Source organism: Cebus imitator, unplaced genomic scaffold, assembly GCF_001604975.1.
Source record: "Cebus imitator isolate Cc_AM_T3 unplaced genomic scaffold, Cebus_imitator-1.0 Scaffold367, whole genome shotgun sequence".
NCBI classification, from domain to species: Eukaryota; Metazoa; Chordata; class Mammalia; order Primates; family Cebidae; genus Cebus; species Cebus imitator.
In genome coordinates, this window is record NW_016107682.1 from 2,465,727 (window position 1) to 2,537,815 (window position 72,089).

General features: G+C 42.7%; 1 long non-coding RNA gene across 2 annotated transcripts; it reads left to right on the plus strand.

Annotated features, from left to right (window-relative positions):
• The first annotated feature begins 20,469 nt into the window (after window positions 1-20,469).
• On the plus strand, window positions 20,470-57,010 carry LOC108288204. Of its 2 annotated transcripts, XR_005196647.1 has the most exons (6): window positions 20,470-20,765; window positions 24,588-24,754; window positions 25,242-25,356; window positions 27,319-27,406; window positions 28,355-28,545; window positions 46,880-57,010. It is a non-coding gene; the product is annotated as an uncharacterized LOC108288204 (long non-coding RNA). The 2 variants fall into 2 exon arrangements; XR_001818641.2 differs by lacking the exon at window positions 27,319-27,406 and having other exon boundaries at window positions 20,476-20,765.
• The last annotated feature ends 15,079 nt before the right edge of the window (window positions 57,011-72,089 follow it).

Here is a 72,089-nt window from a genome sequence, read left to right on the forward strand (position 1 = left end):
ACTGCTGTGTGTTACTGTAAACACTAGGCCATGACTTGCTTTGGGTGCATCTTCTGTGACACCGGGTCAATGTCTCACACCCGTGAAGGTCTCTTGAATCCCTTAGGGCCTAATACACCTGAGTACACGGGCTGTGATATGGGAGCTAGACTTAGGCCTCCATCACCACTAGCTGTAGTCCTCTCCCCGACAGCAAGACGGCACGCAAGGGTCCTGTTTGGGCTGTCAAGTTTCATGCGAACAGAAAGAGGCAGAGGACAGCTAACAAATCTAAGGTAACCAATGAAAAACCCAAGCTCTCCAATAAAAACATCGGAATGGACGCAATCACCTTTTATCAATGGTACATGGAACCACCCCCATTGGTGGCTGCTTCCATCCACGGCCCCTCAGAAACTTCCATCCCGCTTCCCTCAGAAACTCCGTATTTGTGTGTAAATAAGGAAGTGTCTTGGGATTCTAGGTACTGATGGTTGCCCAAGAACTTACAAACACCCACGTGCAGGCTGCACTTGACAAGAAACAAAGCTTGCTGGCAGCACACGACAAGGCCTCGTATTAATTTCTTGAATCAATCCTGGCAGTGATTATCTGGTCCAGGAAACAACAGGTCTTTGCTCAGAGCACCAGATTTGAATGTTTTACAACAACACTATTGCCCGTAAGAATGACTAATAACCGTCAGCTGTAATTTCCCAGAGTTTGTGGGTACGACTTCCTCAGCTTTCCTCGCGTTTGAATTGGCCAGATTTCGTCTGGGGGCTTGCTAGGACTTTCAAGCATCACGTAACCAAAACCCCCAGCCAGCTCTCGGTTCAGCCTGGAGAACTGTGTGGTACTCTCGAACTTACTACTTCCTGCCCCCACACCTGAGAGTCGCCCCGCGCACTGTTTTCCTCGCATCATCCACCATCAATCAAACAAACAGAGAAACACAGAAACCTCAGTTCTCAACTGCAATCAATAAGACCTCCTTTCCTGGGGTAGCATTGCCTTCATTTTAAAGGTCATGGAATGAGTCAGGGGCAGAAGAGAGAAACAGAGGCCGTGGGTTCTGTGACTCCACGTCTCAGAGAGAGATCTGCAGATCCAGAAAATGACCTTATTAAGCTGCACCAGTTGCCGGGAGGAGGGCAGTGCAAATTAATAAAAAAAAATCACAATGATCAGAATACAGTTTTGCTATTTTACACACGGTCTCAAGAGCTAGACAAATAAATTTGCCTAGTGTATGTTCTAAGTCACGAAGAGATAAGAGGAAATTGAAACCATGCTGGCCAAGCACCTCCCTGAGGAGAGCAAGGCTGGGCTTCCGTTACAATCATATTCTTATTTATGTTTTCTCATGCACATTATTTAAGTATATATGTATTTACTCATACAGACCAGATTTGTTAAGTACTGCTATGTGGAATTCACAGTATGAAGTGCCGTGGGGCAGGCAGACCTGGGTATCCTCGAAGAACTTGGTCAATAGCGATTTCTCAACTGCTAGTAATCAAGTTGCTCTTCTAGCAGGAAAAAATAATGGCTGGAAAACTTATTTACACCTTCAGTACACAAGGCTATTTGAAACAAACCAGATACAGGAAACATTTATATATGGAGTATTTCTAAAACAGATAAAATCAGGGCTCAGTCTTCTTTATTGAAACAAAAAAGCAAAAGACTTTGCAATTTGAGCAAAGATTATTTCCACAGAGGGTCATCTCTAGTAAGAGGTGCCTGTTTCTCAGACTGAGTGTCCCTCTTTTGGGCCATTCCTTACCGAATGGTGATTCATTTTACTGAAGGACTCACACTAGACAGCATGGAACCAACTCTTTAGAAACATATCAATTGTTTAAACAAACTATGCCTGTATTCATTTGCTTAGCAAATCATTTTGTCACAGATTTAGCCCAGCCAGGGTCTAAATGATCAGAATGAGTGGAACTATACCAATACCTTTTCTACTAAAAACCTAACAAATAAATAACATCAGTTCACATTATCATTATGGATTCTTGCCCTTTTCTCCCTTAACTCTATTCTCTTCCCTTTCAGTTTGTTATTTATTTTCTTATGTTCCAAATTTCAAGAAGCCTTCCATGTGTTATCAACATATGGTACATCATTCACATAAGTACATGAAATTTTCTATACGTCATTAACAAAGCTGAGCTTGTGTTCCAGTAAGTGAAACTGAAGAGGAACTAAAATCACAAAGATAACCCTGCAAACTAAGGTGCAGCTAAAACAGTAGTTCCCTATCCCCATCACTCACTACACTCTTTCTCAGAACTTTCATCTTTACATATATACAAATAAACAGAGTGTTTCTGTTCTGCCTTATTTGTATAGAGGACCTCCCTGCAGCTCTCTGACCTTCCTCTGGCTCTGAGTAGCCCCTGAGGGACCTGGATCACTCACATGCAACAGGCTGATGACACAGCAGAAAGCTGTCTTTCACAAGAATCAGAGTCCCACCTAGGGACATCATGGCCACATGCTCCTCCCTGGTTCAGCTGACTTCCCTGGACTTGCTTTCTTGCTGCCCTGACTTGTGCCCCATGCCAGATCTCACAAACAAGGCTAGGCCCTGCTTATTCCTGGCCAGTCTTATCCTGTTGTCATCCAAGAAGAATGCTGGAAAGGAGGACCACAACTTTGGCCATTGCAGACCTTGTCACTCCAACATCAGATGGGAAGGCCTTCCTTCCCCTTTCTTGTCCTTGCCTCTCCATGTCTCACAGATACCAAATCTACTTCCCAGAGAAGTGGTCAGGGTGCAGTGCACCGGGCAGCCCAAGTAATCCCACAGGTGAGCATGTTGCCGCTGATGCATGCTACCCCTTGAGTTTAACTTCTTACCAGATCTCTGCAAAGACAGAAGAAAACGAGCTTTCAGGAAACCCCAGCTCTCTAGATTATCTGTCCTTAAGCTGCTGGGATTTTCAAGGGCATGCAGATAGTTGAACTTCACTTATTTTCAATAATATAATAATACATAAGGAATTTAATGTATTATTTAAATAATACATAGGGACTCCTTACCCAAGAAAGATAATGTCAAGACTAGATTTTATAAAACGGCTAATCATTACACATAAATAAATGGCTTAACAGATAAAGTTTTATCTTAGCAACAGCAGCCACCCTTAGTTTAGATGTGCATATGGGTTGAAGAAGATTTGCTGAAAGAGAACAATAAAGACTATTTGTTATCTCAAAACTGGTTGAGATTGACAAATGTGATCCTATCAAAGCCAATTCCCCAATCACATAAAATGGCCATTTTCTTTGAAAATTTGTGGGAAATTACATTTTTTTTAAACTTTCCCCCTCAGGGCACATCAGGAGCAGGGGAAAAGCAAAGAAGAAGGTAAGTTAAATTAGTTGAGTACTTTCTCAGTGAAATGATTTCAAAGATCAAATTCCCCTAAATAAAATAAACAATAGATTCTCTGCAAGTGATCCTTCTTGGAGATTTTCACACCAAAACAAATATGAAAGAAACTCATGCGAGTTTATCAGGGTCCAAGTTCTTACTGTACCCAGGAGTATACACAAATCCATCCATCCATCCTGCCATCCACACATCCATTTATTCATCTATTCAAAACAAATCAAGAAATATTTATTGAGTGCTTACTATGCAAGATCTTGTTCTTGGGGCTTGGAGGCTACAAGAAGGACCAAGGCAAGCTCTCAGTCCACAGGAGGGTGAGAGAAAGGAAGAAGTTTGGAGCATGTGCAGTTGTGCAGAGCTTTCTCCAGCACTTCAGATACCAGATGACTCTAGGCTGCACAGCCAACTCTGTAGCCCTTGACCTTGTCTTAGAGAAACTAAGTGCTTAAGGTAAAGGCATTAATTCCTTTAATGCTTAGCAAATGTACCAAATCTGATAGTGTGCGATCTGTATACTTACTTCACCTCTGGCTTCATGTTATGATTCCTACCTTTGTTTTCCTTCCACCCTGACTGATTCACTGCATTTTTATCTCAAATATTCTATGTAGTATTATAAGCTACCACAAATCCTTAGGGAAGTAAGGGGTCTACATTCTTAAAGGATAAATACAATTACCCTACTAGATCACTAACAACAATAACAAAGATGGTAATTCTTCTTATCACAGGTAACTTTCATTGAGGGCTCATATGTGTTGAGCAACTTACACGTATTTTCTCATTTGTTCTTCACAATAATCTCTTGAGATTGTTACAATGATGATCCCTATCATGGCAAAGGAAAATGAAACACAGAGAGTTTATGTAATATGCTAGTCTGTGGTGGAACCAAGATTTTAACCCATACACTTTGAGTGTGGAGCGGTTCCTTGTGTTTTATCCCAGTATTCAGGCTTTCCAGGTCTCCTGATGGGACAGAAACCCATTGCTTACTGGTGGGACTCAGTAGGCTTTCCTATTGTTTCACTTTGGAACTCTGATGCTGTGTCCTACCCCGTCTTAGGGACCTTCTTGAATATTGCCTCCATTTTCTCTGATCCTGTGGTTGGTTTAATAGGAGCTCCCCTATCTGAGCACTCTGTCTCTGGAGGGTGAGGTCCTTAAGAAAAGAGTGTGTCCTACTCACTTTCTAATTTTGAGTACCTGGAGGTAGACATGAACCACAGCAGGTGTTTAAGAAAGTTGGGTTGACTGAATGAATGAGGGTCCCACCACTTTCCAGTGAATACTGTGCCTGGGATCCTCTGGCCACCCTCCCAGACAGGCACTACCATGTCCTGACTCCCTTCTCCCCACTCTTCACACTGGGCCCTTCATGATTGCTCTGTAGCTTCACCTGCCTGTGTTTGACAAGTTCTACCTGTCTAGGTGACGCTTCTAAAATTAAACAACTATCAATCTGTGAATGGTAAAGCATATGCATTCAGATTTTATCAAAGCAGAAAGCAAGCACATTTTACAAGGAAAAAGGTCTTTCTGATTAGCGATTATAAAATTGACTTGATTTCAATCTAATTTACCATATTCAGAAGTGCCACATTCAGAATTGGAATGGGCAATTTTAATTATCTTATGAGTTCAGGTATTTCAATGTCTTCTTTTCCCCCAGTTCAGCTTAACACAATGCCAGCACCCCTCTCTTTCCTACTCTCATGTGGTCTTTCTCCGTATTTTCTGTGTTCTTATTACCTGGACTATTTACTTGATGATTAATCACATGTAACTTAGTGATATGAGTCATTGTGTTCAATTGTTATTTAATTCCTGCTTTGTTAGTTCACGGTACCCATGTTTCTATCTCCCATGGAAATTTTTCTTTTAATTTTTAATTTTTGTGGGTATATAGGTGTTTATGGGGTAGGTGAGATGCTTTGATACAGGCATGTAATAATCACATCATGGAAAATGGGGTGTCCACGCCCCCAGCGTTTATCCTTTGTGTTACAAACAATCCAATTACACTCTTAGTTCTTTTAAAATATACAATTCAATTATTTTGACTCTAGTCACCCTGTTGTGCTGTCAAATACTAGGTCTTATTCTTCCTAACTCTTCTTTTTTGTGCCCACTCCCATGGAAATTTCTTGACAAGCAATCATTCTGACTTGTGCCTCTTGGGATCTAGTCATTTAAGAACTGGTTCCACGGTGCTTCCGGAAAGGCCATGAAATTTCATCACAGACTATGTCCCTCAAATAAACCTAATTAAATGTCCTCCACTGAGTCATTCATACACGTGAAGTAGAGGGAGGCCATATAGAGCAGTCTCCAGGCAAAATTCTGGTCAGAAATATGGAAATTCTGGCCACAAGTGAAAGGCAAGAAAGGCAAGGGGTGAATGGTGGTGGTGGTGGTTTGAGGGGCACACAACATACTTTGAATGGCCACATAGCCTAGGCACTAGGATAAATGATTTACACCCTTGATTTCACTTAACCATCTACATAACCCTCAGATGTTGACATAATGCTGCCTCCCCTTCTACCCATAATTAAGGCCATATAGCTATTAGGTGATGAGGTTGGGGTGTGACTCCAGGTTTACCTGACTCCAAAATGATACTGTTTCCTCTACATTGCATTCAGAGTCGCCTTCACTTTTCACTGCGTGCACTGTCCAGAACCCCCCCCCTTTAAGCTCAGAAGGAAGGAAATGAAGGTTAGTGAGAGGTCATGCTGGCAAATCTAATGGGGTCAGGACCAATGGGGAAGGGTGTCAGGGCCAATGCGGAAGGAAAGTGGAAATGTCTACTTTTCTTGTTGTCTTGGGATTGCAGAAATGAAGGCGGCAATGGTTCTAAGGTCGTTAACGGCCAGTGTTGAGCACCTACTGTGTGTAAGGCAGTTTGCCACTGCACAGGGTACCAGCAGAATCGGGACAAGGTCATACTACCCAGGCTCCAGCTTATGTGAAAGCCAGCTGGGCCGGGAGTACTCATTTCCCTTTCCTCGTGCTGCAAAGCCAGCAGCCAGTCATCTCTTGAAAGACCAAACCAAGGTAGTCCCTCAGCTTTATTCTGACTGGGCCCCACCTACAGCCCCATCTGCACGTGTCTCCCGTGGGGCTGCAGACGCGCCACTGTGTCTAGGGGCCGGCGGGTGTACCGGGAGACGAAACCAGACTTCAGGCAAGCAGGGGGTTAATAGCTCATAAAATAAAACCCTCTAACACAAAAATGTTATTTTAATTGTATTACATTGAGGAGCCCTGAGGGTCGTGGGGTAGATAATCAAAAAGGACAAGGAGGAAATTAAAAAAGGGAAGAAGGCAATCAAAAAGGCCATTTAGGAGAGGCCCTTAATCCTCAATAGAAAGAACACTAATTATACTACAGAATCTCCTTATAATTAACCCTGATATAAAGTGTTTTTTGAGCAGTAATAACTTTCAAATTCATAATCGTTTTGATCGCAAATGCCTGTGAATGCCTCACAAACAGCAGCTCTCACAGGTTGGCTGGTTTTGGTCCCCAGCAAGCCTGGGGATTACACCGCTGTTCATAACCAAAAAGACAAATATTTCTGCCCTCAGCTAACTCCACTGCTTCGCTGAACTCAGCCCATTGCTTTTTTTTTTTTTTTTTGGCAAGAACAGCTCGAAAGTCAACCATCCTTGTGCTTCCTTCGCTTCTTTGTAATTGCTTCCCTATGCTCGTTTTTAATCTTTAAGATGACTTGGAACATCTCACGGTTGCAAAACGCACTGAATTCCCAACATACCTTCTTTAGTGAAAAGACCCCTGCTTAGATTTACCTACACTCCTAGGGCATACATTGCTGTAATAGTTCTTTATGTTTCCAGACAAAAGCAAGGATTCAGACGGACTCTGCTCAAATCCCGTCCAAAATAAGAGCCTCACATTCCTCTCCCCGACAGCGGATCCCTTACAAACCAAAGCTCCAAATTGTCAACTAGAAAACTTTAGGTACAGAACAGAACAAGGAAAGAATGCAGACAGTTATAGACTTCAGGGGTCCCAGGGTATCCGGAGGCAAAGCAACTGGGACCAGAGTGAGAAGAGAGAAGGGCCTGGAACGGGTTGTTTGGGACTTTAATAAAAAACGGTGTGAAAGTGAAAAGAATCTGTCCCTGTCCTCACATGAACCGGCCATCGCTCTTATCCCACCTAGTAAGAGAAGGAGCAGGATCTCAGATCCCATGAGATCCCCGGGGAGATAGTTTCAATGGGGCGCCTGCCTGCCAAGTGAAACTGTAGGAGAGGTTCACCGGCACTCCTGACATTGATAGTGCTCTGAAGGTATTCGTCTCCTCTGAATGCACTCCTGGGCCTGGCTTCACCATCTCCTGGCAAATACACAGCAGATGTATCTGAAAGGTCTGCTGCTCACAATGGGCTACATCCCTACTTTAACTTGGAGACTGGGACACCAAAGTCTGTGAAACATTGAGCTTAGTATTCTTCCTCTGTATCAAAACAATGAATGCCAAAGGAATTTTTCCATTTCTCCTTGCACGTTATTGGAACTAAAAACCTTACTGCTATTTCCCATCCAGGTGACTACTCCTCATGTAGAATTTAACAAGATAAGAAGATGCCTCCTTTTTTGCTTTTATTTTTTTTATTTTTTTTATTTTATTATTATTTTTTTTTAGATTCAGGTCTCATTGTGTTGCCCAGGATAAAATACTTTTTTGCTTTGTAAACAGAATCCATAATCAAGAGACAAATATTCTCTTACTGTTCAACAATATTAAGTATCTGCAGTATACCCACCACCCCCGCCCATACTCACCCTTGGACCTAGGCAATATAGGATAGGAGTTATATTGACCTTGCTTGTGTAGGGAACTAGTTTGCTCCTCTTCACTTACCTATTCCGTTTAATAGCAAGTTACAGCTCATTAACACAGAAGAACGTAGGACGTTAGTTCATTTCCACTTTAAAACATCCCTACTAAATAAATCATCATTCATTTCATCCAAAATATCTATAGAGACACACAATTCACTTATAAAGTTGAACAAGTGGATTAAAAATGAAGAACAGGTTATAAGTCTCCCATTTGAAAAAAATTTTACAAGTAAAATGCATTTACCAGTAAAATACACTGAAAGGATCTGCAGTAACATCCCTGCTCCATTCATTAATGCAACAAGTATATGCCAAGTGCTAGTCATTTCTCAACACCTGAAGGTGAGGCAGGCACAGATCCTGCCCTAAAAAAACTTAGTAGTAGAGGAGGTAACACACATTTACATATTATTCAACTGCAAGTCAGAGTGCGAAAAGTACTATAAGAAAGGTGTAGATTTTTTAAAACTTCATACAACGATAAAATTAGAATACAGATGTAGGATATTATTAATTTTATCTGGTAGAGGTCTCCCCTCGAGTTGTCCCATTTGAACACAGAGCTAACACTGTTATATTCATAGGCAAGATATTTACAACTCTCTTTGTTGGGCTTTTCTTCTAGGTGTAAGTGCCATTAGCAGGACAGGAGCTGGAAGCCAGTAGGAGGAGCTGAAGCTGAGGCTGATCTTTACCTCCCAGTTTTTGGTGTAGCTTGCTTTGAGAAGGCGGGCCCCAACACTGGGCTCCCACTCACATCCCCCACCCCACCCCATATTCTGAGTACCTCCCACCTTGGCTCTGCTCCACCAAAACTCCATTGCCAAAGAAGCTCATGGATGCCACTAAAGAGGACAACACATTAACTGGAAAGGCGCAATCTCTTGATCACTTTCCTTATTCCAACCTCCAATAATGCATATTTTAACAGAGTGTTCCGGAGATGAGTCTTAAGCCAAAAGAAAGTCCATCTTAGGAGAGCTGGAGACAACAGAGTCAAGAGTCCTGGATTCCAGTCCCAGATGAGTCACTCAATACAATACCCTTGGACAAATCCGTTTATGTACCTGAGCCTCCATTTTCTCCACTGTTAGAATTCACCAATAGCAGATTCCCAATGTTCTGAGGATATAATACGCAACATAAAGCTCTAATGAATTACGTAAATACATTTAAATGCAATCATGACAGGAAATTTTAGTGAGGTGCAGGGAATCTTTTGACAGGAACCTTGTGTGTATTACCTTGGGTAGGGTAGGTTTGTCCTGAGGCAAGACCTGTGCCAACAAATAGCATTGAACCCATCCCAACTAGATTGTAATCATTTACACAGTTGTTAGTTGATTTGTTCTTCTGTGTATTAAATCTAAAACATAAAGTCTAATAATCTTGCTCATACTTTATACAGTCAGGGTTACAGATGATATTTTCTATGGAACATCTTACCTCTCTGCTTTAAGGCTAGTTGTAAACAATAGATTTAGTTTTTTAAAAAATTGCTACATTCCTTCTTTTCTGGTTCCATTTCTGGAAATAGCAACAGTAGCAGCACTGAATCAAAGTGGTCCTTGTCATGACTTGTCCCTTGTCCCTTTTTACATTTATCTCCTGTTACGCTAGCACAAATAAAACCGTGAACAAGAGTAAACAGCTAATGTTGGGGGAAGCAATTTTTAAAAGCAGACTTTGTTATCACTTTTAAATAGCCCACAGTTCCAAATGAGGCCACAAGCATCTTGTCTTCCATCAGTTGACCACAGGAGTAGATCTGCCCTAAATGATGCTGGAAGGTCTTTCTCTATACAGGAAGATGGCTTTCCTCCCACCTGGTTTCAGGTGTGCACACATGACCCTTGGACGTGACTGCTAGCAGGTGGAAACTTTGGGGCTACCAAGGACTGTAGGAAGCACTATTCTTCTCATTCTGAATAACTGAATTTGGCTAAATGGTCTTAACTTTTTATGGCCTGATTTCTTTTGTTGTTGTCATCATCTTCTAATTAATTTAAATCAACCATGATTTCTTTAAAATATAGAAAGAATACATGCTGGCTGTAAATATCTTTAAAAATACAGTAGTACGTAAAATACAAATCAAAGGAGCTTTTCACTTCCCCCACATTCCTGAATCCCTCTCTTCTCTTTGGAGGTCCAACTTTTAAATGTAACTTTTTCTAGCCTACTTCCCATGCTTTAAATATATGCTTAAATACAGATGCATGTATGTGTGTGCTCACTTATATTTCTCTTTGTATGTTTTTCTGTGATCCTTTTATTTTACTTAATACTATATCATGGATTCATTTCCAAGACAATGTATCTATATTTGGTTACTTTCTAACACTGTTTTGTATTACAAGGAATAAATAGAAAGGTATATTACAATATAATTTCTCTTTGTATGTTTTCCTGTGATTATTTTATTTTACTTAATACTATATCAGGGATTCATTTCCAAGACAATGTATCTATATTTGGTTACTTTCTAACATTGTTTTGTATTACAAGGAATAAATAGAAAGGTATATTACAATATAAAAAGTTTATGTCTCAACAAAATCTCAGTGAGCTACTCACATAGGAGAAGAATATTTCTTTTGACAGAAAGGACAGTATTTTCATTGCTTCTTTTAAAAAATACTTTTATTTTTAAGTCCGGGGTACATCAGGTTTGTTACACAAGTAAATGTGTGTTGGGAGTGTTGCCGTATGGAATATATCATCACTCAGGTACTAAGTCTAATACCCATTAGTCACTTTTCCTAATCTTCTCCTTCCTCCCACTCTCATTGCTTCTCAATAACAATCTGTCATATACAAAAGCTAACCCAGTAAGCAGGAAAGCAACCCAGCACCTTTAACTCAAGAAGCCTGTGAACCCTGGTGAGCCATATGGAGTGATGGTGAATAAGGTCATTTGAGTGACGGTGTGTCTAGAAGAGGATGATGTCCCAAACCCCCAAACAGTACACTTGAATTTCACCAATAAAAATTCATTTCTTTGGTCTAAACAAGGCCAATACTAAGCATTCTCTTTAAACATGCATATGTGTTTGCGATAAGCGACAGTTTAGTTTGTATGATGCTTTCCTTTCCAGAAAGCATGATTCAATCTGAGAACACAAAGATTTTTTGGTGAAAGAATATTCTAACACTGGGGAGGGTGAGACACAAAATAGAGAAGATGTACTGGAAGAAGAAAACATCAAAACAGCAAGGGTTCCAAATTAGCTGAAGAATCAGTTCCCTGCCTAGAGATGGCTCCAACTGCTAAGAGGGAAAGTTAACTTCACGTGAATAACATTCGATTGTTTTAGAAAGGTAAGTGGTTTCTTTGGCGAACTAGAACAGAGGAGGCAAGTAGAGCAAGCACACTAACACCCCCACTCCTTGTTTACAGCAGACATCACTAATCTATTGTGGAATTCTTTCCCACCAAACCAGGATTCGGCACTCCACGCAGCCGCTACCAATTGACTGCACTTAGTGCCCAAAATGAAATACAATTTGTCATTCAGTCATGGGAGTCATCATCTCCTTTAGCAGCAACCTTGAGTTGGAATTTCACAAGCAGACATGAATTGCAAAAGCTTAAAGTTGCTGTCAGGGTTCTTTTACAGCCAAGTATCTGCAGAGGAGGACACGTCCCTGGGAAAATAGGAGGTCTCTCTTAGCTAATGGATTAGGATCCTGCCATACCAGACTAGACGCTCTGAGCATGCAAAAGGAGAGCATTGAGCATCCAAGCTCTTAGAGGCTGAGTTGAACGGTCATCTAAATCATCTGTGACATGGAATAGGCTGCACCTTCAGCAGATGCTGGGTATACAGAGCTTTCGAGAATTTAAAAAAGATGTTGCCTTAAAATGTCTTGTTTGGATAGGGCCATCTCTGCATATGCACCCCCAAATTAGATTATTTTTAAAAAGTTCTATTATCTAAAAATACTATGTAACATTTTAAAATATAGTAACCATCAAGGAAAACAGAGACTGAATCTAACAGGAAGAGGATGTGAGTGTCAAATTGTTGGATTATGTAAGATGGAAAGGTAGGTGCGGGTGAGCCAGCACCTTCCAGATTCCTGAGAGGCAGCAAAGACGGGGTGCCTGTGCAGAGGTCAGGCCGAAGCTTTCCTCTCTGTGGGAAATCTTCGGCAAACAGCCAGCTCCCTGTGCTCAGGACACACCACATCCACCACCACATTTCAGGAGGCTTACTTGAAGTTTCAGTGTAGAAGTTGTCCTCAAAAAAATTAAGCAAATTAAATTAGAAAGCCTTAACCTGATTTGGCCAGCTTAATTCAACTGTGTCAGAGGGAGGTTGAGCAAGCCCTTCCAGGTTGTCTGAGATGTAATAATCATTCTCATTCTCAGCTGGGCGGGGTAGCTCACGACTGTAATCCCAGCACTTTGGGAGACTGAGGTGGGTGGATCACAAGGTCTAGAGATCAAGACCATCCTGGCCAACATGGTGAAACCCCATCTCTACTAAAAATACAAAAAAAAAAACTTAGCTGGGTGTCTTGGCACATGCCTGTAGTCCCAGATACTTGGGAGGCTGAGGCAGGAGAACTGCTTGAACCCAGGAGATAGAGGTTGCAGTGAGCCGAGATTGTGCCAGTGCACTCCAGCCTGGCGACAGAACAAGACACTTGTCTCAAAAAAAAAAAAAAAAAAAAAAAAAAAAAAAAAAAAGAAAATCATTCTCATTCTCTCTCTCTTAGTTACTCCTACACACCCACCCATAGACACACACACGTACACACACCATCCTCTACTTAACTGACACACGAACACTTATACAACCCTACATGTTCTGACACGTGAAGACTTAAACATGCAATCACACATACACCCACATACACTCACATACCTACAGCTACACACACACATTCACACATGCACCTATAAAGACTATTCTATTATCAGCCTTTGGAGATGCAAAGTCAAATATTGCCCCATCCCCCATTATATTATTTTCTTTCAAAACAAAAACTACTTTCTTTTGACAGCAATCTCCATCTGCAAAAGGGACACTCTCATAAACATCAGGCCTTGGGGACTGCATGGGAAAGAAGCACACACTTGCTCTGCAGCTGGCCCCTTTATTGCCAAGATGGCATTAGCCTGCTCCTCTGGAAGGATTCTGGCTCAGAACTTTTATAAGCAGGAGACTCAATTATGCTTCTATGAGTTCCCTAAATTGGGAAATGGAGCTAAATAAGGAAATGCGTTAGTCGATGTCCTTCTCAACCTCCTCCCCAACTCATACTTCAATCTTTTTTCCCCTCTGCTTTCTTGGGGTGATTTCTTTGAATTAGTAAAAACTACCGGCTATAGAGGCCAGAAACAAGGCACAATATTGAGATGGGAATGAGGATAGCGGAAGAAGAAGAAACAAATGGCAATCTTAGACAGGGTATGACCAGGACCTACGGGTGAATCCCCAGGGCAAGCAGTTTTTGTGTGGGCTGAGCCAACTCATGTCATGCCGCACTCCACTGAAAGTGAGCAGGGCTACTGTGAGATTCCAAGGAAAGAACACACTTTGACACGAGATCTTTAGATTTTAATTAAAATGCAAATATTAATGTTGCCAATATTTGGAAACTAGCGAAGGTGTTCCCCATGAATGAGTACTGAGGAAGAAAGAAGACAATAATCTGAAAGTTAAACTGTATGATCTCCCATAAAAGGGGCAGGCAGAGATACGCAAAGTCACCTTATGGAGCTTCTGGAAGGCAAATATTTGACTGGAACTGGCCTGAATTTACGAATCCATCAGAAGGAGGTATGACAATCAAGCTGGGCCACGGACGCAGAGAGAAAGGAGAGTTATGGAAAGAAACATGGGCAATGGCCTATTAGGATTTTTCAGGCCTAAAGATCCAATCTGTTGTTCCCAGTGGCTGGGAAGCTGAGTTGCCTAACTTCCGTGTATCCAACTTTCTGTACACAGGTGAGTGGTTGGAACAGGGGCAGAGAGAAAGAGAAAGAGAGAGAGAAACTGAGATGGGAATGAAGAAGGGAAGAAGAAATGAAAGAGGGCAACAGAGTAGGAGGAGACAGACAGATAGTGAGATGGATATGAGAGAGGTAACTCTTAATCCTTCATCAGCCTCTTCAGCTTCTCAGAAGATGAACATCTCTCTGTGCTCAGCAAAAGTTTTAGTGTTTAATTACAGCTGCTGTTAATTCAACAGGACCCCTAAATCAGTGTTCTCCAAGTGAGGTCTTTGAGCCGACAGCATCGGCATCACCTGGAAACTTATTAAAATGCAAACTTAAGTCTCACCCCAGCCCCACTGAGTCAGAAACTCTGGAGGTGGGGTCCAGCAATTTGTATTTTAACAAGTTCTCTCAGCAATTCTGATGCACAATGAAGATTGGACACCACTCCCCTAAACACAAGCCAACTACCACATCTGGAGCTGTGCTGAAAAAACAGCTGGAGAAATCTCTCTTTTAAAATAAACACGATAACATTCTGACTTTAACACAGGAACTGATTATTTTATACATTTGTTTTGGGAGTTTGAGTGATTTGAGTCTCCCTCTCATCTCTGAACATTGCAAAGACAAGGTTTTGAGTCTGTGGAGCTGAAAGCTTATCTCAGCCAATAGGAGACAGTCACCAAGGTAATGGTCCACCAGTAAGTTTCTTGGGACCCCTGACCTCCCCATGTGCTGAGTGGGTACCTCTCCGTTTTCACACACTTACAGAAAAGTAGGTTTTCCTGATTTGACAGAGATCCACACCTCGATAACATGCTGTAGAAAGATCTAACCTACTCTTCCAAAAGACTATTCAGCACAGTGTATAATGTGATGGCAATCATGTAGAGACTTTGAGGTGGCAGATGGGGCCAGAAATCGCTGTGATACTTTTGGCAGTGGCTAACTAAACTGTGCTCCTGCATTTCCAATACATCATTCTGGTATTTGTTTCTAGCCTGCTTTTATTGTTCATTTTATCTGCTATTCACATTCAGACTTAACTTGCAGACAACTGTGGGCAGCACAGTTGGGTATAAAAGAGAGTTATTTAATGGTGTTATTTAAGGTGTGTACCTTAGCCATGCAGTTTACAAAAGCAGATCTCTGTGAGGTACAAAGCATCAGAGAGTAAAACAACATTCACTGACATCTCTTCAGAGGAGAGAAAGCTGAGTCACTGAGCCTGCAATTCAAGAGAAGGCAAATATATCACAGAACAAAGAAAAAACCTCCACCCTGGGTCACAGGACATCTATCTCAGAGATGTTCACCAACACAGAAAGATTTGTTGCTTATGATAAAAGACATCTGTGACAAGACATACTGAACAAAGCATTATTTGACCCCTAACTAAACATAGCTGCTTTATAAAAGGTTGTTTTTTTATATAATATTGCTAAACACTATTTCTGTAGCTCTTTTAAGAAAAGAGAGAACAGCAAGTGTTATTAAATCTGCGGTAGACATCATTCTAATCTGTGTCTGGGAAAGGATATGACACTTCCATCGTAACTGCCTAATTTGCTACTTAGGGACAGAAACTAATGCTACTTAATTGAAATAAAACCAGATGCACTGCTGAGAGCCTACCACCTTTAGAACTATGCTGAGCATCATAGGGAAAAAAGAAAGAAAGAAAAAGACCAGGTTGCACTTTGGCCTCCAGAAGAGACAAGGTAAACAGAAGGTGAGTTCAAAATGTTTGTGTTTAGAGAACTCCATGTGAATTGAAATGTGGCAAGGAGGAGCTTTCACAGAAGAGATGAACTTTGCTCAGTGGGTAAAATTTCACAAGGCAGTTTGGCAGGAAACACAAGCAAAGCAGCACAATGGATTCAAGGCTCAGTGGTTTTGAAGATAAAATTCAATCCCTCACTTCCATTTGGGGTGCAATATTGGGAAGCAGCAAAAGTGTCATCAGCAGGAAGGTCAACTCGCCATCGGAGATAGACTTATTGACTTGACCAGCCAAGCCCAGTGTAATCCTCCATCCCCAATTCCATGTCCTTCACAACACACATTTCGGCTGTCACCTCTCCTAATTATCTTGCTTACCTGTCAATTCTAAGGAGTCATCTAGGGATAAAGCGATGCCCTCAGAAACCAGGACTGAGTCTGGGGGAGGGGCTGAAGTTATGGGGCTGGAGGATTCTCACTAGGGATGTCAGCTCACTGCTGGCCAAGAGTGGGGCCCAGATTCAGTCTTCTCCTTTTGTTCCCCTGGTCCCAAAGTATCCTGGAACAGTGCTTTCTGGTTGGGCTATGTGCTTTCATGGTGGCAATCTTAGTTGGTTCAGGAACCAGACGGCAGAGGTGTTAGCAGCTTGGCAGGAAGATCAAGGAAAACATCTGAAATTCTGTCTCCCTCTTCCTGCTAGCAATAATCAAGAAGACCCTTCAGTTTCAGTACTATTTTAAAAAGGACTCCTGTACCCAAAGGAAAACCTTTGTATAGGCCAGCATTCAGTTTAAGACTTTTGGCCTTGGTTTCTCAGTTCATGAACTCTGATTTGATGTTCTGTGACCTGAACAAACTCTGATCTGATATTCTCTTTTTTCTTCCCGAAAAAAAAGTGCATTAGAGGTATGGTGATTTCCAGAGCATCTCTGAGGAAGTGTGAATCTGTTTGTGTGGCCCTGTCTACCATGTATTACAAGGATTTATGGGTCTGCCTTACTCTCCCCTACTAGACCATCTGGATGAATCACCTCAACATTCTCTACCTTGCTCAGTCTAAAAACTTATCCTGGGGAAACATTCAATAAATAGATATAGGCATCAATGGCCATACCTCCCTGAATGTGCCCGATCTTGTCTGATCTTGGAAGCTAAGCAGTGTCAGGCCTGGTTAGTACTTGGATGGGAGAACAAAAAGATACACCTTGGCTAAAGGAACACAGCAGTGAGAGAATTCCAGTTCTTGCCACCTTCCCACTGCCTAGAAGACAGAAGACTGAGGTCTTGCTAAACCTTTATTTACCACCACTCTTTACCACTGTGTCCTTTCCTAGACCCTGCCTGTGCAGCTCTTCCTAAATGCCTCAGCATCCAAGTGTATTTTCAGACCTTAACCCTGTCAGTACCTTTCTCCTGGACCATCCTGCTACAAGCATTTAACAGTGACACATCACTAGAGGGGATGCCGGGGGTGGGTGGGGAAGGTATCACATTGCATGGAACAGGAAGGGTAAAATCAGGTGGATCATGTTGTGTGGTCCCATGATCCAACTGCCCACAGCCCTTCTGGAAAAGTGACGGTGTCTACTCCTACCTATTTCCAGGAAAGTAAGTTCTATAACTTCAGGCAACCCATTCCTATGTCTAAAATTCATTACGTCCCCTAGTAATTGAAGTCTCTTTCACCTACTGGCAAAAAGTCCAATGGAAGGTTAACATCTAGACTAATGGTTCTCAGGGTGTGGCCTCTGGACCAGCAGTATGGGCAGTACCTGGGAACTAGGTTAGAAATGCCAATTCTTGGGTCCCATCCCAGACCGACTGAATCAGAAACTCTGGGCATGGGCCCAGCAATCTGCTTTTAACAACTCCTCCAAGTGATTCTGATGCTCACTCCTTTGAGAACCCCTGGTCTATACAATGGGGGCTATGAGCATCATGTGACTATATCAGTAGTCAATTTTGAATCAGCTGCTTGTTTGGCTTAGGTTCCTTCTGTTTGTTGCTGCTTGTCAGGAAGAGATATCCCCTGCATTCCACAGATCATGTGAACTGTCAACTGGAGAGGATGGGACACAACATTCACAGGCCACTGGGCTCCTGGAAGCTGAGGCTATTTGACTTCGAAGAACTACACACAAGATCCTAATTAATATATTTGTCAAAAGCTGCTCCTTCTTGTGACAATTCTAGCAGAGACTTCGGTGACAGCCATGCACTTTTATGGATTTTAATTGAGTAATTAATAGGATAACAGTTACAAGTGCAAGTTAAGTGCATATTCTTTCTACTGGATTGGGTCATAAATAAGTAATATAGCTTTTGAAAGTGAATGGGAAGAGACGCTTGAAAAGAGAGACCTATTGGGAGCTGAGTGAGGGAGCCCAGACTTAATTTGAAGCTCTACCTTCTCATTTTAGCAAACCAAGCATTTCCACAAGGGATAAGCCGAGACCATGGCGGTTTCTGTTTCACTTTGTGCTGCAGCTGCAGCCAAACATCGACAATGTGCCAAATGGAGACATTTTTGAAACTGTTCTCCTCTCTCAGACATTAAAAGCAAAAATGACTCTTCAATATACCAGAGGTAAGGAGGAAGGAGGAACATCAGCAAAGACTGAGGACTACTTTACAACACAGTTACATAGACCATTCGACACTTTTCTCTTTTCCCAGGTCCCCAAGGCTAACGCCTGCCTCAACCACAAACTCCTGGGCTGCCCTAGGATGTAGAGGGCCACTCCCCTGTTCCAAATCCACTCGGGGTCTTGGGGCCACATCACATCTTTTGTGGGTCCTGAGCACTTTTGCTTTCACAAGCTCCTTTCTTCATAAGAAAAAAATAAAAATAAAAACTACATTTTATGATTTTGTTAGTATTAAGACAAATTGGTTATGTGTTCATTATTCTTATATTTATTTTGTCCTGATTTGAAAAGAAATAAAAAGGAAAGCAGTTTCGTCGATCCCTACAAGTGCTGTGGGCCTGTGGTTGTTTCCTACGGCTGCTGGAACAAAGTCCCACTCACTGGTGGCTTAAGACAGCAGAAGTGTATTGTCTCACAGACTGGAGGCTGGAAGTCCACGATCAAGTTGCTGGCAGGGCCACACTTCCTTTGAAGGTGCTGGGGGAAAATCCATGCCAGTCCTCTGTCCTAGCTTCTCAAAGTCCTCTGTCTTGTGGCAGCATAACTCTGATCTTCACAAAGCATTCCCCCTGTGTGTGTCTGTCTTCAAATGACCCCCTTCTATAACCACACCAGTCATGTCAGATTGGAGGCCCACTCTGTGCCATGATGACCTCATTTTAACTTAACTAATTGCTCTGAACAGCCTTATTGTCAAATAAGGTCATATTCCAAGGTACTAGGGATTAGGATTTCAAAATATATAAGTTTTGAGGAAGAGGGACACAGTCCAACCCATAACACAGGGCTGTGGCCTTGTGTCTAATGAGAAAGTCACCTCTTACAAGGGCCTTCTCTGGGATTCTGAAGACCACATAGAAACCCAGGGTCTTCAGTAGCAGCAAAAATGAGATAAACACCCAGGGGTTGGGGAAGATACATTTTTGGTTTGAGGTTGGCTGCAGTGGCTCACACCTGTAATCCCAGCACTTTGGAAGGCCCAGGCGGGTAAATGACTTGAGCTCGGGCTTGAGACCAGCCTGGGCACCATAGCGAAACCGCATCTCTACAAGAAAAATGCAAAAATTAGCCAGGTGTGGTGCTGGCATACACCTGTAGTCCCAGCTACTCGAGAGGCTGAGCGGGTATGATCACTTGAGCCCGAGGAGGCAGAGACTGCAATGAACCCTGATCACACCACCGTACTTGAGCTGGGTGACACAGCAAGACCTCATCTCAAAAAAAAAAATTTTTTTAAAGGAAATACTTCACCACACTTCAGGAAGACTTTGTGTGGACTAACTCAGTCTGGGGGAAGGTGAACTGCTCTCAATGCCCCACTTCAAATGAGTGCCTTGCCTTGGGGACCTCTCAGTCTCTGATTTAGGAGCAAACCTTCCTCTGCCTTGAGCTCTTCATCATGCTTATTTACCACTTGTCCTGGGAGCTGAGCCCCACCAGGTAATGAGAAAGGAAACGATTTCTTTTTTTTAAAGAAATCTGATTTTCATGGAGCCATGTACTTTCATGCTCTTTTCCCCAAATGAACTAGCTTTTTCCCTTTCCTGAAAGAAACATTCAGCTCGCCCCTGGGTCTTCACTGACAATCCAAAACAGAGGGGTAGAAAGAGAGGTTCCATCCAAAGAAAGCGACTTGTCCGTCTCCCCTGGACACCACCCTCTCTTCTCACCTGACTCTTCTATTAGAAAGGAGAGAGACAGCAGGGGAGACTGGAATGGATACTTGAGATTATCACTCCCTTTTTTTTCGCTTCAGTTTTTTAAAGTTACTATCAGTCCATGGCAACAAAGGCCTCTGAATTCTTTCTCAGTCTGTGGCTCAATGGTTTCATTCTCAAGGGAGCCTATAAACCCCAACAACATGTGGGCTACCCAGCTTGTTACCCCCCCACCTTCAGAAGAAAAATCACCTCACACAAAAACAGCCAAATAAAGCCACACAGTCCGAGAAGGCCTATCAAGCGAGAACTGAAGCAGTGCGTGAACTTTGCCTGGCCACTGAAATTGCAAAATCTCCAGCTCATTCGCAGACACACAATGGGGTCTGGCAAAACCATTCACAGTCCTGGATGTGAACTGGGGCCTACGACAGGGAAGGCACCAAGGACAATGCCAGTGAGGCTGTGTCGAAAGCTGGGCTGTCTCTGAAATGGTTCTCTCCGAGCAGGCTGAGGTCAATAACAGGAATTGCTTGGAGAGTGTGCGTGCCAAAAATGAAGAGCCTGCCGTTTACATGGAGGAGCTGTTGAAACCACCCCAGGAAGACTTTATCTTTCGGCGCAAATTATAATAGAAAAATGGCAGTGGCACTCTGAACCATAAGTCTCTTAGGTTTTTTGGGTTCACTTTTAAAGAAACGTGACATCGCTAGGTACATAGGCGGGACCGAATGATGTATTTCTTGTAGCTGTCTGCTCTTCGTAGCGCCTCTGTCTCACGGCTTTGCAGGTTTTATGACCATATCGAAGGAGCTAGCAGAATCCTGTTGGTTGGACTGCTACCAACAGGGCTTGGGTTGGTTAACCTACCAGACCAACCTGAAAGGTCGAGCAAGCCCCAGTGACAAGGCAGCTGTGGTGCTTTTTGAGGCCATGCAATCCATTCACCTGTGTTTCCGTGGTGTTGATGCAAAATATAAGCCCTAGGCATCCTTCTTGGGCAGTGGCCATGGTGTGGTTTAGAGTGAATGGACACTCCATGCTCCAGGTCGGTGACAAACCATTTGAGTTACTCCCAAATCCTCTCCAAATGCTTCAAGTGACTAATCTTACAACACTGACCATTAACAAATAATGTGGGACAGGAAGAGAAAGTTCAGTGAACCAATGACTCAGTTCAGTTCCCAGCCAGAAGCTTCATGGTGCACAGAGGCCAGTGTCCTACAGAACAGTGGCTCTTGCTTCATACGACCTTGAGGCTTTCTTCACCTTGGAGGAGCTGCGTGCGGTCTCCGGCTCCTCCCTCCCTCAGAGGAGAAAGACCGCTTACTCGCTGTTCATATGATCTCTGATAATATGAGACTCAACAGGTCATGGGTTTCAGAGGTTTTTTTTTGATGCTGTGAAAAACATGTACCCCAAAACCTAAAATGCAATAAAATTAATAAAAAAAAGGGGGCAAAATGCATTGAAGGGATGCTGTCAAAGATAGTTATTATCAGCAAAAGAAAGATTTACCTTGTAGATGCCTCACTCTGTGGTTTCTCAAAGACTGAAGGAAACCTACCTCCAGCCAGGCCATTTTCTGAGAATTCCAACATATTAAAAAGTGAAGAAATGCCATAACAGAAACATAAAGATTTTTTAAAAATATTTATGTTCAGCAAATTAACATCTTCAAATAATAGGTTGAATGATATTAACTTGTTGCTTATAGAGGTCAAATTCATAAACAAAGATATAATACAATGTAACGTGCTAGTCACAAAATAATTATGCAATTCATAAAAAATATTTATTCCTGGTTTACTGTAAGAAGAGTGGTCCAGTGATGGAACTCAAGTTTAAAATAAATGAGTTTTTTCAGTTGTGTCAATGTATCTTTATGATGTATGAATAAATGAATTCTAAGATTAAAAAAAAAAAAAAAAAAGAAAACCAAGATCAGGGGAAAGTCAGATGGGTCTATGCCTCCTTGGGTAAGAGCTTCTAGGGAATGGAATAAAGCAAAGGATAGGGTCAGGCCAACCAAAAATTCTCATCAACACTGCTCAGAGGGTTGTCGTCCAGGGCAGAGACTGCTTCTGGTTCCTCCCTGTCCGGCCCTGGAAGTGTAGAGGCTTATACCTGGGGTGTTAGTAAATGCCCATAATTCCCAAAAGCAGGTCTGGTTCCCTAGCCTGACTGCAGAGGCGTGGGAGCCATACCTCATTGGCCTAATGGACCCGGGAGTTGGTCAAAGAGATGCAGCCCTCTCCCTGGAATTTCGGAGCCTCAGGGACCTTCTCACTGTCTTCATCTTCTCATTATTCAAGTGGGAGGCCTCAGCAACCTTGTCTTCTTTCCACACGTCCTGCATGGCCACAGCTGACCCCCTCACCCGCCTCAGAACACCTGTGCAAATCTCCTTGGGAACCAACACGCCACTCCCTGCCAAGCCTCCTCAGCACAGCCCTGTGAGTTCCTTCCCTCTCAGCTGGACAGAAGTTTCTCTCATAGCATTTATGCAACTTCTGAAACCCCACCTCCTCCAAGAAGCCATTCTAGGTTGATTAGAGAGAAATGCAAATAATTCCTGTGGCTACAACTGGAGATATATTTATCTCTATCTCTATCTCTCTGTATATATAGATACATAGTGTATGTATTAGGAGTTATCATCTTCAACAACCACCAAGTTTCTTGGTGTCTCCTCACCGTCACCCACATTGAATGCTGTTATTCTTTTAAAAAGTGAAAATAACTTTAATGTTTTACTGATTATAAAAACATTACATGCTCACATAAGCAGGTAGTTAGGTAAGTGCAGAAATCTATTCAGAAGAATATGAAAATCACACAAACCCCACGATATACAGACACAACTTTCCTTTTTAACTGACAGGTAAAAATGGTATATATTTATGGTGTACAACGTATTTTGATACATGTGTACAGAGTGGAATGGCTAAATCAAAGCAAGCTATTTAACATGCATTACCTCACAGACATCATCTTTGTGATGAGAATTCTTAAAATCTCTCACAGCAATTTATAAATATGTATCATTATTAATTGTAGTCACTATGATGTTCAATAGATCTCTTGAACTTACTTCTTCCGTCTGACTAACATTCTGTGTCCTTTGACCAACATCTCCTCAATCCCCCCAATGCTCAGTCTCTGCTAACACCATTCTCCTCTTTGCTTCAATGAGTTTGACTTTTTAAGATTCCACATATAAATGAGATCACGTAGTGTTTGTCTTTCTGTGCCTGGCTCATTAGTTCACTAACTTAATGTCCTCTAGGTTCATCCATGCAGCTGCAAATGACCAGGATTTTGTGCTTTTCAAACTGGAATAAATAACATTCCATTGTGTATATATACCATGTTTTCTTTCTCCATTCATTATTTGATGGACACTTAGATTGATTTCATATATTGACTACTGTGAATAATTCTGCAATGAACATGGGGATGCAGATACACAGAAACAAGTTATACGATATGCCTATTTACGTAAATGTATTTATTCTTTTTTTTTTTAGATGGAGTCTCATTTTGCCTACCAGGCTGGAGTGCAGCGGCACAATGTTGGCTCACTGCAACCTCTGCCTCCGGGGTTCAGGAGGTGAACCACCTGAACGTGGTGGCGTGCATGCCACCACGCCTGGCTAATTTTTGTATTTTTAGTAGAGACACGGTTTCACCACGTTGGCCAGGCCGGTGATGAACTCCTGACCTCAAGTGATCTGCCTGCTTCGGCCTCCCAAAGTGCTAGGATTACAGGTGTGAGCCACTGCACCTGGCCAGAAATGCATTTATTCATGACTGATATTAGCTCTATGACCCTGCAAAAATTAAACTGAGGCTAATTTCCATAGCAAAGCAGAAGTAGCTACTTATTAATTGGTCCTATTTACATGCCTACCATGAATGAATTATTTTTAGGCTTAAGTGGAAACCTTAAGCTTGACTAAGACTATCATAAGAAAACGGTGAACAGCATATCTACTTGAAGTGGAAGATGAGTGAGCTTCAATCCCATTGTCACTCTGCTACAGACACTGATGAGGCTTATAAAGGCAGGAAACATTAGTTTGAGTAAAAAAAAAAAAAAATGACTGAGGTTGACAAAAGAAGTACCCGCAAGGCATGGTGAGTGGATCTGCCAATCTCTCTGCCCGTCTCCAGACAGTATGACTCTGATTCTAAGCCCAAATTTAGTGGGAGGCCCTGCTGCCACATCTCACGTATGGCTGAGCTCGGTTAAGGTTCGTGGTCACCATCTCCGTTTCATGCATATATGACAAGGAGAAAGTGATTTGCAGCTTCTCCTTCCCTCGTGCTTCTAGGGAGAAGAGAACCTCTGTCCAATTTTATCTGGAGCCTTGTTTTTCCAATCAGAGTCATGGAACAGGGATGAAAGAGAAGAATAAAAACAAGCCAAGACCATCTGATTAGTTTACATAGGAGAGACCAGACTCCCAGGAGGGGAAACGCTATATCTGTAAGATAAAGGGTAGGTGAGAAAAATGTAAGAATCAGAAAGCACTAGATTTTAAAAAAAAGTTCTGGGAAACTTCTTTTTTTTCTTTTTTTCTCTTTTAGAGAAGGAGACGTGATGAAGGCAGCTGTCATATTGTGATAGGTGGAATTTTGAGGAGATAGATGGATAAAGAGATTTTTCAGAAAATCTGCTGTAAGCTGTGGATGAAACTCTTCCTTTAGCATTTTCTGAAAGACTGTAATAAAGATATACATTGCTTTTAAATGATTTTTGAAAACCAATGTGTGCTTCTTCAGGGATGACACTGTGCTGACACGGGGACACGCGGCAGCTCCATTTTATACAAGTTAGGTAGAAACCCCTGTGTTGTTTGCTTAGGGGTTCCACACCCATGCAGCTGATTCAGCTATATCCAGGGAGGTATCTTGTTATAGTTACAAAAGCTCTGAGGTAGGAGCCTGAAGACCTGCATTTGAGTCCTGGTTCTCTCTCTCACCAGCTGAGTGGCCTACGGCATGTCACCTACCCTCCCTAAATTCGGTGCCCTCACCACCAGCTGGGGCAAGGATGGCGCTATCTGCCTGCGCCCTGGACGTCTATGAGAATCAAGTACGGTAAGGGTATGTCAGCTTGCTCCGAGGACTGTGAAGAGCCACCCAAATCATTACTAATTAAGGCCTCTTGGACAGCACGATATTCACCAGCTTACTGTCCTGGTGATAGCAATGGTGACCGGGATGGTTCCAAGACTGTCCCTGCCCAGGGCCATTAGCAATTCTTCTCTGCCCCTTCCTGGTATCTTCTCTGAGTCAGGAGGCAGGGAGGAATAAACTCAGTCCTAGGAAACCTACTGGGAACTGGACAACTTCCCCACCTCATTTCACCCAGGGCCTCCACTGCTGATTAAATGGAAATGCCGGAGGGCATGATGGGCCCAGGCCAGGATTCTCCTGAATCCAGCCTATGCCTGGCCACCATGCCCTGTGCTGATGGTGACCTCACCCGCTGGCTCCCATCTCAGTGGATGGCTCTTTCTGAAAGGCCATTTTGTGACTCGTCTTGAGAGTGCTTCATTCATGCTGGCTGAAGTTCTTTCTTCTTTGCTCAAAATTAACTCTACTCAGCCCAAGGCAGCCAAAAAGAAACCGAACTAGACATGAGTGAGTGAAGACCTTGCATACTCCAAATCTGTTTCCAGGGGAGTTTTCTCTGCTTTCCAGGATTCTAAGAGAATGTCATCCAACCTCAGACGCAACTGCTAGGCTGGAGCCAAGAGCCCACCTTCTGTGGAGGCCTCTCCTAACATGTTCCCAGTAATCCTGAGATCTGCACCTCCCTGTGCAGAAGTAGTCAGACCCATGTCCGGGTATCTATCTGCTGCCTCAGAAGCAGACCTTTCCTTTTTGTTTTTAGCTGCTGAGACCAAAAACTTGGCTGATTCTGTCTCTGGTCTGAGGCAAGAGTCCTTGCATCTGATTTTCCTAAGAGGCAGCCCAGAGGCTGGTCAATAAGAAGCTGGCCTGCTTTCCTTGGCCTCGGCACGGCCAGTTCTGCCCTCGCTCTGAGCCAGGCCAGGAGTGACCAGGGCCCAAAGCAGCACCAGGATCTTGAATTAAGACACAGGCAACTCATTTCACTTTCCTGGCTGCCTCAACACAGCTGTCTTGTCAGCCTGTGTCTCAACCTCTTGAGCGATTCCAGCTGCTGAGCCATGCCTGTAGACACAGCGACATTTGGTTTCTGTTAAAACAGAACAGATCGGTGTGTTCACCTGCTTCATTTTTTCCTTCCTGCACAAAGACAGGGACAGAGGCAGCCAAAAACTGATGCTGCTGATTTGGAGATTTCCCATTCTGTTGCAGTGACTTCATGCCTTGGACTGGCTGCTGCTGGGTCTTTCAAAGCCACTTTATTTCCTGTGTATTTCCAGCACTCAGCCAAAAAGAATGTACAGTATGAAAAAAATGTCTACTACCCCCAATTGCAGACCCTCTGGAAAAAAAAAATACCTGGAGGGCTTTTAAATAAAAGAAATAATTACAACCTGCTGAGTGCCTTACAGAATCCATGAAACTCGACCTTTTCCAAAATATCACAGTATTTCCTGTGGCTTCTGTAGGCTAAGCCTTCGTAGATTTATAAGTATGTCTCCAACACAGTCTCTGGGCTCCATTTTTTTAAATCCAAAAGTCAGATTTGAAAAGCACAAATCCATACTCTTGGAAGACAGCATCCCAAAAGGTGTTAAGTGAAAACCCAGCTGTAAAAATATAGGCCGCCAGCTGTCAGGGGTGGTGGACCCATGTGCATTTTTTTTTTTTTTAATTTAATGAATGGAGATTTGCTCCTCCAGCTTGCTGCCCAGTTGTAGCTTTTCAGAAGCTGAACGTGTCAGGTGTGCCCTGCAGATGTGGATAGCTGCAGCTTACAACTACATGGTGGGTGGAGAGTGGTTTATGAGCCTTGAGATTCATAAATTCTGGTCTCCAGAACTCACAATATAAGCATCGTTAAAAATTGGAAAGGGAGGGAAGAAAAACATTCTGACCTTAAACTACTTGTGATCAACGACGCAGACTCCTGGTAGCCGGACCCAAGAGAAAACAGAAACCTTTGAAAGACAAACCCAAGGAGACAGAAGTTTCTACTGACTTTCCAGAAGAGGTAAAGATTCTAAGCCTAGGTGCACTGTGCATGACTACGTCTTGCTGAGACTATGTGTGGACAGATGAGATGAAATAGAGGGTGGTACAATTAAACGGATGCTTAGTCTTATGTAGACCATCTCAGATAGGCGGTCATAAAAGTATCTTTCCTCAGGTGGTTTTGAACAAATAATTCAGATTATTATTTCAACTTCATGCTCTAGGTTGCCTGCCTTAGTTAAACCCAAGGAACAAGGGACTTTATTTCCAGTGGGGAAGAGTCGAATTCCATATCAATTTACTCTGAATAAAATAGTGAGTACAAACTCACCGATGGACTCTAGTTAGTGTCAGCCTTGGGCTGAATTGGGAACTGATTACCATTTGTGTTCACAGCCTTCTGCCCTCCCCTTTTGTTCCCCTTAACCCCTAATGTTAGAGACCCTCTATTAAAGCTTGGCAGCACCCCCGGCTGGGAAATATCCCCCTGCTCAATCTCTTCTCTAAAAAACCAATGAAGTGATTTCGGTTAAGGTGAAAACAGCTGAGGATGGCCCACCTCCCAGATAACAGCAACGTTTTAATCCTTAAGGGAGAGTTCCAAAAGAGTTGAAATCCTTGGAAACAAGGGAAGCTGAGATCTTTTTAACTGGGAGATGGGCATGTTCAAGGTTTGTTACCTGCCAGCGTCAAGGGAGTATGAGAACACTGCCTGAGAGATGGCAGTGTATGGATGAACTTGATTTACTCCCTAAATCAAGTGCAGGGCTCCAGTGACTGGAAGAAGAGCAAAGAAAATGAAACAGATGTTTTTAAATTGGCATCTCTTTACTTAGCCTTGCTCTATTAAATAGAACAATATATACAACTATTTTTATGCAGAAAGAAAAATTCTAACATGCCCCAATCACCTGCCACAGACACTTTATAAACTTCCTACCATTTGGACTTGCTTCCACCATTTCAGGATTTCAGAATAGACGAGGCAGTCCCATGTGGACCACAAGAATGACTACTGTGCGTTAGGAGAGGCTGTTTTGAGACGTGCAGTGTGTGATTACTGGAGGACACAAGCGAGGCATGGAGTAGAATACACAAACAGGCCATGGTAAGCTCTCAGATGAATTGTCTTGGGCTCCCAGTTAAGCTACAAATCAAGTAGGTAGAACCTTTCTTGTTTCTATGCCTTTCCTTTAGGGATCTAATTCTTGGTAAAGTAACTCAGGAAGAAAAAAAAAATAATGCTTCTTTGTTTCTAGGACTTGGCCTTTTGTTTTATAATTAATATAGATTCCCACCCAATGCATAAATGTTTAAAGCATCATTTATATTGCATTGCCCACTTGTTAAAGTTTAAAATGTTGCAAATAGCCAAGAGTCTGTGCTTTAGTTACAAGCAAACTTGCTCACCCCATGGTCTTAATCTCCAGCAAACAGTGGCATAAATGAAACTCGGGGTCAACTTTGTATTTGCTGTACATCCTTTGCCATTATAAAGTAAGATGAAAAGATGTGCTTTTAAGTCAAAGCCTAGCTTAGAATATTATAAGTATGTACATATATGCGCTGACCTACGATACGTGTGTTTGCATGTGTGTGCACATCTCTATCACATAGTTTATAGAGAAATAGATGAAAAAAGTAGTCCTAATCCAATACTGGTATAATTGAAAAAAAAAAAAAAAGGCACAAGGAGATATAATCTCGTGCCTTCAAATATAGGGATTATTTTGTTAACAAGGAAATGGGTCCAGAGATTGAACCATCTGCATTCTAAAGACCGTATGCAAATAAAGTAAGAGGTTCTTCTTCACGTGGTTCTTAGATACGTTAATGTTCCATGTCTCTTTGACTTATATGTCAACTCATCGGCAGATTGTGCAGTGGTTTCAAATCAAGGAAGCCTCAGTCAACTTGTCCTGGGCTGGGTTCTTGACTAGGTTCCTAACCTGTCCTTAACGGCCAATCCAGCTCCTGGTTCAGTAACTGAGTCCTTGTTTGTTCTATCCTGGTTCGTGTTCTAGGCCTCCCCGGTCTCAGACCGGTTCCTCTGAATCTCAGTCTTACAACCGTAATTTTTAGGCAGTATGGATTTCCATTACAGGGTTCTAGCACAGGAAGCATGGCATTGATAATGGGAAGTTGGTGTGTGTTTCAGTAATATCTCCTTATTAAAGGGGGAGATAAGTCTGCACTGGTGAGAATGTTTGAATTCTAGAATATTTTAAAAAGAGGAAGCTCCAGTGTTTTCCAGTACACAGGGGAATGCTGGCTAGCTGCAAAGGAGTTTCCTGGTTACCGTAATCAAGGTATAAGTGATTGTCAGTATTTTGTGTAATAGGTACTCATGAATTTTAGTAAATATAAGAATTACCCAGGGAGCTTATTAAAATGCACATTCTGGCCAGGAACAGTGGCTCATGCCTGTAATCCCAGCATTTCGGGAGGCTGAGGTGGGTGGACCGCTTGAGGTCAGGAGTTCAACATCAGCCTGGCCCGCATGGTAAAACCCTGTCTCTACTAAATATACAAAAAAATTAGCCAAGTGTGGTGACGGGTGCCTGTAGTCTCACCTGAAGGCTGAGGCAGGAGAATCTCTTTAACCCAGGAGGTGGAGGTTGCAGCATGCCACTGCACTCCAGCCTGAGCCACAGAGCGAGACTCCATCAAAAAAAAAAAAAAAAAAGCACATTCCTAGATTCCTAGAGTCCATTCCCAGGGGTCCTGATTCAGAAGCTATGGGGTGTAGTTTATGAGTTGTGGACTTTCCCCCTATTCTCTCTTGGGTAGAATTTTGAGAAACATGGCTCTACGCCTTCATTGAGCAACATCCATATATAAATTATAAATTTTAATTTCATACAGACTATTATTGTTATAAAAATATTTACTGTCTTTAAAAAGTTTAGTCTATCCCTTACAATCTCACTTGCACCATTAATTCTTCCAGTAAATTATTTCTATAAAACATAGATGTAAAAGTTAACATACCCTGATCCAGAATGAATTACCACAAATTGCTCTAAGCAGGGATGAAATGCAAATTAATGAGATTTCTGTAAATGCTTATTTTTTTCTAACTAATATTCTATAGTGGTGAGTTATGATATGTAGTCAAATATTGAACTGTTTTAGCTATTTCAGGAGATTAATTTAAAGGCTATTTTTATACTAGCTAAGAGAGGGAGAGTAAGCTGATGATCAATTTAAGTAACCCTTGCCTTAACAGACTAAATTTTGTGGGAAAAAGTAAATGCAAACCAGAATTGCCCAGGTAAATGTTGCAGGGTGTCTGTTAGCACACAGATAGTGTCTCCTTTTACCAGGAGATAAGACAGAGAGAAATCTGTTCCCTGATTTTAGATGTCTAATAAATAACAAAAAGAATAATGATAATAGCTAATATTAGGGCTGGGTGCAGTGTCTCATACCTGTGATCCCAACATTTTGGGAGGCCAAGGCAGGAGGATTGCTTGAGCCCAGGAGTTCAAGATCAGCCTGGGCAACATAGTGAGACCCCATCTCTACTAAAAATAAAAAAGTTAGCCTGACGTGGTAGTGTGCACGTGTAGTCCCAGCTACTCAGGAGGCTGAGGTGGAAGAATCGCTTGAGTCTGGAATGTCAAGGCTGCAGTGAGCCGCGAGCACACCCGTGCACTCCAGCCTGGGGAACAGAGCAAGACCCTGTCTTGAAAAGAATATAGCTAATATTAATCCAACCCTTTCTATGTGCCAAGTACATTTGATTTGTTATTTCATTTTATCTTCACAACATCCCTACAGATGGATACTATTATCAGCTCAAGTTTACAGTTGAGGAAATGGAGGCTCAAAAAGGTTAAGTAATTTGCCCAAAGTCACAGAGCCAAATCTGACACCAAAGCCTAGGAGTCCCAGGTCACATCTACAGCTGAGAAAGGACTCACGCTCCACGCTGCCACTGGTCTCCTCTATCGGTATTTCCTTTGTTTTAGGCCTAGCTAAAACCTACAGTTTGAAGAGTTCATGCTGAATGAAGTGACCTACAGAGAATAATTATGCAGATAATTTTCTTTAGGAAACAGAAAAAGAATCTCTTCTAAAATTTCAGTTTCAATATATTTTTGCAAGCATATTTTTGTCCCAGTTGCTACCATGTGCAGCCTTGTCTGAATCTGGTGGCCAAACCACAGTGAGCATTCTGTCCAGGGACAGCAGCGGTTTTGGGCAGCCTAATAATTAGGACTCTCCATGTACATAATCTTTCGGGGAGAGAGGACATGACATTGAGATTAGATTAGAGGAAAAAGAGTGAAAGAGGACCGCGGATCGTAATCTATTCCCTTTTGTGATCAACATGTAGAAAACAGTTTCAGAAATATATTTTCATTTTTCACTGAAAAAAATATTTGTATCCCCTTCAGGGAAGGCAAGAAAAAGTAGGACTCAGTATCCTAGCAGTTGCTTTAGAAAGAGGAAATCGGCTGGCCCTCTGCCATGCATGCTTCATACCCAAAGCCACCTAGGTCCATTAACAGTCCTCTGAGGTGCGGAGGGCGGGGGTGGAGTCATGCATCTTAGTTCCAACTCCAAGTTGGGGGTCTCGTTACCCCACGATACAGGGATTCTTTCATTCCACTGTGAGGACCTGGATGGCAGAAGGCATTTTCAAGCAGGCAGTGAGGAGATCAGGGAAAAAAGCAGGTGGGGGCTTGAATGTAAAACAGTGCAGAAGGCCTGAGAGACCAGGAGAACAGGGAGAGGCCACAGTTGGAGGCCCCAAGGAGTATGTCTCCTAAAAGCCTTCAGCTGAATGTCCTTTCCCTTCCCATAGTGGGGCATCTGTCTCCACGCCCTGTCCGTGTTCACCTTGTTCTGCCTCCTTTGACTGATTCCAACGCTGTTGTCATGCATTGATTACTTATGGCAAATAACGTCAGGAGGAATTGGCAGTTGCGTGAAGATCGGTGGTGGGAGAAAGAAGTGAGACTAGCAGGAAACGGATCATCATTATTATTTAATTAAGGCTTGCTATTACAATAATAAATAATAACAATGAGAATAATAATAATGACCATAAACTAGCATTTAGTAGGTCAGGCACTATGCCAACCATTTAAAATATGCATGCTTATTTAATCTTTATGCTATTTTGATCAGTATTTTCATTATCCCACTTTACAGATGAGGATGTTGAGGCGTAAGGAGGTTAAGTACCTTGACCAAGGTCCTGGGCAGCTGAGTGGTAGTGCTGGGGCCTAGATCCCACATTCTGACTGCAGACTGACTCCAGTGCCTGCTATCTTGACCACCACGTGCCTGACTTTCACAGGTGTTAGCTTCCTGCATCCTCAAGGCACCAGGCTAACTAAGCGTGGCTCTCCCTTCTTACAGATGAAGAAACTGAGGCTCAGAAACAGTAAACAATCTGCTCATGGGGAGGAACAGAATTGAGGAACAAAAACAGCCTCTAAGCTCCTCTACCACAACTGCATAGGCCACTCTGTGAAACACACTCTGAGTAAGGATGGGACTTTATTTCTTACTGCTATGACTCCGTGTCTAGGTAGAAGCAGAAGCATTTGGGAAGGGGAAAGAGATCCGACCACATGCGTTAGGAGGTAGGGAAGCTGTATGCATGTAACATATCTCCCGGGGCCCCCATCACGTGAGAGGGGAGCCATCAAAGTGGCTTTGATACCTTTGATATCTCCAATGTTCATTCCGTTAATCCATGCATTCACCAAGTACTTACTGAATACCAATTCTCTCTCAGGAACTCTGCTGGTAACTGCGAATACCAATGGACACGGTCTCAGCCCTAGGAGCTTATGTCCTAGTGGAAGATGGAAATAAAAACAGCCACTGTGCTCTGAGGGCCTGCATGGGCAGGCACTGGCTCTCCACCCTTCATCCATTACTGTATTTGAATCTCACAACCACCATGCCAGTGTAGGTGTCTCTATCTCTATTTCATAGATGAGGAAATGGAGCCCAGATGAACTAAATGACACTATGCCAAATCACACTAGCAAGCAACGAGATTGGAATCCAAACCTAGGTTTTCAGAATTTAAATCCATACTACATGAACAAGAGTTTGGGGAGAGGAAACAGATCCAGCAACCTGTGTTAGGAGACGGGGAAGCCATATGCGTGAATAACATATCTCCCAGGGTCCCCATCACTCGAGAGAGGGGCCATCCATAAGGAGGGGAAAAGGGTATCTGAGCTAGGCTGAGTCTTCTTTGACTTGCTAAAAAAATGGGGAGGGAGAAGGCAATGGGCCAGTATGGGAGAGAATAAGAAAGAGAGAAGGCAGAAATGAGGAAAGAACATTGGGCAAAGAGAGAAGCCTCTTCGAGCAGCAATCCCAACCAAAATTTCAGGCACCAACACAAGCCCACTGACGCTCAGACACCTCTCACTTTCCCCATTTCCTTCCCGATGGCACAACTGGAAGCTCTGATTTCGTATTTCCCTTTCCTTCTGGCTGATGCACCCTGACAAATACAGTATGTAAAGCACAGGGACGTGTGAAAGGAAAGCGTGAGGGTTGTTTTCCATCTTCCTATAATAGAGTTTCAATTTGGTACCTAAATAAACAATCTATTTCAGTGGCTCCCCTTTGATATCTCCAATGTTCCCTTCTGTTATTTCTGGCAGTTCCCAATCCTGTGATGTGATTAGAGAGGATGATTACACTTACATAACAGCATCAAATTAATTTGCCGCCGAGAACAACAGCGGTAGGAAATCATTGGAGTTCTCAAATTGCTCCCCCTACCCCCACCCGCCTCGAGTTTATTTAAGTGACATCAAGGGATTAGAGCGAAGTCGGTCAGTAGAGCAGTGCTGGGAAAACAACCAAAACATCGACTCTGACCTTGTAAACGAAAGAGGAGCAGAGCAAATAATGAATAGTGCTGGTCCCAGGCCTGGTGCAGGGGCCATCGGATGAATCAGCCTCCCAAACACACATTTCCGTCTGTCTGCGGGAGAAAGAAACAAACTGTACCTTTCGGTGCAGATTAGATCCATTTTCCTGGAGCTCGGTCCAGCCAACCGGGGACTGTCAAAACCAAAGATATTTGAGATTTTGCTTATGTTTCTTTGCTTTGCTTTTTGGACCCTTTTCAAAAAAACAAAAAGAATGTAAAAGTTGAGTTGAATTTTTTTACTCTGTGATCCCTGAACAAAAATCCAGAAAAAAAAAAAAAAGCTTCTGTTTTTCTAAAAGATAGGACAATAACAGCTCAGAAAACTGTTGCCTGGGTTTCCACCAAAGGTTAGAGGTTCAGAACAGGGAACAGCACGTGGGTGGCATAGAAAAGAGATGCCTTTAGGTCCTATTCCCAGTTTAGTTCTGACGCTAACCTTTGACAGTTATTCAAACTCTCTGAGCCTTGGTTTTGGTACCCAAGAAAGCAGATGTTACCGTCTTTCATCTCTATTACAGGGTTGGTATTCACCCATCCATTCATTCCGTTAATCCATCCATTCAACAAGTACTTATTGAACACCAACTCTGTCTCAGGCACTCTACAGGTAACTGGGAATACCAACGGACGTGGTCTCAGCCCTAGGAGCTTATGTTCTAGTAGAAGATGGAAATAAAAATAGCCGCTATGCTCTGAGGGCCTGCATGGGCAGGCAGTGACTCTCCACCCGTCATCCATTATACTATTTATTTTTTTGGTTTGCTTTTTGAGATGGAATCTTACTCTGTCTCCCAGTCTGGAGTTTAGTAGCGTGATCTCAGCTCACTGCAATGTCTGCCTCCCAGCTTCAAGCAGTTCTCCTGCTTCAGCCTCCCGAGTAGCTGGGACTACAGGAGCATGCCACCATGCCTGGCTAATTTTTGTATTTTTAGTAGAGGTGGGCTTTCGCTATGTTGATCAGGCTGGTCTCAGACTCCTGACCTCGTGATGTGCCTGCCTCAGCCTCCCAAAGTGCTGGGATTACATGTGTGAGCCACCGCGCCCAGCCTCATTACCGTATCTGAGTCTCACAACCACCATGCAAGCATAGGTATCTCTGTCTCCAGTTTACAGACGAGAAAATTGAGCCCAGATGCATTAAATAACACAAGAGATTGGAATTCAAACCTAGGTTTTCAGAATTTAAAGCCATACTATATCCCTTTATATTTTTGGAAACTGATAAGCTCTAAAGCACTGTGCAAATACAAGGAATTGCTTTAAGTATGTTTGCACAAGCTGTTCATATACTAGACAGACGTCACAAATGCACGAATTTCTATTGCTTTACTCCAGTGATTACAGCACTTGATTCTTTTTAAAGCAAATCCACGTCCATTGCTCCATTTGATCCTTGTAACAGCACTGTGATACACGTGGAGCAAGTATTATTACTCCCACTGGACAGATGAAGAGACCAACATTACGCAACTAGCTAAGGCCCTTAACCCACACTTGGAACACTGGTCAGTGGCTAGTCACTTGCTCTTTACCCTCAACCTCCTCTCAATGGGTCCGAACAAGGCTAGGATTATGTTGTCAGTTTTGGCCTCGATAGATTTATGGGTACTTCCTATATTGTGTTGGTCTTTTGGGTCCCAATGGCATCCCTTTTTGGGTAGAAATCCGTATTTGCAACATAGCATGAGCTATTTTTACATTTGCCTGCTTTGAAAATCATCGGCTGCTTTTCCACCTTATGAGAACGTGTCACATTTTCCCATCACCTTTTGTTAACATCATCAACATCTCACCAACACGGAGATTTCACTGTGCATTCCTCTCACTTAGCTCTTTTAGAAGATTCCTCTTAATACCAATGTGTGGGGCTTCCAAAGTTGGGATTATTCCAATGACATGAATTTGACCCTTTGTTTCAAACAAACTCTTGCTCATTCCTTCTGCAGTGTAGAATCCATATCGTCTGACTTTGCTTTTTCATACTTCTCTTCATAAAATAGACATCAAAAAATTATTTGGACTGTTTTACTCTCATGCCTTGGTTCCTGTAACTGAAATGCTTGACCCCCAACTTTGACACCCTTCCCTCATTCTTCAGGGACAACTCAACTTCCACATCCTTGAGGATACATGTCCACAATACCTCTGCCAACACTAACATCCACGTCCTCTGAATTTCCAAACCCCATAGACTGTCACAGATTTGCTGCACAGGCACGTTGAGGAGCTCTGGTCCTAGTTCCTTCTTAAACAGATGAGGAAACCAGGACCCAGAGAGGGCAAATGACTTTCCAGTTGGTGCCAAAGCTGGAACTAGGGCTCCATTCTCTTGCTTCTTGAACAGCTTCCCTTAGACTGCTTTTCCTTTCCTTCTAAAGTCTGTGGAACATGGATTGTGTATGCTCAGTCTGGAATGAATATCTCTCTTATCATCCCCATAAACTCAGACTACTTCTTGAAGATGAGAACTGAGTCTTTTTCATCTCTGAATCCCACAGCATTTTTCACAAGCTCAACACATAGTAGCTGTTGAAGAAATGGTTGAACAGCTATCAATAAATTTTGGGATAAATGTTCTTGATGGAAAGAATCTGCCTTTTCACCCATAAGGTTGTTTGCTAACTCATCTCCTGTTGGTTTCCTCTCTTGTTCTTATAGCAGTTTCTCTCCTCAACTCAAATCACATCCACTCCGTTCCGCACCTCTGCAGAAAACTCTGACTTCAACCTAAGCTGCATTCATTCATTCGCTCATTCATTTATTCACTGAATATTTGCAAAGTGTCTGTAGGGGATGCAGCAGTGAACAAAATGAAATCCTTGCCTTGGTGGAGCTTATCATCCCTCAATATCTCCACCTTCTCCTAAGTGACAGCTCCCAACTCGAGGGAAATCCAGAGCTTCACAAAAAGTTTCTGCAGTGTTCATGTCATTAAACGTGATAATAGCAGATATTTTAACGCCTACGTAAATAACTGAATAAATGCAATGACTACTTACATATGTTTTTCATTTAAAAGTACAGAGTTTGGCATTTGCTACCTGTGCTCATGACTTTCTCACTCTCTGCCATTGAATGAAGAGCTGAATGTTACCAGTTACTGTGGCAACTGAAGAGGCAATTTAAAATGTTTATTTTTGGCTGGGCACAGTGGCTCATGCTTGCAATCCCAGCAGTTTGGGAGGCCAAGGTGGATGGATCACGAGGTCAGGAGTTCAAGACCAGCCTGGCCAAGATGGTGAAACCTCGTCTCTATTAAAAATACAAAAATTAGCTGGATGTGGTGGCACGCGCCTGTAGTCCCAGCTATTCGGGAGGCTGAGTCAGGGGAATCACTTGAACCTGGGAGGCAGAGACTGCAGTGAGTCAAGATCATGTCCCTTCACTCTAGCCTGGGTGACAGAGCAAGACTCTGCCTCAAAAAAAAAAAAAAAGTTTATTTTTGGTTGTTTAATTGCTTAAGCTGTCTAATTCTTATGCACAGTGGGTTTTTGATAAAGACAAATAGTAGAAGAATTCTGAAGTAAAAATTTTAAAAGTTTATGGAGAGTGTGCATCTGATGGTAACTTTGTAAATATATGTCAAGGTATTCTTCACTGGATTTCAGAACTGCATTTACCTCTCACATAACCCATTAAGATCCCTCCCTAAGTTCAAAAATCAACGTAAATAACAGAAAATTTGGTGTTGCTTATGTCCAATTTGGCTTTTAATTTTTTGGATAGTTGTGTTTACTAATAGCAGCCAGAAATCCTTTTATTTCATTAGAAATAAAGAAACAAAGAATAAAAATAAATCACATTTTTTACCCAAAAGGTAAGCTTTTTTACCATTAGTTGTAAATCAGATTTGGCCTGTTTTTATCTACTTTTGATATTATGAGACAGTTAAATTTCAACCCACAGTTCAATTTTTATTTAGTTGCCAAACTAAGCATACTAATGGATGTCATTTTAATGTCTGTTTCATAAATTGTCATTTCTTACATAATTAAAGTAAATTAAACCATGGGCATCACTTTTTAGATGGAGCTCATTCAGAATTTATTATAATTCATGAATATTAGTAAATACTGTATTCAATTAATTTTGTAATAAAATCTTTAATATATACTTATCTAAAATCACACATACATTTTAAAACATTAACTCACTTCATGTTGCATTATATGCAAAATGATTAGATGTCTAAAAAAATGTTCAAGTTATATGTATGACTATAAAATGAGTTTACAAGTTTAGAAGTGGTTGGGGAATGCTATTCTAGACTCTGTATAATCTGCCCTTGCCCTTACGATCTTTGCACCTTCTCTATGACAACTGTCCCTCTCAGCACCACTGATCATCCTTTCTCTCTCCCACATTATCAATCTTTCCTTTTCCACTTCTTCCCAGCCAACCAACTATATACAGCATCAGGAAACCTCCTTCCCAGTCCTGTCTTCCCCTCAAGATGCTACTTTACACAGCCAAACTTCTGGAAAGAGTATTTTTCTGCCATTTTCTCTGTCTCAAGGCCTTTGTATTAGCTGTTTCTTCTGCCTAGCATGTTCTTCTCACGATTCTTTGCATCAGTGGCTGGCTCCTGCCATTCAGGTTTCAGCTCCGGGAAGAGCTGACCAACCCTGCTACAGTGCCCAACCAATCCCTCTTCTGATTCTGAGTATTTATCACTATCTGATGTTTCTCTTATTGTTCCCAAAACAGAACATCCCTGGATGTGACTCCAGGGGTGTAAAATGGTGCCTGGCACATAGAAAGTGGCCAGGCTTACTTGTTGCATAAAGGAATAGACGAACACATGATTAACCCTTTCAGTCTCCCTTGCTGGTTTCTTCCCTCTGTCCTGACCCCCAAATGCTTGCTTTGTGCAGGAGTCTGCCTTTCAAACTCTTCTGTTCTTCCTTTTCACACTCTTGCTGGGTTATCACAGCCACTTGTCACCCTCAGAATTCCAACATTCACCCACATGGAGATGGCAAACACAGAGCGTGGTATAGCCCAGCAATGCAGACGATGCTAGTACATCTCCACTCTCTTTTCCAGATAGTCCACTCCTAGTGTGTGCATGCTGTTCCAGACAGGATCTTCTAATCGATCAGACCAGCATCTCTAGGTGAAGGCTATTGACTTTATTTGACCTATATGTCAATGACTTCCCAAATCTATGTTTGTAGCACTGGAGTTTTCAGACCCCTTTGTCAAACAACCTTCCAGACACTTTCATTTGTTCACCTCTAGCAGCCTGCACCATACTCGGCGCAGGGTGAATGCTCCCTAAATCTCCATGCTACGATAAGCATGTATTCGGTGACACTACCCACTCGGATAGTCTTTGCCAGCTTGCTAGGTAGAAAAGGGAGGCTCACCTACCTGTGCTTCTCTTCTTTCAGAGTCATGGTGGCGATTTGCCAGGTCTTGAGCACAATACCCATTTGTAACAAGTTACACGTTTTGGCCAATAGTTCCACAATTTCACCCTTGAGTTCCTTCAAAAGTCTTGGGTGGCTGCCATCAGTTCCGGTGATTTATTTACACCGAGGGTGTCATTCTAGGACATCCTGTCCATTTGCCACAACTTGTTCCAAGGCTTTAGACCTCTCTGTTTTCAAACACAGTTGGAGAGTGGGAATTTTCCTCTTCACCACCATGGTAACAGTGAATACCAAGGATTTGCCGTGATTCTCTCAATGATTTTTTTGGTCATCTTTAAAGTGGTGATGATCAAGTGAGTCCAACTGGTACAATCGTCTTTCTCATTTTTTTACTGCCATTGGTACACAATAAAAGAATGCTTTCTGATTGGCATAGGAATTCCCTGCAAAGTCATCCTCAAATTATCTCCTGAAATATTGTGCCAACTAACTCTAGAAAGTTCCAGCTGATAACTCAGATGGACTCAAAAGCTTTCACATGCAGCAGATCGTTGAATCTGAATTAACAGTTCTGAAAGACGGATAAGAGAGGCTAGACAGTTACCACTTTACAGGCAAAGAAACTGAGGCTCAGAGTGGTCAAGAGATCTGAATGTCACATAGCAAGTTAGCAGCTGAGCTGAGGCTCAAACCATTCTGTAGATTTACAATCCAGTGGGTTTTCTCCTTGCTACACCTTGATTCAGTTGAACTGCATCAACCTATCCTAATCCAATCAAATGCTCAATGAATAGTCATTAGGACAACTGGAAAGAACTAACTGACGTCAAAATGGTTGATTCAGTAGCCACATGCAGCTCTGGCCTCATGTAACAAAAATGCACTCTGCTAAGAAATATTCCCCAAGAGCCTGAGAGAACATACTGAGAGTCCTGCCCCACAGAGGACAGCCCGGACTATGTTTGAGGGTGGACAACACACTACACGTAAATACACACACAGCTTTGTGCATTTCAAGGCTTAAAAGTTCTTGTTGCTAGATTTTATCTTGAGATTAATTGAATTCTCACTATAGGATCCTCAACAGGAATCCAGGTTGAAGGGGACATGGGGGCCACCTCTAGGAATGAATACATCATCAAACGGGGGGCAACTTTGAGTCAGTAGCAACCACAATTCCCACAAGAGAATAATGAGGAAGCTGAGTAGTTGGAAGGATTAAATACTGGCATTTCATTTTAGGATCGTATTTTGTGTGCAACCACAGCTCCAGACCTGAAAGACTGGCCGTCTCAGACTTGCCCATAAACATAGAGAAATCTGCCTCTAACGTAATCTGACATCGTCCCTACTCTCTGATTAACCACTTTTGGGTAGGCCTCAAAGAAGTGCATGCCAAATGATGCCCTGTGGATCTCTGGGGCTGCCAGTTTCATTTTCACTTCTACCTACTCTTTTCCCAAGTAGTATCTTGCCAGTGGAGACAATCTGACGGAACGGAAAGAAGTATTTAACCATCTTTGATACAAAGATGGGAGGGGGAAATAGGACTTGCTATCCCCTTTTCCCCCCATCGACGAGACAAAAAATAATTCGTTAGATTTAATTTCTTTGCTACAAAGATTACTCTGACAGAATTTTGGACATGTCAGTCACTCAACTCAGTATTTTAAATTTTTTAAAAGCATGACCTTGAAGTGTATGTGGGATTTTTTAGAGTTTTATATTTGAAGGTCCTGAATATTTTATAAAAAGTTCAATTTGTATGTGTGTTTTTTAAAAAGGTTTTAATTTGGTTCATTACAAGCTCTCTGAGCTTAAAAACATTTTTTTTCTAATGTTTCTGAGCCTTCCTTTGGAAGAATAAAATGCTCTTCTAACAAATGTCAATTGATCACTGGGGTCGAGGAACCGTGCAGAGGATGAATGTGGGCTAAACATTCTCTGGCACCTAGTTGATCTCTCCCACATTAAGCGTACTTGCTAATGAAGAGAGCATTGGTTTGGGACTGAAAAACAGGATTCCCTTAGTCTGTTAATTTACTTGGAATAATTCATTAGCTGACACTTTTAGCTGTGAATTTAGCTGGTAAATCCCAGGTCACCCCAATATTATGTGTAAAGAGGATAGTTCAGTTTTTGTGTGGGAACTTCGGGAGGATGGATTAAAGCCCTTTCTCCCATAGTTACCCTGACATAAGGGAGCTTGTTAATAAAGAGCTCTTCAGATCCTTTCCTTTGTACAGGCACTATATGAATATTTATGGAATATTTCATCTGTAAATAGCATTAAAATATAAACAGAGCATACCAAGAAGTAGGAAGGCCATTTTCACCGAATGCATAGCAGTGCTGTGAGCATGCTGGGGTTCCATTCCTGGTTACCAGCTAAGGAATAGCAAAGAAGGAAAAAGTTGTTTGTTTAACAAATGAGGGGACAGCAAATCGTGTGATCCGGTGGAGCTTTGGTGTTCTTGTTAATCAAGTCTTCTGGGTAACTGAATGATCTCTGCATGTCTGTACACGCAGACACACATGCAGACACACACACAGACACACACACAGACACACACACAGACACACACACACACACACACACACAGACACACACAGGTGCCTCATATTTGTAACCACTGCAACTGGTCATATGAAAACGTGGCTTTTGTAGATAAAAAAGAGGTCAAATATCAGAATTTTTGTATGACTCTGCCTAATTAGTGCCGCCCTAAGTTTCTGGCCTTTCTTTTGGGCACAGGGAGGGGTGGGAATATGGAATCGCTGTTTACATGCGGGCTCCTTCTAGCAAGCTGAGCAGGAAAGGGAGGAGAGGGAGGAGTTGAATGAAGCCTTCACGGAGACCCACTTCTGCAGATTCCATGGACAACACTGCCTCTTCGAGCAGCCGGATAGAGGATGTGGGGGTGGCACCCAGCCTGTACACCAAAGACGCTGCCCACTCACCAGTTGTGGCTGTGTGCTCTGGATTGCAAACCTCTGGTACCCATCACAGATGTATTACCAATTTTCAAAGGGATTAGTATACAATAAAATACACTCAACAAGAAAACCACCCAGAACGCAATGAATCACTCTTTGATTATTCAGGAGGCATTTTAGGATCCTATAGTGCCTTAGGGGCAGCATTACAAACATCAATTATCTTATGGTAAATGTGTAGAAGAGCTAGTTCACTAGTTAAGAAGACCTGGGCAACTCTCTTTTATGATGTGTTTTTTTAAAAAATAATGTTCTATCCCAGGCTTTTCTACTTTCAAGCACTTGCCCAGAACGTTGCTTCCATTTTTGCAAAAATGGCTCATTTACCAGCTTGGAGAAGTACCTCTTCTATGGTGTGCCTGAGTAAGTAAAACTGAAATTCTCTCATTTTCCTATGAGCTGTTTCCAGGGTAGACTTCTGTCCTTCTTCCTAACCATTTAAGTATGGCTCTGATTAAATTCAAAACACCATACAAGTTTGGTCTGACAAAGATGACAATTTTTTTTTTAGAAAGGGCAGTCGAGTAGCACACTTGGGCATGGTTTGGTTTCAAATGCTTCTTAAAACCAGGAAGGTGTGTGATTCTATTGCATTCAGGCCAATCGCAGGCTAAGTTTCCCCTTCTTCGAAAAGTACTGCGGTTGGTAATGAAAAGAAAAAAGTCTGGTCCTTGGAAATCAAGTCCTTGAGCACTTTTGAAAACAAATCCATCCAAAACATCTGTAAGAATGTTATCTTTAAAAACCCAGGTGTCTAAAACATAAGGGGAAAAATAAACAAATGAGATTTTGTCCACCAAGTTTTTGAAAAACAGGTTTCCAGCAGAAACATAGTGTCTAGAATAAAATGCTGTTGGCTGTATGAATCTTTATTTTCCATGGCGATTCTTCCTTTTTGGTCTTCAACACAGAATGGAATTTCTAGGTAAATCTCGTCAGATTTTCCAAAAGTACTGCTCAACTAAACAAGGGGATTCCAGGCAAGACAACATCTCTGGGAGGCTCAACTTTGGCTTGAATGTATTAAAAACTTCCGGTTCTTAATGTAAATTTTAATGGTGACAGACCCGAAGCAGCCAGACACAAAGGTTAAGGCATTATACATGAATAACTGAAGACAGATGTGCTGTATTTCTATCAAACCAAAACCACAGGCCTGTTTCTTGCCCAATATATGGGGAAAGGTCACCAGAATTCAGAGAAAGGAGGATACATTACAGCTGACTGCGTGCTTTAAAGAATTGCATCACACACACACACACACACACACACACTGCACACCCTACACACACAGAAAGAATAAAGGAGCACCTCCAGGTTGCTTATACACATATTTACTCCTACTATTATTAGGTAAGCCTACACATAATCTCAAGAAATGTCATTTTACTTGAAGCAACTCTGGCTTTGTAGCTACATTTTGTTACAAGTTCAGTATCATCTAACTGCTACCTTAAAATTATGTCTCCAACGGGGACACTATTGGTATTTTGTAAACTGCTGCTGCTTCTCCTCTTTCTCTGTTAGACATAGTCTAATTGGTTTAGAAAATGACATTCAAGATGCTGCTTTGCCAATTAGAACTTCCGCTACCTGATTCTTGAAGGACATAAGCATGCCTAATTGTGTGCTCAGACATTTTATTAAGTTGTTTTGAGTGCTGAAAGTCTTTTAACCTTCATATAGACCCATATTCATTAAAAAAATGTTTTCAGGGAAAAAATAACAGGGAAAAAGGCATTTAATTACAAATAAAAGTTCTGTTTCCAATATGCACAGATTTTCTGCCAGTCTACCAAAGCAAAGGCAGACTGCAGATGGTAAAAACTGAGTTGGGAAAACTGCACAGACATTTTCCCAAAACGTTCTCAACGATTCTGCAAATGTCATTCTGGGTAGCTGGGAGGGAAAGACAGCAAGCACCATCTTGCCAGGGGCAGAACCTACTCTCAAGCCGCTTTTGAGAGAAGAGCTGAGCAAATATTATTTAGATGTTTCCCCTGCCCTAGAAACATAGTCCTTGGGTTAACTTGCTCTTTGGACAAATTGAGGAACAGTGTCTCCTACCAGGGAAACTATCTCATGCAAGAAAAAAAGTTCCCTTAAGCATCAAATGATTGTTCCTTAACTTTCTTTTAGAAAGTTACCTTTTCAGCCAGCTTGGTGGCTCAAGCCTGTGATCCCAGCACTTTGGGAGGCTGAGGCGGGCAGATCATGAGGTCAAGAGACTGAGACCATCCTGGCCAAGATGGTGAAACCCCGTCTCCCATGAAAACACAAAAATTAGCTGGGCGTGGTGGCACACACCTGTAGTCCCAGCTACTCAAGAGGCAGAGCCAGGGGAATCACATGAACCCAGGAGGCAGAGGTTGCAGTGAGCCGAGATTGCACACCTGCACTCCAGTCTGGGTGATAGAGCGAGACTCCGTCTCAAAGAAAATTTAAAAAAGTTTCCTTTTCAAAAGTTTAGGAAGTTACAGGGCATGATAAACTCTTGACGAAATCTAAGGCAGAGGAGCGAGGAGGTTCACTACTGACAACCTTCCAAGAGAACCCAGTCATTAATGAGGCCCAACTGTCACCAATCATATGGATTCCCATGTGGGACACACTTTAGCATGAACACAACCTTGCCTTGGAAAGCATATATGGGAAAATATGCCGGCGGGGGAGGGTAGCTCCCGAATTCTACTGCTCAAAGATGTTTGCCATAGACTAGGCTGACTCGCCCATTCAGGCACCCCTCACGTTCCCGCTGGAACTACCCATCAGATTTGAGATCACCCACGTGTGTTTTCCCACCTCTGGAGGCTTTTATTTTCTGCTTCCTCCCTTCTTAGTACAGTGCCAATCACTGCTCTCTCCCGCCGCCCCCTTCCCCAAAGGCTCTCTGAGGCTGCTCCCTTTGTGATTGGCATCTCATTAATGAAGAAGGGCTGGTGTCTCTCATTACAGTTACAGTGAGTGAGAGGACCTCAGAACTAATTTACTTGCTCTCACTAGGGAAGACACTTGCCTCCATCAAGAACTTCACTTTCCTGCTGCCTGTGGCAATAAAAGAACCCGTTTTGTTTTAACATTAATAAGGTGAGAGAATAGAGAATTTCCAAAAGAAATTAAGAAAGGCAAGAGGGTAGGTGTTGGCCCGTGGAAGTTTCCCTGAAGCAGGTCTGATGGTGGAGTTGAGCCAGGGGCCTTTGATGCAGCAACATCTGGACCACATAAAAAAAAAGGCTGGCAGGCAAATAAGAGGCCCGTCAAGCAGAGAAGCTGGGGTGGGAAGCAGGAGACATGGGTTCTAATCCTAGGTCCTCAGTCCCTGAGTGACCTTGGGCAAGTCTTTGAGTTTTCTCTGGTCCTCAATGTTATTATCAGTAAGATAAAGGGATGGAATAAAATGGTCTCTTAGGGTTCTCTCAGCTCTAAAATTTTAATATTCTATAAATGAGACTGTGGACTATTTAAAACTTTTTTCATGTTTGGAGTGAATTTTTTTTTTTTTTTTTTATCTCTGGCAACAAATTAGAAATTCCTCCAGAATTAAAGAGCATGGAATGGAAATCATTTGGCTTTTCCAGCTGAAAAGGTCAACTAGATTCAGAAATGTACTCCAAGGCTGTACTGTCTGCATGGAAACCTAATTAGAGATCATACTTCATTGGCTAAAAGGGATCAAACTTATCCGAGCTTTCATCTGGATATGTATTTTTAAAAAAATTACTCTGAGTTACTAATTCATTTATCTTTCTACTTACAGGAAATTCCACTTATTGATAAAGCTCTGCTTCAACACCCCTGCTCACTCTGAAATACCTTCTTTCTATCCACATTATGATCGTGCTCCTTTACCATGTTATACTTGAAATGCCTTGTCATTTAAGAAACCATAAAAAGGATATCTTTAAAAATGGGATCATCATTTAGCTGGAGATGGCTTGTGTGCCTGGAACCAGAAGCCTGTCCTCTCGGTGGTATGCCTCCATGAAAGGAAGCCAGCCTGGAGACTGCCACCACAAAAGACAGCATCGTGTGTTGCCTTGATTTCTATTCAATTGGAAAGCTGGTGCCCAATTTCAACATGGATAACAAAGCCATGGGAATCTGAAACATCTACATTAGAAGTAAGGATGGCTTTATATTGGGAATATCCTCGAACCCAGGGCCCATTTCTAATCCCCCCTTCTCGCTTTCCCTGATAGAGGCTATTTTTGAAAGAGAAGGACTTTGGCCCAACTCAACACTTTGGTTTCTTACTGTTTACATCTATGAGTCAAAAGTGCTTGCTCCCAAGACCCCCGACCAAACCAAATGAAAATAAATTCAACGTATGCCCACTGAGCCAGGCCTGGGAGTTCTGGAGATCAACTCAGAATCACGGTGTTTCTGTCACTCCCAAAACACTCCTACCTACTTCTACCTGTTCCTAAGTATTGCCTTAGGATACTGACAGTCTCTTCTCCTACTGACAGATTTTGAATGATATTAAAGCTAATCCTCTCTGGCTTGGTTAGGTCTTGTGTAAGATTCCCACACCCCACAATCAAGGCCTTGCAATGTGGTGTTGGAAGAGATAGCCAAGCTACCACACCTATATCACGATTCGGATGAGGATAGTATTTTTTTTCGCCTTCCATGAAACAGCTTTGAAAACCTGAGTCACAGAACCTGCCTCATGCAAATTCTTCCACTCTCCTCCTCCCTGCCAGTATATTGGCACCTTCTTGTTAAAATGAGCAGAGAAGCATGAACAAGACCTCGATGGACCTCAGAATAAAATGCAAGATCTTCAGATTTCCATTGCATGATTTCACCAGGCCAAGGCAGCCCAGCTTCATTTTTACATGCACTGTAGCTCTAAGTATTTGCAGTGCTATAACCTGTAAGTATTTGTATGCCCACCCAAACCCCCCAATATGGATACTTTACTCACTTAGCTTCTGGTAAGAAGCATAAACAAAAAGAATCAAAGAGTAGAAGGCAAGAAACTGGGGACCAATTTTCAGGTCATCCTTTCCTTCTTGAAAGAAGGAATTTGCCTGCAGTGTCTATAATTTAGAAGGTTTTAATGAACGGCTTCTACATTATTTATTACTCATAGAAAGCTGTAAACATCCCTCCCTAACCCATTATGATATTATCTTGGCAGAAGTCAAAAGGTTCAAACATTTGGCACTTTTCATTGGACTGTTGTTGAAAACAGTCGTGCTCTGTGAATGTAACTTCTCTCCTTCCTTGTTACATGGGATTGTGTGTGAGCCTGTGAGCCTGTGTCCGTATCATTCACTTGAGATCGTCAAAAGGCATCCTGGCTTTGTAATTTGCTCTTTTGCAGTTTCACCTTAATAAGAGATTCCAAAATTAGTAAAATAAAATAATAAAGTAAAATAAAGCCAATTTAAAAAGGCATCGACAGAATATACAAACTGGATATTCAAGCAGAAGTGTTTGAAATGCCTCAGCCTCATTTCAAAGAGCTTCCTGCTGTCAAGCCCAAACACCCAGACAGGTAGACTGCTGTGAAATATGTAGGCGATGCCTGCTGCCTGATTTTCAGATGGCGAGGAGGCATTTGAAAGCATCAAAGTTCCCTGTATAGATGTGTGTACATTAATCTCAGCCTCTGTGATCTCTGCACTCGCCTATTGTAACTTGCTGTTTAATAGATTGCCAAACTTTGCCCTTCACAGACTGCACATTTTTTTTTTCCCAAGGATCTGCTCCTCTCCCAGGAGCTTCTTGCTGGGGCCGAGTTTTAAAAGTTTTCATTCCTGGGCTTGTGCTATGGCATTGGGTCACTCTTTGAATTCTGCACTTTTGAACACCTCACTTGTTGGCTTGCTTTTCCTCGCCCCTGGTGTCGATGTCTGTATGTGGCTAAAGTCAGTGCCCTCCAACCATGAAGCATCTGCCAAGAGCCAGCCCTGATATGAATCATTAACAACCACAGCACTAGCCCTGTAAGAGCCTGTAATGTGGTGGGAGAGAAGACAGATCAAAGGCTGTCAACTGGCAGCCCACAGGTTGTGTACGGCCCATAGACATGCACTGTTTTGCCTACACTGTGTTTTAAATTCAGATTAGTAACGAACACAGAAAGGATGGGAAATTTCACTTAGAAATCTGTGGTGCTTCAAGCTCCTCTTGGAAAATTGGAAGGTGTGATTATACAGGGCTTCCTGCCTGCATGGGTCCCGTTTTAGTGGGGATTTGTATTTTTTTCTAAACTGAGTTGGTGGGACAGATACCATTAGGTACCTTAGCCTTGGCTTTCTTGATATCTTGATGTTACCTGCTGGGACATTGGCCTTTTGAGTCTGTGGTCCATGATAAAGACACACACAAAGGCAAATAATACTAAGTGGAATATTTGGGGGACACCAGCAGGTTCTCTAAACATGCCATCTCATTTGATCTTTCCAACACATCTGCAAATCTTGGATTATAATAACCACTTTACACAGGAAAAATTGGGGCTTTCTGTTTTTAAGTACCTTGCCCTATTTCACACAGCTGATGATAGAGGAGCTGGGTGTTGGAACTAGATCTATCAGCTTTGAAGCATTCTTCTTTCCAATTGGAAATGCAAGAAAGTCCCCAGGAAGGGTGCAGTTTGGGCTCCCAGATCTTTTCCCGCCGTCACTCAGCTCTGCTCTAGTCTGGACACTTCTCACTGTACCCTAGATATTCTTGGCCATTTGATCACTTCTTGTGTCTGTGTATTCTATTCCCTGTCTTCACCTTCCCTTCTGGACCTGCAAGCCTCTTCTTTCTTTGCAAGACCAAGATTCATTGCTAGTTCCTTTATGAAGGTTTTCATGACCTCTGGGTCAGTTTTTCTAACACTGGGGCTCCTAGAGGCTCCATTTTTACTCAAATGTCTCGTGGTAAAAGGTCAACATACTGGTTGCTTTTCACTGGACTGTGAGTTCCTAAAGGGCAGGGCCAAATCTCATTCATCACTCCACACCACCACGCCCAGCACAGATGCCTGACATGCAGGAAGTACTCCACGCAGGGTGGCCTATGGGTGGAGCTTTCCAGGCTGAATCACATACCTATCAAGGTCTCCTTGGGGGGAAGTGAAATTGAATTGAAAGACAACAGTAAATTCCATTTGTGTTTCCATTTGTTTTCTCATCCCCCATCATGACACCCTTGTTTATCCTCCAAACTTTCTGCTTAACAAGACTTTGCCACTCTCTGCTCTTTTGCCAGATGGCAACGCACTCACTCCTTCCAATACCCAGATACATCCATCAAGCGACTTCGAATTTGAAACACATCAGAAACTTGCTGGGCATGGAACGGGTAATGAGGAAATGGCATATGTGCACCGTGGGATCATGATGGGGCTGCAAAGTTAATCAAGAAAGAAACAACTCCACCAAGAGCCTGTTAACATACCTGAAAGGGTGGGCAGGTTTGCCCAGGTGTGAGCTGTAGGCTGGCTGACTATCTCTTTCTCATGTGGGTTATGGGAAACCAACATGCCTCCAAATCACTGGCTGGACCTCAACTGAACTTTCAGTTTTTATTTTCCACTCCCATACTATTTTTGAAAGTGTTAAATAATTGCTTCTACAGCTAACCGCTAAAGGCCTCATTTAACAAAAATCAATATGGAGCAGTACAGACGTGGAATAAACCAAACCAGAGGCCAAAGCTTAAAATCCATCTCACCACTGAATCATAAGTGGTAAAATTAAGAGCAGGTGCACTGACAGACAGAGGTGAAGGCTGCCCTGATAAAATGGATTTTTGTTATGTCTAATGAACTCATCACATGCAGACAATGAGAAAGAACTGACCAGGTGGGAGGGAGGAGCTGACTTTGGCAATGATGTGTCTTCTCCACAAAATGATTATTTCAAAAAGCATGCAGAGTAGAGGCTGTAATGCATTTAGGGGAGTTTCAATCGTCATTATTTCATTTCTCATCCTTGACAAATCTTCACTGAATGTGCACTGTGGTTATTTTTAAAACATTCACAGTGAACACAGCTTGTGAAACTTTGGTCATCATCCTAATCAGCCAACTGATGCCCTATTCAAGATTGGTGTATGCCTGCGATCATATTTTAGAACTATTTTACCTGGCGTGAACAGAGAGTAAAGGAAGGCCAGCTCTTTCTTCTAATAACAGGTTCTTAACTGTTAGTCCCAGGAAGTAAAGTACAAAGGCAAATGAACTTCCATAATAAATATTTAAGAAAGATACTCTGAGTTAGAATGAAAGTAAATGTGCAAACTGCTATTTGAGAGAAATGTCTCGATAAGCCTCTTGCAAATACGATATGAAGCAGAAAGTCTGTTAACTCTTTCTGTCTCGTCTTTATTCACCAGGGTTAGGTGCTCTTACAGGGTGGGGGGAATCTGGACTAGTAATATCTTGATGAAGTTGCAAAAACAAAAAGAAAACCCATTTGTTAGAGCACTGGAGCTGACATCTGCACCTGTAAGCCAAGATAATTACAGAGCTGCTCTGCAAATTTGGTTAGGGTTTAGGGGATAATCTTAGACTAATAAAATAAACCATCCTCGAATGTTCTGGTCACCAGGTAGCAAAAACCTGCTTAGGTCTCAGTGGATTTCTTCTTTCTGGTCTCGTTGGGAGTCAGACATTGATGTTATAAATGCTTATGCCACGAGTATCCCTCTCTGAGGTCTGATATCCATTTGGAATCACCTCGGAAAACTCAACACGACCAGCAGTTTCTTGAAGCAGGCCACCCTCTCTGCTCCTGAATGTTCTCTGACCAGGTTGGGCCTTCCTTCTCTTCTAATAATTAGCCACCCATTGCCCCCCTCCAATTTCTTCCAACCCTGTTTCCTACCCCTTGCATTTTTCTTGCTTCTTTCATTTTTCCTGTGTATGCTGACTGCCTAGTTCCTCTTCTACTAAATTATGCTCTATTATTTCCACAGCCTGAAGAACTCACAGCTGAAGCATTATTTCTAACCTTATTTTGTATTCCTAGCATGTGCTATAACCTGTTTTGAGTTTTATTTGCAGCCAAGATGCTGACACAGCTCCAATTTTGTTTTCATATTTTGATTGGGTAGGAGTGTTCATTACTGTGGGTACTAGGGTAGGGAGGAAAAGTCATTTTAAAAAGGCACAATTTACACCTTCCTTAAAGAGCTTTTTGTTTATGAATGCTGCCCATTTAAAATCTAAAAATTACAAATGTTCAAAAAATATATTCCTTTTTTTTTTCTTGGAGAAAAAGGTTTTAATGAAAATTGTAGTAGTCCAGTGTGATTTTCCTATTCTGTTTTTTATGTCATGCCTATTATGTCTGATTTCCTTTTGTGTTTCTTAACTGACCAGCAGACACAGGCAGGTGTGGAAAGCCTATAAGTCAGGGGTGTGTAAGAAATGAGGTTTTCAAAGCCCAGTTCAGCTCTACACTAACCAGCCTTCCCAGGGACAAATGCCTCATTTGTGTCATTATTGAATGCATGGTTCATATTAAGCTTATATCTCATAACCAGGTAATTCATGAGTTTCAGCTACAGGGAACCCCTTAGCTGGGGCATAAAATTTCTAATGAGCTTTCCCATAAAGGAAAGCGTAGGATGAGTGAGGTTTCATGCTCCTTTATGTTTGTTTGTTTTTTAGAGACCCAGTCTTGTTATGTTGCCCAGGCTGGAGCTCAGCAGCTACACACAGGCCCAATTATAGTGCACTTTGGCCTCAAACTCTGGGGTGCAAGAGATCCTCCTGTCTCAGCCTCCTGAGTAGAAGGGACTACAGGGGCCCATCACCATGCCTGGCTAGTTGTCACAGTTCTTGCTGTATGATTCTCAGGCTCGTTATTGGAAGAGATTTAATTTCATGGGACTCCTCTAACTCCAAAATCTTCAAGAACTCTACAGTTAAGGTTGTCAGATCAAATACAAGATACCCAGTTACATTTGAATCTCAGATAAGCCCCAAATAATACTTTGGTGTAAGTATGTCACATGCAATATTTGGGACATAATTATATCAGAAATTATTCATTGTTTATCTGAAATTCAAACCTCTCTGGGCATCTTGTATTCTTATTTGCCAAATCTGGCAACTATATCCACAGTGCATACAGGAACAAGATTTAACTCTTAAGGTAGGTACTTCTGAGTCCCACTTAGGCGGACTCTCTTTTCTTTCTGCCTTATTTTCTGCCATATCCAACTCCCCCTATCCTCCCATCCTCCATTCCACTGAGTTTTGAGTTACTTTCCCAGCTGGAATGCCTCCTTTCCTTCTTGCCCTGGATTACTCAAGACTGACTCCTCAGGGAAGCCTTCCCTGAACACACAGCCAAAAGTAATCTCTTGGTTCTTTTAGACCAGGGAGCTCGTTCTGGGTGGACCATTCATTGGTACATTTCACACACTTGCCTGGGAGCTTCAGCTAACATTTCATCGGTACACTGCATACTGCATTCTTTCCAAGAAGGCACAAGCTCTTGGGTAGCAGTGACCTTGCCTTACACTTCTCTGTGTGCTTTGCAGTGTCCAGCACTAGGCCCTTCATATAGTTGGTGCTCATGAGATACTTACTGATAAAAAGACCACTATTGATTGTCACTGAGCTGCTCTCTTTTGCAGCTTCACGTCTCTCACACTTATTTCCCTGCATTGAGGGAGGGCTCAACCCCATCTCCACAATGTGAGCATGAACTCCATCACATACCTCATTAAAAACCTGGTAGCCAGGTTCATTTCTTATGGACAAGTGAAGAATAAGTAATGCAAACTCAGTCTTACGTGGGCAAGCCACTTGTTCTCTCTGCAGATTAGTTGTCTCATCTGGGAGAAAGGCCTGGTTCCTCCCCTACCTCTAAGGGTCATGAGGATACATGAGATCTTGGGAAAACATAGATAGGATGGTGCTGGAGTACATTTAATGGTGAGGCCAAGAACATGGAATAAACATTTCTAAGTATATTGTTTAAACCGGATGCTTGAGTTTCTAATGAGAATTTCAGGGCATATGCCAGCATCAAATTTTCAAATTATGGCTGACAAGGTGGGATTTTTAAAAATAACACAATTGGAGACAAAAGCAGCTGGCAAGCAGATGGCAGGATTCTCTTGCTAACCTAGGGTACTATGTCTTGGCCACTGGAAATTTATACTTACAAGCTATCTCATATGATTGTCTGGATTTTAGAATTATGCCAAAAAACAAATTTCTGGGAAAAAACAATAGAGTATTAATGTCAGCTTTGAGTTTCTTTAAAAACTGTTTTAAATGTTTTTCTTTAAAAAAAAAAAACTGTTTTGCTTTTCCTCATATGGGTCCCCACACTTACCTTGTATGAGTCATCATCTCATGCACCAGGGCTTTTAAAATATGATAAGTAAAGCAAGACATCTACTGTATATCTTGTTAGGAGCTTGCTTTTCCTTTTGGCTCTTGTGGCGCTACAGGAAAGATGGTGAGGCGTTCATGCACCCGTGTGCCACAATGGCAAGGTGAGCCACACGTAGGGGCCATACTAGCCACAATTGCCTAGAAAACATCATTTCACTGCTGGATCTACAGGCAACCCATGTACTGTGATTCCTCCTCCTCACACCCACATTCCAGGCTCAATTAGTGGAATCCCAGTCTTACATCCATACCACAGCAGCACATTAAAATGTCTCCGATTAAGCCCTGGATTAGCATGTGCCCAGGCTTTATCTTAATTGCCGATTAAGATTAATCCCGCTAGGGAGTTTTCCAGGGCTGCTTTATTACCATGGGGTGAATCATTACACATTTTGAGTTGCAAGTTCCATTTAGCTTCCTTTGACTAAAATGGGAGACCCAGACTCTCTTGGCTTCTAAGGACGGGGCTCTTTACTGCTTTCTGAAAACCTCCCTTGACAGCTCATTTGCACCTGAAGGTTGGGGGGATGAAGCCTTGATCCCTCTTGACAAGTCTATGAAAACTGGAACACAGGGAGTCACAGGCTTTCTGGCAGGCTCTTGGCTTTAAATATCTACAGTGAACTTTGGCTTGAAGAATGATCTTTATATACTTGGTGCTGGCTTTATCATTCATAGTGATTTACTTAAAACCCTTTTTTCTCTCTCTCTTTCTCTGGCTCTATATGAAGGTACATAATTTGTTTTCTGGACCATTTGAGGATATGGTATATACGTGGTCCTTTAGCTCTGCATACTTCAGTGTGTGTTTCCTGAGAATGGGAATAATCTCTTACATAACCACAGCTCAGTTTTGAACTTCAAAAATTTACATTGGTACTTTTACCAATACTGATTTTACTAATAATTTTACCAATACTGATTTACTCCGAAATCTACTTCACTAAGTGATACCCCAATACCTATTAAGTCTGGTTACAGAAAAGGGGTTGGAATTGAGAGCAAGAGAATTCTGCATGTTAGAGGTAAAGAAATGAGACCTAGAAAAGAGAAGTCACTTAGTGAAGGTCACACAGTGGCAGAAGAGTCCAGATAAACTCAGGAACTCAGGGGCAACTTCTAGCCATTGAATGGAGAAGCTCATAAAGACTCAAGAAAGGTCAGGTCAGTAACGACTTTGGAAACATCCAGTGCTACCTGGTCAATCAGACTTGACACTACCCTACCTAGACATGGAAATTTTCCAACTGCAAAGGCCAAGAGCTCTGTTTTTGAAAGGGTATGCTTCACATTTATGTGATGCATAAGAAAGACTTGATGATAGTTGTGCCTGCTTCACTGAAACAGGGATTCTCCCAGCTTTAAGATACTAATTGGTCATGGAATTCGGTTTGGCCCTCTGGGGAGGCATAAGTCAGAAGCATTCAGCAGCAATGTGGAGATCACTAACGTGGCACAGCTGTGAGACCTTTTGATACTAGCACGTGCCTTTGGCCTGACTCAGACTGGAGAACCTGGTAGACACCCATGGCCATGGCTCCTGGGGATTCCTAATAGAGCAGTTCCCTGCTTTCTACCCCAGGGAACCTGATCATGTTACTGCTCTGAACGGATCGGCTTTGGTCAGAGATCTGGGTCAGCTGAGTCTGTGTAGCACTTTTCAATGTCAAGACCAGTCATGATACTCATCATCAAATGTATTGCCCCATTCTGTGATGTCTCCATTTGAGAATCTGTCCTAATCGAAGAGCCAACACTGGTAACAGTTTTATCCTGTTTTATCCTGACAGGCCATCAACAGACTTCAGAAGAATCACAGAGCTCCAGTCTCCTTCCCAGATCCCCCACCAGGCATCCCTTCCTAAGAATTCATTCTCACATGGCTGTGGGTATTCCCGCTTCTGCTAGTAGAGTGCATGCCAAGAAAAGAGAAAGCCCCTCTCTGGTTTCCCAACCCTGCTTACTGCCCTGGGCGGCTGGCTACCAGTCTTAGAAGTATTTGGGAGTCCTAATGGATGCACCCATAACTAGGTAACACAAATACCCCAAAGTCTTTATCTTCCTTTACACTAAAGCCCTGAGATGTACCACACTGGTCACTGGTATTTCTGAACGGACAGAAGTCGTTTGCAGGTCTCTTTCTAAAGGTTGTAGTCTGCCACTCTCATGGTAATTTCACCCTAAAGCAGAGCATAAGAATTGAGGATGAAAGCTTTTTCTTTTGTTGAACCCACAGTATAACCATGTTCCTTAGATTCTATTACAAAACAACCATTGGCTTTAACTGGAAACTTGAAAATTTAGGGTAATTATAGTATCAATTCATGATTACTCAACACATTTCCTCAACTTCCTTTGTGACTGATATTTTGAATATGTTACTGTAACATTCGTTGAAGAAAGTGTGCTGTCCTGAAACAAGTGAGGCCTAAGACACCCCACACGTCTAAGATTTCTCACCTATGAATCATGCGGCTGCCAAAATCTCTTTCACCTTCTTTCTTCTTTCAATCCTTCTCTCTTAAGTTCCCTAAACTGTGTCAGGCTTCCTGAATTTGCCTTCAGCACTAGCAGTAACACGACTCTAAATGGATGAGTTTTCCATGTTATTCTGGTCCAAGCTGCAAATGATTAGATTCCCTACCGAGCCCTGATGGCAGTATGACTGGGCTTTAACTTGATGGGACTGACTTCGTTAATAGAATTCTCTCTTCAGTTGTTTGACTATGTTAATGTTGCTAGAAGGGGGAAAAAAAACCACCCTGATTTTCCTATATGTAAGCTGTTTTCAAACTTGTGTGGGGGTTCTCCCAAACAGATCTGCAGTTTTCTTCCTATGGAGATACTACAATTACACGTTCCTTTTTCTCTTTATTAAAACTCGTATCTTGCTAGGCACTCTGCCAGGAGTACTGAAATTTAGTCCTGATAAAAATCCTTCTTGGATATTTCTGGTCTAAGCTTTAAGATCTCTTTTCCTGCTTCCCCTCTTTGCTCTTTTCCCCTCCCCGATTACCCCCTACTCAAGGCACGTGCACATACACACACAATTCATTTATGCCTACCTTGGAACAGATCTGAGCCAACATATTCCCTGGGGGGAAACAATGGTCTCTTTCCCTATTAATGAACAGTATGGTGTTGCAGATTCATGGAGGGCTTAATTTAATAAACATGGAAAGATGAATATGCTTATGGGACAGCAAACCTCTTTAGGTTTAAAATTACTGACATAGAAGAATTGTCTCATGAAGCACCTCATCCTTTCACGGCTGGGTCATTATGGAATACAATTCGGCAGGGGAAACGTACCTCCTACCTGGGGCTTCGACTCCTTCTACCCGTTGACTCCATCTCCTCCATCCCTAAGTGCCGGAGGAGGCGTCAGATCTGCAGAAGTCAGCAATGCCTGTGTGTGAACTAGTTCAACCTCCAATTCTGTGGCTTAGTCCTTATCGGTTATTCGATGGGAACCTGAAACTTTGTCGAAGGGGAAGGTATTTTGCTGGCTCGGCTAGAATTGAGTTTAGATAGCACCCAGGATATTGTGATAACCAATCAGCTTGAGGTGAAGGCCTCATCCCAACTCATGACCAGCTTTAGCAGGCCTCATCCCAACTCCTACCCCCTTTTCCTCCCCGCCACTAGATGCACTTCAGACTGAATCCTCTGTGCTCCTGACCTCACTCTTTTTGTGGGAGAAAAAGCATACAATAAGAGAATAAGAACGGATTTAGCTGGTATACTAGACTCTATAGTATAAGTTAATAAGGACCAGCCCCCTAATATCTCCCTCATTGGCCAAGCAGAGCCTGTCCCTACCCCATCCTGAACCCATGGCAGACATTGCTAATCAATCACAGTATTCTTTCCCATTAATACCCAAATAGTCCATGAATCTTTCTCACTACAGTACCTTAAACAGTACCTACCAATCAAATGAAATTGACATGGGACCTGAATCCTACTCACAGTTCTAGGTTCCACTGAATAATCCTACACTGCTGGGGTTTGAATCCCAGCTCCGCCACTTAAAAGCTGTGGGACTTAAGTTATTTTGTGTCTCTATTTCACCAACTGTAAAAAGAGGTAACTACAGTCTTTTTCTCATATGGTGCGTATTAAATGAGTTGATACTGTGAAAATGCTGATAACAGTACCAGGCACACATCAAAAGGGAATGATGTGTTTGCTATTGTTATTGTTCACACGTAAATGTCAGGTCGGGGGAATGTGTTCCAGAATATCAGCCCCTTCCCCTTCATCTTGGATTAGTCTGTCAGATGGCTAGGTAATCTGGCAAAGTTTTCAGGAGAGGGGGGAAAAAAAACAGGGGGAAGTCTACCCAGGCATTTAAAGATGCAAAAGGCTGCCTGGTAGGGAGCAAAGAGCTGGGAACTAGTGAGCACCAACAGAGAGCCGGGTGCTGGGGAGAAAGAAAGGAAGGCGCATCAAAGACTTCACAACCAGGCTTTATTAAAGTACATGTTCTCTTCTGTTCCTCTTAAATTATGCAAACCAAACTGAGCTAGGCACAGCAGAGCATAGATCCTCCACTAAAAGGGTAAGAAGCTTGCAACTGAGCCATAGCTGTAAAAGGCAGAGAAACAAGGTGTGGGGTTCCCAGAGCTTGGGGTCCGGGTCTGGTTAGGGGAGTGGAGCTCTTGTCGAGTCCTTAAATCTTTCTCTGTACCAACCACTGTCTACACATGGCATCAGTAACAGAGCAATTACCATCTCTGGACTCATGTAGTCCTATCCTGACCATTCTGTTTAAACCTGCAACCTGCCTCCCTTTTTCCTTGTCCTATTTTTCCTTCTTCCCTTAGCACTTATCACCTTGTACCACTATACAATTTATTTCTTATATTTACTGCTAATTGTCTGTCTTGTCTCTGAAGAAATATATGCTCCTCAAAGACATGAATATTTGTGTTTATGTTCATTGACATATCTCTAGTACTTGGAGCAGTGCCTAGTTAATAGTAGGTGCTGAATAAATATTTACTAAATAAATGAATGCATGTTATTACTCTGTACAAGCAGTCCCATACTCTTAAAACATCAGGAGCCCTTTAAGATGAGCAAAAACAAAGCCAAAACAACTACACGGAAACAAAGCATAAGAATGTTCACAATTTAGTCCTGACTAACAAAATATATTCCAATTAGTTAAGTGAAAAGCTGAATACAGAACAAAATAAGACCCAGAACATTTGCTCAGGAAGAAACACAGATACGCAGAAATCGCAACGAACAGCCTCCTGGTATCATGGAAAATTGATGGCCTAGATATCACGAGATCCTGGTTGCAGTCCCAGCTTTGCACACATCTGTGTGACCTTAGGCAAATCACCTTGCCTCTCTGGGCCTCAGTTTCTCCAGTTAAGTTTGATTTAATTCAAATACTTAATGTGTGCCCATTCCATCACTTCTATCTCTAAAACGGCATAATCTTTCCTAGTCCCACCTGATATTAAGATGCTGAAATAGCCTACTGCCTAAATTTGATCATTTCTGGGAGAGAAATTAAAATTGCATGCCCTGCCCCCTATCACTGTAGGCTGCAGTCCCCAGATAGATTACACTTTCATTTTAACATCCTTACTCAGCAGGGTAGGCATTTACTCTAAGAGGTGAAGTAGAAAGAGACCCCTCATGCAGCAGAGTCTAGGTGCTCACCTCTAGTAGCCACTTTGGAGAACCAAGAATCAAAACGCAATCTTGGCAGCACAGGGAAGGAGTAAAATAACGATAGTGGAGGAGTGTATTGAACTGCTGAGCAAGGGGTGTGCAAATGCTATTTCAAATGGCTTAAAAAGCATCACAGCAATGTAAGTGGGTTACGGTTGCCTCACAAAAGCACATCTGGAGGATCTCTTCGCTCTCTTAAATCCTTGAATATTGAACCCAGAAAAATAAATTGACTTGCTGTTTAATCCAACAGTCAATATGAGCTTCTATTGTATAGACTCAACTGACTTAAAACTCGAGCTATAGCCTCCGGCAAGAAAAATGTAACACAACTGTGCAGGCCTGGTATTGATACATATCACAGGTGGCTGTTTCTTCGGCAAGAAACAATGATCGAAGGGTCAGTGCTGAGAGATGAGTGTGCTTGTAATTTCGGATGTGGCTTACTGAACAGCTGGGCACAGGTTTGGTTTTGTTTTCTTTTATCTTTATGGGTCTGATGGCTCTCTAAAAGGATTAGTTATTGTGATTTTTTTTTCCCCCGCACAAAATAACTTTTTTTTTTCCCCTGTTTTAATGAAAGGGTATCCCCCACTGAGTTTCACAGAGCCAGTGCCCCTTAACATGCCCTCTGCCATGTATTACCTTAGATTATGTGGCAAACCTAACCCCAGACTACAGCCCAATTACCTCAGTGCAAACAAATGGCTGTATTTGATTGTTTTGCTGTTGAGGATGGATTAGCAGGGATAGAAATTAAATTATATTGAGTACTCTTTAATGCCTTATGTACAAACTCTTCTGGCTGTCAGATTCTCTGTTTGGCTTCCTCAGGGACTTGAAGGCAGGGGGTCAGGAACTAAATTTTTTGAGAACTGACAGCTCCCTTTAGCAAAAAACAGAATCCTCCCACCCTTACCCCTCTCAGTTCAAAGAACTGCTTCCTACTTCTTTGCATGGAAGACGGTTACTATTTTTTTTTTCTCCTTTTGAGTCAGGATCCCTGGAGAACACTGTAAGAGCACAGCGTCTACTGGTTAAAGGGGAGCCATTTTCAGGGAACTTGCATTAATCTTATTACAGTTTGTCTTCCTTCAGGGTGGCAGGTGGGATGCACTGTGAGGTTTCTTTTGAGTTTCAGGTTTAGACACACCCCAGAACTCAAAGTAAAAATGATATAGGCTTAATAACAACTTCCCAAGAAGCCTTTTCAAGTTCAAAGTGGATTGTAAACATTAATTAATCAATTCCTCCTCCCAACACTGTGTGGGGTATGAATTACTCCCATTTTATAGATGAGAACCTTTAGGTAGAGAGCATGAATAACTCGTTTCAAGCCAAGATTAGACATCTAGTCAGTGAGGGACAAGCAGTTTGGATTCCTGTGCACAGCGAAGGCTCATCAGACTTTTCTCATTCACAAAAATTGATGAAAATCCTGTCCCAGGAACCCAAGCCTTGTCTCCCTGGAGTGATCAGAGTGGCCTCTCCCATCTTTGCCCAACTCTTACCGTTTTCATTCTCAGTTTTGTGGCCAGAAAGACTTGCCTTCCTCCAACACAACCACAAGGAGTTAAGGTCAAAGGCTCATCAGTGGGCCATTTAAATGCCCAAGCCTGTCTAATGCATCTCTCCATAAGACTCCCTGAATGGAGGCTTGGGTTTTACCAGCCCAGCTCTGCCAGCGAAGCCCTTTGCAATCCAGATCGCTCACTGCACGTGCAGCTGTGGAAGATGTAACAGGAGTGGGAAAGACTACAGAAGGGGAAATGCCATTTGGCACAAGTAAGTAAATAGATAGGTTAATAGGAAAACACATTTTGCAGCTGTTCACTATTGAAAGGTTGCAACCTGTTGGCTGATGATAGTAATCCACATTTCTTTCACAAAAGCCAAGCTGGTGGTCACTTTGCAGGAAACTCTACAGGTTTTTCTCAAGACAGTCCTAACAATGAAGCTTCCAACAACCTTAACATGGTCTACATTTCCCCCGGAATTGCCATAAACTGATAAGCACTGACATTCTTTCCATTGACTGAAGCATCATGGTACAGTCAACTGAGACCCGGGAGGAATGATTTTGTGGTTCATATGCACGAAGGAGGTTCACCTCAACTTCAAGGGTGGAGGCACTCAGGTTTCAGCCTTCCCTCATCAAAAAGACATATCCTCATTTGGACATGCGTTTTCCAAGTCACTTGGGGGTTTTCAGCAAATCTTTTGTTGTTGTTGTTGTTTCTGAGATGGAGTGTTGCTCTGTCACCCAGTCTGGAGTGCAGAAACAGGCTCTCAACTCATCGCAACCTCTCCCTCCTGGGTTCAAGCAATTCTCCTGCCTCAGTCTCCCAAGTAGCTGGGAGTACAGGAGTGCACCACCGCACCCAGCTAATTTTTGTATTTTTAAGTAGAGACCAGGTTTCACCATGTTGGTCAGGCTGGTCTCAAACCCCTGACTTCATGATCCACCTGCCCCCGCCTCCCTGGGGTGGGGTGGGGGATTACAGGTGTGAGCCACCGCACCTAGCTTCAGCAAATCTTTATACATCTCGTGAAAGTAAGAAAAGAAAACACTCATACCTCACAGAATACATGTGAAATGCGTCTGTTAGGTGGGGAGAGGATGGGGAGAAGGAGTTTTAGCTGAGCCATCATGAATAGGAGAAATTAAAGATAAACAGAGAGAGAAAATTTTCTTTCTTTTTTGCCATGCTGGGAGTGGAAAAGTTTGGCCTAGTGGATCTCCACCCTGGCTGCTTATCAAAACCATCTGGAGAACTTTTGAAAACTCTTATGTGTCATTCAGTCCTACTGAATTTGCTTCTCTAGAACTAGGGCCTAAGCAGGAGTATTTTTTTTTTTAAAGTTACACGTGATGTGCGACAGGCCTGGGAACCACTGGGCTGGTCTAGGGAACACAGTGTAGACAGTGAATGTCCACATGTAAGATACATGACCTGTCAGAGAACATTTAAGAGGGAGTTCCTTTAAGAAGAATCAGGGGTGCTTCTCCTAATAGCTTCCAACAAGCATCAGTGTTCAATTAATAATGTAGTTTTCTTTGATGTTTCATGTGAGAAACTATTTTAAAACGAGAACTCTTTCATTCTTATTCTCATTTAAATTGACTCAGAAGAAAGAATTTGCTTGATAGATGATCAGAACGAGGGATTCTATGGCCCTAAATTAACTGAAAATAAAAAAATATTGAAATAACAAAACAAAAACCACACTTCTCCACCTGCGATCCACATCTGTGTAGCCATGCAGTAGAAAAATTATTGAGGGTTTGTCGTGTTTCAGGAACTATGCCTGATCCTAGCAGTGCCGGGGTGATGCAGACACAGTCCCTACATGCTACTGTAACCCCATCTTGCAAGGGAAAGGACAAGCAAAACGAAAAAGCACTCTGATAAAAGCTGATTTTTATTTACCTCTTACCAGGGTCATGCAATCTTTTAAGTGCTTTTTGTTCCATATCTCATTTTATCTTCACAACAATCTTAGTAGGTGGGTTCTATTATTATCCCCATTTCACAGATGGGGAACTATGACTTAGAGGACTTAAGTAACTTCTTGAAGGTAACAAAGCCTGTAAAAAGGAGAGCTGCATCTTTTGGACTCAGTAGATCAAACATGTATCTCCCCCTTATTCTACTTCTTAAGTGCATAGAAGGTATGCCGAGGCTGGCTGGCCGTGCTGGGGTGGAATGGGGACGGCTGAGCTTATCCTGGTCTCTCGTTAGGTCAGCACCGCTCCAGGTAAGAGCAAACTCATCATCTCTGGTGCCTGCAGCTTTCAAGATTGGTGTTGAGGAATCCCCTTCCCCTTGAACTTGCATGCTTTATGATTAGCAGTGCCTTTGAGGCAACACACTTAAGCGAGGAAAGAAAGCATAACCAGTCCAGAGTCCTCGTGCTGGGGCTTAATTTGGTACCTGAGAGTCATTCATTTCAGTTCCAGGGGCAGGACTCTGCCTGGCCTGCTTACCAGTGTTTCTGCAGCACGGAGGGGCTCCAGCCAGCCTACAGAGTTAAGTGCAGCTGATCTGTAACTCCAAGTCATCTATTTATCCCCTAACTGTGCTGCTCCACCGGCAAGTGCAGGGAAGGAGAACGTACGCTTTGCCACAGTTCAGTGAGCCGAGCGCAAGCTCCTTTAACTTGGCTGTGGTGTCAAGTCACAGTTATGTAACCCCTGGGCTGAGTGCCTCCCTGGGGTGGGGTGGGGGGGCCAACGGGGGAGCAGGAAAGGCATTATTAGTGTAATGTTAAGAAAACAGACTGACATCCTCCAGAGTTTGAGACTTTGGAGCTGCTTGTTTTCCATTTAGTTTGTTTCCCAGTTCATTCTACAATCTTCAAATCCCAGACTTTGGAGTCCGGGCAGCTGTGGGAGGGGAGTCCAGCAGTGTGAACTGGGCTCAGCCCCTTTTAGACAGTGAGCTTACTTAGCTTTAAGAAATACCCCAGGCCAGTCACAGTGGCTCACGCCTGTAATCCCAGCACTCTGGGAGGCTAAGGTGGGCAAATCAAGAGGTCAAGAGATCGAGACCATCCTGGCCAGCATGGTGAAACCCTGTCCCTACTAAAAATACAAAAATTAGCTGGGTGGAGTGGCACACCTATAGTCCCAGCTACTAGGGAGGCTGAGGCAGGAGAATTGCCTGAACCCGGGAGACGGAGTTTGCAGTGAGCCGAGATCACGCCACTGCACTCCAGCCAGGGCGACAGAGCAAGACTCCATCTCAAAAAAAAAAAAAAAAAAAATTTTTTATTTAAAAAAAAAAAAAAAAAAAAAAAAAAAAAGAAATGCTCTATTGCACGATGGTTTTCAGAAGACCAATGATTAAGAGCACGGGAAAATTAACGCACAAATGCAGCGAAGGAAGTGCACCTTTTGTAACCACTCTTTTGCTTTGCAAATCATAAAGTACACAACTGGAAAGAAAGAAAGACCTGAGACTGACGTCCTTGTAGAAACTCCTGGAAACCTTTCAATAAGGACGACAGAATAAACAAATGAGTTCTCCTTTCATGTTCTTTATTTTGGTAAGCCTGTTTCTTTTGGCCACCAGAATTACAACCATCTTTTCTTTTTTTAACTGCCAAGGCGGTCATATGACATGCAGTCACTTCATATCGCAGAAATCAATTCAAGTTTTATTCATGGAGACTCGTCCGCAGCTGCCCATCTGCCCCTCCAGCTATGAGAAGTAAAGTTTCCTGAAGACAACCACTCCCTCACATGTGGCCCTAAAACATTTTTAATGGATAGTCCTAGATAAGCGAACACATGGGAAAATGTTCATCCCTGCTAGTAATAAAAAATGCAAATTAAAGCAACTTTGAAAAGGTAACATTTTAGTTTTCAGAAATAATATCCTAATGCTGGCCAACCTGCACTGAAACTGACAGACTCAAATGCCGTAGGCATTGAGTTAAAGAAGCATAATTCTTCATGAAAGAAATACGGCATTTGGTAACCATAATTATTAAGACATGCATACCCTGACCCAGCATCCTTCTCTGGGACTATACACTAATGAAATAATCTGACAGAAGCAAAACGCCACACAAATTGCAGCACTGCCTTTAATGATCAAATCTAATCACAGACATACACACAAAATTCCAGAAGGAGACTAACATTCTATAATGGGGAATGGCTTGGCAAATTCTGGTATATTGATAATAGTAAAAAAAAAAAGAAAAATCGAACTCCAAATACAAAGGGGGTACGTATAAGATATAACGTCACTGGAATAATAGGATTTATTTGAATGTTTTTAACTTTTTTTAAGAATATATAAATGAAATGAAAGCACGTGTACAGGCTGTACTAGGAGTTTCATGAGACAATTATTTTCTTGCCCACATAATCTGTGCAAAGGACTGTTTATTTCTTTTGTACTAAAAAATTAAATTTTATTGACAAAAATTATAAATATGCATTGTATGCTAATGTTTTGTAATATGTAAACATTGTGAAATGGCTAAATTCAGCTAACATATGCATAACCTCCCAGACAGTAATTTTTGTGGTGAGAACACTTAAAACACAAAGGGGCTTTTATTAAGGATTTTGAAAATGAAAATAATGAAACACAGAGGGTCACCAAGATCATGCTGGATACGGGAAGAGGGCTTAAAACATCGCATCCCTGAGTCTCTGGTCTAAGTTAGGTCCTTTGGGTCTCACCTTTGCAGAGGACCTCTTCCATTTTCCCACATGGGATGACTTTGAAAGGAGCTAAAACGGTGCTCCACTCTCCTCATACCCGCCATATGAGCTCACACCCATTCAGGTCCTGGAATTACCTCCAGTAAGGGCCTGTGAAAACTCTAAATACCAGGGTTTCAAACCTTCCAGATCAACAACCTGTCTGTCTTCCATCCTGAAATGAAGGAAACCCCAATCCGTGTGTCGAATCATCTTTTCAATACTAGCAAAGAAGGGAATCTCTATGCAGGGTAAACCATTCCCACAATTACGTTAACACAATGATTTCTGGTCAAACCTAGGGGAGCCATCCCTCCCTTATATCAGCAGCTTCCACATGCTGGTCAGGGAGCAGTATAGGCAGGCACATGCTTTGGTTCTCACTGGTCTGTATCTAATTGAAGAAAATAAGGATAACATAATATGTTTTCATGAAGCTAAATATATTCGAAGTAGAGAATTATTCCTTACTCTAAGATAATGACCTTTCTATTTTTTTTAGTCCCCAAAGTCTACCATTTTGGGGAAAGATGGCAAAAACAGGCGGAGTTTTTTTGTTGTTGTTGTTCATGTTATTCCTTTGCAGTAAAATATAGGGACCCTATATTGGCCTCCCCAAACGTTACTGAAATCATACTGTCTCCTTAAACATATTAACCTTGGATCTTCCATTCAATGGAGACATGGAGATTCTTGATATTCCAATTGGGAGTTTGGCAAAAAGCTCTGGTCCTGTTGGCATTTCCAACTGTGCTGTATAACCATCACAGAGCTTTGATTCTGTCACTGTGTCTGTTTCCCCCACCTGGCTGTGAGCATCTCTGCCCAGGAACCCCTGCCTGATTCACCCTTTTGTTTCTGGTGACTAGCACAGCATTGAATATCCTGTCGTTAGACTGAATCCATAGTTGGAGGTACAACATGGGTGAAGTGTGAAGAACGGCTATAAAATTGAAGAGAAGGATTTTAGTGTTGGTTCAGAAGACCTAATTACCTGCCTGGTTCTGCTATTTAACAGCTGTATGACTTGGGGAGTGACTCTCTCTCATACTAATTTCCTTTCTGTAAAGTAGAAATCCAACCTAACCTCTATACAGTAGAAATGTCTCCTATGCCCTCCCTGGTATCCTAGCTGTATCCTTGCGTGAAGGGTCATGTGAAAGTGCCCACATGTTAATTTCACTGATTTCTCTCCATTTTATTCCCTGACCAGAGGCTTCTCATATCTACATGTCACCCGTCCCAGGCCCTGGCCAGAGGAAATCACCAAGCAAAAGGCCAGATCCCCCAACCCAAGGAGGTGGAAGTATAGAGGTAGCCGTCAGCATGCTTCCATTAAAGACAAAATCAAACACAAGCAGCATTAGTTTGCATTTACTCATGATTATTACGTCTGACAAGATAACTTGTACCCACGTGTACAATCATTACAGAGCTTCTAAAATGATTTTTCTTTGTCTGTGAACATAGGAATTTTTAATGAACAGTTTCAGTGTCTGGTTTCATGCTGTCGAAAAGTAAACATCAGTGAGCATCTTTGTAACAGGCTTGATCCATGCCCTCGGATGGTCTACCAGAGACTCCAGGAGGCAGACTTGTGTGGGTTTGAAACTTTCTTCCTGAGGACGCTGACGGACAAAAAGGAAAAACTTTCAGCCTCCCCTTTCCCGTGATAAACATTTTAAATAAATGAATAGGTAAACAGAGAAGGGATCTGAATTTTAATTGCTAGTAAGTGAAGCATACAAAGGAAAAGAGAGAATTGTAACTGCCAGGACAATCTCATGCTTTCTTCTGAACAGAGTGATCTGCAAATGAATGTGGCACAAGGAAATGTCAGATGTTCTGCCTGTAGCAGCCTGGGAAGCTCAAGCCAGGTCTCCCATCTGCCCCTCAAGCTAGCTATAACTCACGTCGCGCTTCCTCTGGAGCCTCGGTAGCCTTCACCCAATTCCTCAAATACATAATCCTTCCTCTGTGCACAGGGTCTTTGCACAACACCCTCCCTTTGTCTGGTTCAGTCCTATTCGTGTTTCCGATCATCTCTTCCTTGGGGAGGCATTCCTCCCCTCCACGCTGAGGCTAAAGTATTTCCAGGGGACAAATGCTTCATGGCGTTTCTCCCTGTTGTTATTTTACATTCACTTGGTGGCAATTTGACAAGCTCTGTCTCCTGCAGAAGACTGTATGCTCTGCACAACAGGGCCTGTGTCTCTATTTGTTCTCCGTCTCATCTCTGGCACCTCCCATGGCTGGTACTCAGTAACTATTTGTTAAGTACTAAATGAATGGAATGAATGGATCCCTGACAAATAACTTCACCAAAATCTTTTATTAAAGACTTGCCTTTTTAAGGAACCCTGTGGAATGAGTCGAAAGACATGGTTCCAGGCCTCTGAGGGCTTCATCAGCTGGAGGTGTCACGTTAATAGATACACAGCATGACTACAGTTGAGAGTTGGGCTGTACATGATATCAGCAACTCCAGGAGTGCTCTGGATAGCATGTTCTACCTTGGACAAGCCACTGAATATTTCTGTGCCTCCATTTCCCCCACTGGTGAAATGGTAACAATATCAGTGTGTTCCTTGTAGAAAGGTCAAGGAATCAAACACGATAACAGAAACAAAAATGCCTCAGAAAGATAAATATTACTAATACCTTCTACCTAAAAGTACCCACTTCCTTAATCAACTCTACAAAGAGTCTTGGGCCTTGCTAGAGAAACAGGACAGAAGCCACCCTCTTTGTGAGATGCAGCTTGCCCAGGAGGAATGCTTGGGGCCAAGTTGGGGGCTCAGCCTAGGCAGGTGAGAAGACAGAGATGGGGCTACACTAGAGAGCTGAGGGACACCAACCTTCTGCTACCAGGTCCAGCCAGGGCGGACAGTGGGTCAGGTGGCCTCCCTGAAACACGGCTACTGATCAGCTTCGTGAGGCATAGAGGATCAGAGGAAAGGAGCAAAGGGCCAGATCTTGCTGCAAAGCACACTGCCAATCCGCCCTGAGGTCTGTCCTTCCTCCAATGGTCCTTGGGCCCTGCTTTGCCTGGGACTGGCAAACAAACAGGAAGCCTCCGCCCTTTCTGATGCTCACGTGACTGGATCCAGATCTCACTCAGTAACAGTTGTGCAAGTACAGGTAAAGCCTTCCTGGAGTCTCTGCTCCTGATAAGCATTTAGCAACCTTCCCAGCGAAAGTGTAGACAGTATGAATGATCACAGAGTGAGAGCCATGGCTTTTCTCAGGGTCAGTGTCTCGGAAACCATGGGGTGGCATGTGAGTGGCATCTCATCACCGTTTTGTGATGATACCTAAGACTTTCAGTCTCTAGCACTAAGAATGTCATCCCATTTTACAAGTGAGAAACAGAGAGGTTAACAAGCAAATCTACAGTAAGTCATTTAATGCTGCAAAGGTGCAGTCCATCAAATGAGATCTAACAGGAAAACTTAGGAGAAATGCTGGGGAACCGCATGGGGCCATCAGAATGGAAGGCTCTATTACTGCTCAAGCAGCTGCCACCAAGCCTGCGAGCTCAAGGACGCTGGCCTGGCGGAGAAACAGATGTGGCAGGCAATCATGCGATTCAACAATGCATAAGTCCCTTTCTTGTTTGTTTGGAAAGGTTACACCCGCCTCAAATGCTAACAGGAACCATGAAGGAGCCACTAACTATGGCATTTCCTCACAACGTTTCCCCTGCAACTGTGGTCAAGACGGAGGAGGGATAGCCACAACCAGTCATCTTTTCTGTGTGTTCCTCTGCAAGGGGTGGAGTGGGGACAGTATACGTTAGTGGGCTAAGAATTTGCTTATCTAACAGAAATACAGCTTAACTAACCAAGGGATACGTACAATTGTTCTTACAAATTCTGCAAACCATACCCAGCACTTATAAAGGCCAGGCCCTGTGAGAAATCTGAAAATGCAAAGCTGAATAAGGCACCTTGACTGCTTTCAAGGAGCTCTCTCCTGAATGGCTAGGAGAGGATATAACCCAAAATTTACAGCTGCCTTTTGGCAAGCCTATCACTGCAATCTACAAGGTGCTATGGGAACTTCAGGGAAGGAGAGACTGTCGGAAGAGCCTAGGAAACCTTCCCCAAACAAAGCATTGATGAAAGGCTGGAAATTCATCAGGCAACAGAAAAACCATTCATTCATTTGTTAACATTCAACAAATACCGAAGAGGCACTGATTGTGTTGGCCACCCTCGTGGCTACTGGGGATACAGCAGTGAGTCCAACAGCCCAGTTCCTACCCGCATGAAGCTGAGTCTGGTGGGAGTGACATGTACCTGGAGAGTGCTATGAAGAGGAAGGACAAGGTGTCTCAAGAGTATCTACCTGGGGAACTGATCCTGTCTGAGAGGCAGAAGGAGCTTCAGTGAGATGTGACATTGGAGCTGAGGTAGGAAGGGCATTCAGCCATGGTCTAGGCTAAGGGGTTGAAAGCGAGGGAGGCTGAGATTTCCGGGCTGAGCGAGCATCACGTGCATTCATCCACTCCACTGACATTTATGAAGAACATGCTGTCGCACCACGATCGCTGATGATGTGCAAGACACATCTCTGACCTCAAGGGGCACACTGTCGAGTGGGGAGACAGATGACTGTAATAGGATGTGCTAAGTTTATGGCTGGCGGGGTGGGGAATGCTTTCTCATTAGAGGGAACAGTGTGTGCAAAGGCCAGGAAAACAAAGCTCAAAATATTTTAGTGGGAAGTTAAGGGTTCCAAACTCCCCTTGATTGACTGCCCTCTGAGGTGTACTTGACCTATCATCTTTCCTTTTCTTGCTTAAGAACGAAACTCTTCTCTACCAATCGCAGTACTGCTGCACCAAGAAGCCACCTCAGCAAACGCTGATGCATGCATTTTGCAGTGAGCTAGAAGTGCCCGGCCTGGCTTAGCCTCTGCCTCCCTCCTTTCCTCCCCAGGCAGGATCCGCACAGTCATCGGCACCACGGGGCTTATTGCTTAAAGAAGGCACCCTCCCTGCCTCACTACTCCTAGCTGGCCTCAGCCCAGGTACCTCAGCCACACCCACAGCTCATCCAAACCTGCTGTCTGAGGGTCAGAGCCTCCTTCCATGAGAAAGTCCCTGTCCCGCTTAATAACATTTTCCCTCTGCCTGTCTAATTAACTCCGTCACTGTATCTGCAGTCAGATAAAATGCTCATTTCACACCACATTAATTTTTATCAGCTGAACATTAAGCAACACAAAGCTATCTATGCTTGGTTTAATTTACATACTGACAGACCTACAAAGCATTACCCACAGTGGCTGCGAAGCAAATAAGCAGAACTGGCATCAAACAAGGCTCTTCAAAATGAAATATTGATTTGCAAGGCTGACAGTAAAGAAGGGTTGGAGGGCTATGGGAGAAGAAGCAAGGAGAGTGATTTTTCCTTGAAGAACAATTGTCACCATTAGGCCTCCCAAAGGCCGAGGAGAAGAGCCAGCTGAGGCCAGGATTCCCAGGATCAGATGTTCCCAAGGATCACAGCCCCATAGTCCATACTGCTCCCTGGAAAGGAACTGTTCATCCTGGCATCAGGCCATTGCAGCCTAAAAGAAAATGCCCTCAAACAACAGAGTGTTTTAATCACATAAACATACACAAACACAAAGTTACTTCTGTCACTTTGCTCGCGCTATTTCTCTGCAAGAGTCTTCCTCCTATTCCATGGCCAAACTCAAGCATCACCCCCTTCAGGAAGTCTTCCCTGAACACCCTGCCTCCTTACAAATGTGTCGCCAGAATTCCCAGTACTAGGTCTGCATTGCAGCCAGCCATACTATTTCTTGACAATCCATGTGTATGTTTCTTTATCCCACTGGTTGTGAGCTCTTTCAGGGACAGATCTAGGTCTGGGGCAGCTGAAGCTTACATAAGTTAGGGGATTTTCATTAAGAAGAGAGAATTTTAAAATATCTAACTTTTGCAAAATCACAGAAACTTATAACCTTGAAAACACATTACTAGCGGCACTCTCAGGGCTTTGGGAGAGGACGGTGCAAATGAAGTGTCCTGAAGTTTATCAGCTCTGAGGTGGGTCTACTTTGGGCCTCTTGAGTGCAATTCCTTGCGTGTAACAAGCATTAGATAAAATATGGGCAGCA